Below are 72089 nucleotides of genomic sequence, written 5' to 3'. Positions count from 1 at the left end.
CTGAGGGGGCACAAGAAGGCAGGAGGGAGCAGAACCAGGACATCTGACATGGACTAGCCAAAGGGGTATTCCATACCACAGCACGTCATGCCTAGCATAAAAACAGGGGGCAGTTACACAGAAGGAACTGATTGCTGCTCAGATCAACCTGGGTATCAGTCAGCAGGTGGTGAGCAATTGTACTGTACAGCAGTTGGGATTTTATTTATTTGGGTTTTTTCCCTTTCCCTTTGTAGTTATATTATTATATATTCTCTCTCCTTGTTATTTCTCTTATTGTTATTATTATTAGTAGTAGTAATATGTTGTTCTTTAAATTGCTCTTATCTCAACCTGTGGTGTTTACATTCTTTTGATTCTCCTCCCCATCTTGCCCAGGTTGTGGAGGGGGTGGGGAGGGTGAGCAAGTAACTGTGTGGTGCTGAGTTACTGGCTGGGCTTAAACTATGAAAAAAAAGAAATAAAAAACTAGGATTACATTGGCTGAAATCAGACCATAGGTAAAATACTTGCTCAAACAATTTCAATGGTTTCTTAATGATGTCAGTTATCTTGGGCATTCACCCAGACTGCAGTATTTTTAAGCTAATTCTTCAGTCTTTGACTTCATTGACTTTCTGGGAATGTTACCTCAGTGAAAAATGCAGTATAGTCAGCTTTCCTGTGATAAGCAGAGGGTTTAAATAGTATTGACTGGATATAACCTTCAAGATTTATCATTCTATAAATTACCTTATGTTTTGGTAACTTTCACAACTAATTCTACAGAATAATTAGAAATTTAAGACAGTGAACAACAATCAGCATGAATTATGAAGACTACTTAGTTCCCCCTGTAGAATAATCTTAAATCTACTTAGTTACCCCTGTAGAATAATCTTAAATCTTTCTACAAGGCATCATATTAGCTTGTATCTTTACTTGCTTTTTGATTTAATGAGCTAATGGCTCACTACAGTACAAAGTGGCAGTTTCCTTCACTTAGCAGCAGAAAGAAAAAATATTTTTATTTTTTTATCTTGAGCCACTTTCCTCTATCACACAAAGCCAAAAAATAAAAGATGAAATAGATATACTTTAAGTTTACAATTTAAAAACATTAGTACAGCAACTGAGATGGATGCTAACTACCTCTGGAAAATTCTTTCAGTGCTGCAGGTGTTACAGGATATTTACAACCAAACATTCCACTCCATACTTCCAGCAAGGTATACTTATGCATTGAAAGCTATTGCATATTTTTGGGTCTACACTAATACTCTGTCAACTCAATCTGAAAATGTTTCAGCTGAACAAAAAGAGTGTTATTTTCTCCTTTTAACTGTAGATTCCATTATGAAAGATCCAGCTGTGTCCATTTATACATGTGTACATTTGTTTTTGTTAGTGAGAAGACACTATTCAAGTAAAAAGAAATCATGAAGATATTTGGATTATCTCAGGATCTCTTTGTATAAAGAATGCCTGAAACAAGCCTTTCTGAAGGTTTTCTTAAACAAAATTTTAAATCATGGAAGTTCTCTTAAAATTTCACTACCAGACTTCCAAGCAGTTACATAACATTATTTGTGACAGGTTTTGAAGACAACATTTTTGTGTGATTGTCCAGTTTTTAACACTCACCTACACTACCAACTGCAAACTCTTTAAATATGTTTTCAAATTCATTTCCAGGAGACGATTTTCTTTGTTATTTCCGTTTTGATTTTTCTTACCATTTCTATCATGGCAGAATTGATCTTACCCAAGGCTCATTAATTTTTTAACTCTCTATCCCCAACCCATATGACAGATGAATTTTGGCTGGTTTGAGTTACTGAAAATTCCTGACAAACACTGCAAGAACTAAATTTTTTTCTACTCTTCTTGTTCTGTCTATCTCTTTTCCTTTTGACAATCTGCATAACTGTGTAGATCAAGAGAGGTATGGATTCTCCTCTTTGGACAGCATGAATCATCAGGGAAACCTCTTGCACAGAAATTCTGGGAGGTATGTCACAGAAATATTCTAGTAGAAAGACTGAATATTAACATGTAATTTGCAAATGCATATTGAATAATGCAAAACATCTTCAAATTATATGAAGCAAAGTATTTGTTCCAAGATCCAAAGTGCAACAGAATTCTTAAATCCGTTTGAATGAAAAAAAAAAAATAAAATAGTGTCTCAGAGTCTTTTAAATATGTTGTTTCAGAACACCTTTTGTACTCAAAACTTTTTATCCTACTCCAGTATAAAAACAAATATTGGATATTTGTGAGTTTCCTCAGGTACAAAATTTGCAGCACTAGTATGCAACTAAAGAACAATGCAGCATATATGATATTTTTTTCCCCTCATTAACTTTCTGTCTTCTAAATCCCTCTCTAAGATGAATTACCAGCTCCTAATGCAAATAATTGTTCACATTTGAAAATACAAACTTGATTTGGAGGAACAGTACATGTATGTCCCATTTGCTAAAGAAATGAAGGAATGGACAATTCTAGGATCTTAATTTCTTTTTTCATCACTCATAACTAACTGAGTGGAACAATCTTTCCTACTGCTGTATATCATACAAAAAAAAGGCTGTTGGGAGAAAAAAAAAAAAGAGGAAAAAAAAGAAAAAGCAGCACCCTTCAAGAATCAAGTCAAATTGTGACCTTTCTGTGTTCACAGGTGCGTATGCTGAGCTACTAGAGCACAGTGAAGCCCGCACAGCTTTTTCTCTCATTAATGTGGAACTGAATCAACCTGAGTGGAGTTGATCAAAAGCTGACAAAAGTTTACAGAAATTCAAACCCTTTGCAATAAAATATGGACCACATGAACACCACCTGGCTTCGGGAAGCTTTGGGATAAAAGAAGAGAATATCTCCTTTGTCTTGTTTATCTCATGGACATGAAAGTGTGGTCTGAACATAAAATGAATAAAAAGACCACCTGCAAGACTACTTTCTCCCTTCTTTCCATATGGTAATTCTAATTTAACTTTGTGTTTAAAAGTGCTTTATTTTCACCTTCAGACTGAAAATACTGCACAGAGTAAGATAACATCAGAAACAGAAAGAAAGGAAAATAAAACAGTCAAGTTGAAATGATATTTTAAATGAGCCAGTTTACAGATTAACCTACAAACATAATGAAAGAAAGAAAAGTTGTGTGGTGCCTGCTCTGACAAGTAACCTAAATAAATAAAATCTTGACAATTTATTAACTTTTAATATTTTCATTACTAGGAACAAACCAATGAGAAGAAAGGCCCTCTCCTTCACTTTGCAAAGTATTGGTCATAAGGGATAAATCTTGTAAAGTAAATATTGTAGGGTTTTTTGGTGACCAGGGGAAAGCAATGAATATTTCTCTTATACATAGGAAGTCCTAATCCAAAATACCTTATGCATATAATTTAATACCTTACAGAGGTATTAAATTATATGCATAATTATTTCCTTGTTTTCCAAAGAGGAAATTTGGTGCAGAAAACCAGAACAAAAGAGTGAGAAAAACATGACATGAATATTCTAAGATCAATTGCTGTTGTTGACTTTTTTGGTAAATGAGCTTAGATCTGACAAATTGTGAGTCATCAGTAATCATTTTCCTTGATGATACTCAATTTTCTTTCCTTTTCTTTAGCAGACATTCCCCTCAGATCTCTCTGACCTAACTCTTCTCTGCAGAGACAATAAGAAATCTCCTGTCCAGTTCCAGTGCCAATTTATTAAAAGAAAATACTGCGTGACAGTTGCAATGACCATGGCTGCCATGAAATGTATCATGATACCGGCAATGTTTCCAAAAAGGTGATGTGAAGTTTAGACTAGCCAAGAGAAATTATTTCTGAACACTCTCTTTTTCTTAAAAAAAAAAACAAAAACAAACCCAAAAAACTATTTTTATGTTTTAAAAGAACATTATAGGTTTAGTGGCCTTTTGTACAGGGTTTTTTTGGGTTTTGTTTCTTTGTGAATACTTAAAGAAAAATCATAGAAATAGACCATATACCAGGTGTCACTCTTTCTTCTTTCATGAACTGAACACTGAAATGACATTGTTAATTAACTTCAAAAGACATCCATTGTAGCCACAGAAGAAAACATAAAATATATGCTATTTGCATCTTTCCTTATTCTGAGTACCTCTTCAAAAAAATCTCAGTCATTTCATCTATATCCAAGTTATTTATCACCTGTTATAAATCTATTTCCACTACTTGCACAGAAAAAAAAAAAAAACACCAAAAATAAAAAACAACCATCCAAACAAAACTACAAAAAAAAAAAAAGAGTACAAACAACAACCCAGCCTGTTTCTGCAGGGTTTCTCTTTAGGTTTACTCGTTTCTTTGTCACCTAGATAACTATCTTAGACTTTTTGGGAGCTTTTCCAACCTGAATTGTGTTGTGGTTTGACTCCACCTGGCAGTTAAGTACCAGAGAGCTGCTTTCTCACTCCCCTTCCTTTCCCCCTGACCTCCATGAGATGGGGAGGAGAACTGGAAACAGGTAAAACTCCTGGGTTAAGTACAGTTCAATAACTGAAATGAAGTGAAATATAACAAGATTAAAAAAAGAATAATAAGAATTAAAAGGAAAGGAACAGGAAGAGGGAAAAGTGGAAAGGAAAAGAACGAGAGAAGGAAAAAAAAAAAGGAATAGGATAGATAGGAATAAAACCCCAGAAAACAAGCAATACACAATACAATTGCACACCACTGCTGGCCAATGCCCAGCCCAACCTGAGCAGTGACGGGTGGCTCCTGGCTAACTGAGCATGATGTTCTATGGTATGGAATATCCCTTTGCCTAGTTGGGTCAGGTGTCCTGTCTTTGATTCCTCTCAGCTTCTTGTGCCCCTCCCCACTGGCAGAGCATGAGAGACTCAAAAGTCCTTGATCAGGGAAAGTGCTTAAGCAACAACTAAACCATCAGTGTATTCCCTGGGGATGTTCAATGCCAGGCTGGAGAGAGCCTTGGGTGACATAGTTTAGCGGGAGGTGTGTCAGGGATATCACTAGGGCGCTCCCCAACCTGGTGCACCCGACAGACTACTACCCGCTGTTGATCTTCCAGACAGGTGAGGGGGAAGCTGCTTCCCGCAGTCTGAGGGGGATGAAGAAAGACTACAGGGCCTTGGGGCGGATGGTGAAAGAGTCTGGGGCTCAAGTGATCTTCTCCTCACTCCTTCCATCTTCCACTGATGATGTGGGAAGGAATGGGAAGATTCAGTTCATAAACGATTGGCTTCGAGACTGGTGCTACAGGCAGGGCTTTGGATTCTTTGATAACAGCTGGTTTTATAGGGCACCAGTCTGGACAGTGACAAGTGGGAAAGGTTTGTCTCACAGAGGCAAAAGGATGCTGGGGCACGAATTAGCAGGGCTCATTTGGAGAGCTTTAAACTAGATTCGAAGGGGGATGGGGTTGTAGCTGGGCTTGCCCCAGTGGGGCAGCGCTCCAGAATTAATGAAGACTGGGAGGCCTCCTATAATCCTAGGGTGAAATCGGTGTGCTCAGCTCGCTCCCTGGAATGTCTGTACACCAATGCGCGCGGCATGGGAAATAAGCAGGAGGAGTTGGAAACCTGTGTTAAGTCAGGAGACTATGATCTGGTGGCAATTACAGAGACGTGGTGGGACAGCTCACATGACTGGAATATAGTCATGGAGGGCTATGTCCTTTTCAGGAAAGACAGGCCAGCCAGGAAGGGTGGTGGGGTTGCTCTTTATGTGCGGGAGGAGCTACAATGCACCGAGTTCTGTCCAGGGACAGATGATGAGAGAGTTGAGAGTCTGTGGGTGAGAATTAAGGGGCAGGCTGGCAGGGGGGATACTGTTGTGGGTGTCTGTTACAGACCACCAGATCAGGGTGAGGAAGTTGACAAGGCCTTCTACAGGCAGCTGAGAGCGGCCTCACAGTCACAGGCCGTGGTCGTCGTGGGGGATTTTAACTTCCCTGATGTTTGCTGGAAGGACCACTCGGCAACCCAGCCACAGTCCAGGAGGTTCCTTCAGTGTATGGATGATAACTTCCTCCTGCAAATGGTGGATGAGCCGACCAGGAGAGGAGCGCTGCTGGATCTCATCCTCACTAACAAGGAGGATCTGGTCGAAACAGTAAGGGTTGAGGGCTGCCTTGGTTGCAGTGACCACGAGATGGTGGAATTCAGGATCTTGTGTGGTAGGACCAGTAGAATAGCAAGTAGAATTGCAACCCTGAACTTTAGCAGGGCAAACTTTGGCCTTTTCAAGCAATTGCTAGGGGAAATCCCATGGGCAAGGCTGTTTGAAGGTAAAGGGGCCCAAGACAGTTGGTTGGCATTCAAGGATTGCTTTTTCCGAGCTCAAGATCGGAGCATCCCGACATGTAGGAAGTCAAGGAAGAGGGCCAGGAGACCTGTGTGGCTAAATAGGATATTGCTGGGTATGCTCAAGTGGAAGAGGAGAGTTTACAGGTCATGGAAGGAGGGGCTGGCCACTTGGGAGGAATATAAGGCTGCTGCTAGAGGATGTAGGAAGGCAGCTAGGATGACTAAGGCCTCCTTAGAATTAAACCTGGCGAGAAGGGTCAAGGACAGCAAAAAGAGCTTTTTCAAATACATGGCAGACAAAACTAACACCAGAGGGAATGTAGGCCCACTGATGAACGGGATGGGTGCCCTGGTGACAGAAGATACAGAGATGGCAGAGTTACTGAATGCCTTCTTTGTCTCTGTCTACTCTGCTGCAGGCAGTCCTGAAGAGCCCTGTACCCCTGAGACCTTAGATGAAGTCAGGTCAATGGAGCGGTTTGCCTTAGTTGATGAGGAATGGGTTAGAGACCAGTTGAGCAATCGGGACATCCATAAATCCATGGGTCCAGATGGGATGCACCCACGGGTGCTGAGGGAAGTGGCGGAAGTCATTGCTAGACCACTCTCCATCATCTTTACCAAGTCTTGGGAAACGGGAGAGGTGCCTGAGGACTGGAGGAAAGCAAATGTCACTCCAGTCTTCAAAAAGGGCAAGAAGGAGGACCCGGGTAACTATAGACCGGTCAGCCTCACCTCCATCCCTGGGAAAGTGATGGAACACCTTATCCTTGGTGCCATCTTAAGGCATATCAAGGATAAGAGGGTTATGAGGGGCAGTCAACATGGCTTCACCAAGGGGAAATCATGCTTGACCAATCTCTTAGCCTTTTATGAGGAAATAACACAGTGGATGGATGATGGCAGAGCGGTGGATGTGGTCTACCTTGACTTCAGCAAAGCATTTGACACAGTCTCCCACAGCATCCTCACAGCTAAAATGAGGAAGTGTGGACTGGATGATCAGGTAGTGAGGTGGACTGTGAACTGGCTGAAGGAGAGAAGCCAGAGAGTTGTAGTCTATGGGGCGGAGTCTAGTTGGAGGCCTGTAACTAGTGGAGTGCCTCAGGGGTCAGTACTGGGACCGGTATTATTTAATATATTCATCAATGATTTAGATGAGGGAATTGAGTGTACTATCAGCAAGTTTGCTGATGACACTAAGCTGGGAGGAGTGGCTGACACGCCAGAAGGCTGTGCTGCCATCCAGCGAGACCTGGACAGGCTGGAGAGTTGGGCAGGGAGTAACTTGATGAAATATAACAAGGGAAAGTGTAGAGTCCTGCATCTGGGCAGGAACAACCCCAGGTTCCAGTATAGGTTGGGGAACGACCTGTTAGAGAGCAGTGTAGGGGAGAGGGACCTGGGGGTCCTAGTGAACGACAGGATGACCATGAGACAACACTGTGCCCTTGTGGCCAAGAAGGCCAATGGCATCCTGGGGTGTATTAGAAGAGGGGTGGTTAGTAGGTCGAGAGAGGTCCTCCTTCCCCTCTACTCTGCCCTGGTGAAACCGCATCTGGAATATTGTGTCCAGCTCTTGGCCCCTCAGTTCAAGAAGGACAGGGACCTGCTGGGGAGAGTCCAGTGCAGGGCAACTAAGATGATTAAGGGAGTGGAGCATCTCCCTTATGAGGAAAGGCTGAGGGAGCTGGGTCTTTATAGTTTAGAGAAGAGGAGACTGAGGGGTGACCTTATAAGTGTCTATAAATATTTAAAGGGGGAGTGCCACGAGGATGGAGCCAGGCTCTACTCAGTGGCAGACAATGATAGGACAAGGGGTAATGGGTACAAACTGGAACACAAGAGGTTCCACTTAAACTTGAGAAGAAACTTCTTCTCAGTGAGGGTGACGGAAGACTGGAACAGGCTGCCCAGGGAGGTTGTGGAGTCTCCTTCCCTGGAGACATTCAAAACCCGGCTGGACACATTCCTGTGTAACATTATCTAGGTGTTCCTGCTCCGGCAGGGGGATTGGACTAGGTGATTTTTCGAGGTCCCTTCCAATCTCTAGCATACTGTGATACTGTGATACTGTGACTTCGCCTTTGCTAATTTCTGTATAAACATATAGTGAGACTATTACCCTGGTCTCAAACACTTTGCAGTGTAGGAGTCTTTCAGAGGCAATGAGTGCAAAATAGGCTGCAGCTAGATGAAACACAGTAAATTAATATTCCTGAAAGAGGTTTCCAAAGTCCTGATTATCTATATCCAGCTGTGAAAAGCTTTAAAAGGACATTTACAAGTTTGAGTGGGATGCCCTAAATAGATAGGCAAAGTGTGCACAGTCATTTGGAAGAGCTGTCATAGAAAGCTTCCACCCCTGCTAGGTTACCACTTTGACAGCTGCAAATGCCCACGCTCATGCTGTCCTGAAATACACTGACAAGGCGCCAAGGTACTCTGATGTGAACATAGACACCAAGGTGAAAGAGCCATTTTCCTGCACTTAGAGCTCTAAATCATCTAAGAAGCTTGTCATTTGTGAGCTACCTTTAAGCAACAGTGTCCAGTCTTTCTTCTCAGTTAGAGTAACATTTTCTTCAAACTCAGTCTATGAGGTGTGATATGTAAATAGGCATGTAAATAATCTCCTGTCTAACATTTTAAACATATATTTTAGATCACTTGGATTTAGGAAGACATGTATTTTGGAAGGCCTAGCATTGGAGTATATGATATATAATGATAGCACTGAAAATTACTTAAAGTGTTGTCATGATATATGTACATAATTTGAAGGTAACCTGTGAAAACAAGAAGCCAAAATAGAATTATAAATCATTGGGGTTTAAAACATTGAGTTGCAAAACAATTTAATAAAGCTGAAAAGATAAAGTTTGACTTATCTATAATTTAACTGTTTAATTTACAATCTAATACAAAGGGGAACAAATTTTTTATAGAAATTGTGCAATGTTTTTCTTGCCATGGAAACAACAGGTTACATTATCATTAATGATGCAGATAAGAGGGTTTTTTTACATAGATGGTTTTCAGTGATACACTATGTAAAAATTAAGACAAGAAAGACATAAACTGTGTTGGCACTACTACCTTGCACCATCTTTTGTGTGATACAGTAGCGCAAAGGAGGGGATGAATGACAAGCATGAATGACCAGCAAATCTCTTTTTATTTCTTCTGATTCTTTATGATATAAAAAGGGAGATACCATGTTTCACATTAAAACATCTTATGTTATACCATAGATAGAATGCTGTCACTATGTTCAGAGTTATCTTTCATATGTAGGAAACAAAACAAAACAATTCACCTATGTGAAATTAATGGTGCAGGATATGTGGAGGCAGTGTTCTTACAGGACAATGGCTAAATGGTACACAAATTCTGAATAATCCTGAAAGATACAGCAAGGCCATGAGAGGCCCGAGGAAGCCTAAACAAGCAAGATAAGAAGAAGCTGGATTTCACCAAGTTAATGAGAACTGTGGACTGTTGGCAAGCTTTCAAGGTCAAGTTCTTACACCTGTGCTTAACCAATTATATGTTAGTCACTAAGGGTCTTCAAGACATGCATCCAATCATAATATGCCAAATCACTGTAAGTGCATGTAAGAAACAGTATTTAAGGGGTTAAAGCTTTGTAAAAAATGGCTTTTGTCTGATCATATTGATCTCTGAGTCCATATATTTTCTGCGGCAAGAATATACTGGTTTACTATAATTACTAAGATTTTGCTGTTTTTATCTCCTTTAATCTTATACTCTTGTTCTTCTATCCCATTTTGTCATGCCATCTGCTTTGATACATTAATTCCTTTTTCTCTCCTGGTTCTTATCTCATATTTCTGCCTTTGCTTTTCTGATTATATTTGTTTAAAATTGGTCTCCAAGACTCCTGAACATTCTGCTGTATTAAAAAACTATTCAAAAAACACTAATGTTATTTAACCACAGAAATACTATAAAAATAAAAATCCATAGAACTCTGAGTGAATAGAAATTAAAATAAAAATAAAAAACATAGAATTCACCCCATGGTTCCATTTACAAAAGCTTTTTAAAAGAGAAGTCAACATAGAAGATTTTTTTATTAAAAAAAAATTAATTCTCCAGGCTAACCATTGAACTGCTATGCAATTGCAGATTTACTGAATATATTTTTAAATTTTTAAGCCTGAAACAAGCAAGTTCAGAAAAGTCCAGACGGCTTCCAGAAGGCTTGGACTTGAAGACAAAGAACAAGTCTGCTTGTGTACACTTTTTCCAAAGCATCACTTAGTAAATTAGAAAATTAACAGTCCATTATATTGAATCTGATGATGTATTGGCCCAGCATAAAGCATGCATTATTCTGCTGCTCTTATGCCTCTGATCTGTATCTGAATTTATGCCAATTTGATTCAGGATTCTCTGTGTATGTGTGCGTGTGCATGTAAGTGGAGGAGTGTCTCCATGGTTTAAAAAGCATACAAAATCTGCAAGAAAACTGCTTCCAAAAAATGCTGTATTCATTTCCCAAACTACCTTGAAAGCACTCAAAACATTTAGGCCACATAAGAAGCTATGTTCTCACTACATAGCATGAGATTAGCAATTTAAAATGCATACAGTTTTCCTCAGAGAAATTTAGTTTAATTTGATATAAAAAATGGAATCCCAGCCAATAGCTGTACTGAAATTTTGAAAGGCAGGTGATCAGCTTTGTTTGTAAACAATAGTATTCAAAGAATACCCCATTTATTTATGATTCTAAAGGACCAATATGTTTATACTCTTCTCAAAGCAATCATTCTGAAGTATCTCTGCATGTCAAATTTTCTCTATTTTTTCTTTTTTTACATTTATTATATAGTAACTGCGTCAATCTCTAAAAATTTACCTGGGATGTTTTTCTATGGGCAAAAATATTTAGTTCTATTAATTCAATGTTTTAAGGGAGTCATGGAAGAGGACATTTTTATCAAATATAATCAAGGGATTATAATGTTATTTAAGGGTTTTTTTATGTCACTATTATTAAACACAGTAAAACACAATAGGAGGAAAATGGAAATATCAAGGGATGTGGTAAATTCTCTATTTGCTGTATTTTTAAAATAGCTGGACTTTTTGTCAGAATTCTTTATCTGCTTCCAGACTTGCATATTCTTTTCTTTTTTTTTCCAAATTAGTTTAAAACCTCCTCATACTTCTAAAGGCTCATGAAATTTCTCATATAAAGCAGAACAAATCTTAACTATTACCTGTAAGCTCACAATTTCTTTCAGTAACTCCCCTCGTTTGTTAAATAATTATTAAATTACATAAATAAAAACTGTTAAATGAAGTTTAATGTCCATCAGAAGAACCTGTTCTTCATGGAATTTCTCTTTTTGAATTCAGTAATAATATTGTAACTTGATCACTTCATTGAATTACACCTACCCATAATGAATCAAGTTAAAAGTCTACATCACGTTATGATGTAAAAGCTACTCTGGGGTTCCTACAAAATTCAGTCAGCCCCCCCTGTGATGTATTAGTCAAATTAACATGGTTACTACTTTTCATATTTGCTCTTTTGCTGGCAGGAAATAACCTGATATAGATTGTATTTGTTAGAAACCTCAAAAGACAATTTTCTCTTTCATAAAACAACTAACAAACATTTAACCAACAATATTACTACAAAAATTCATTCTCATTATTTAAAATACTGGTAATAATTTATAAATGTGTCGGAAATGCAGAAGACATAAACACAACATAATTTATTCATGTAGCTGAATTCACATTAATGTAAATACATAATTTATCCAACAAAATATTATCAAGTAGAGAAACACCTTAGGAAGCTGCCAGTAGTATACCGAAATCTGTTTCCCTGCAGAAATATGTTCTAGATCTAAGTGAATGCCACAAAGGGAATGGAAGCACAGGAGAAAGGTAAGATATAGCTTATAGAAATAAGACGGTTTTTATTAATTTAAGGCATTATGACACAGCTTCTACCCAGCTGTCTGGTCTCCAAGCAATCTGGATTTGTGCAATTGATAAATCTCTGCTTTATGAGGCAATCACACAAATATCGTAACATTTAGCTGTGCAAGATGTTTTAAGGAAAGCACTGTCGTGTACCTTTATATAGGTGACAAGCCAGCCTTGTATACTATATTTCATCAATATTAAAGCTCCTAAAGATCTTGCAAGTTCAGGAAATTCTGGGAAGTAATCTGGGTACTTCCATTTACCTGCAGGAAGATGCCTGAGAAAGCAGCACAGGTGATCCTGTATGTCAAAACATCTGCCACACATTTCCCTGGGTTCAGCAGTACTTTACCTTCCCGTCACACAGACAGAGCCTTGCCTATGCTCTAAGCCATGCTTAAGGTCTGATTCCCCTCCTTCAGCTAGACTGATCTCAGTATTTCAGATTAACTAATTAATAGTAGTGATACAGGTATAGCAATTCACAGCAATACACTGCAAGATGTTGTGTGAAGAACTTCTTACAATCAGCCTATTGCCAAGTCTTCAGCTTCAGCCAGCTTCGGCAGTAAAGCACAGGCAGAATTTTAGTTAACAAAACTAAAAACAAAACAAACACAAAACAAAACAAACTCAAATCTCAAATCTTTGACAAAACTTCCCAGTATCTCAGATACCCAAGTTTTCTATATTTTCTGTTCTGCAGTATATAATAAGCACAATTTCCTCTCCTACTGACTTTCCTGAGGATTCCAGTTGTAAGACTGTTCCTCATTATGATATCAGAGAAATTTTTTCACTGAGTTGGACCCTGGGTGTTGCCCAGGAACCAGTGATCATGAAATGATCAAATGAAACATGAGCAAACACAGGACAATCACATGTGACTATACATACCCTTGGTGCTTCAAAAGAATGTAAGAAAAACGTGAGTAAAAAAAACAGTAGAAAAATGTATTGAAAATCTGAATGAAGCAAGAGAGTGGTTAGAAATTTAACAGTTTATGAAATGATTCACCAGAATTGTGAGAGAAGATGGTTTGGCTAAATGTCCATCCCAGTAGAGGGGTGTAATTAAGATAGCCACTACCAGTAGTAAACCAAAAAATAACGATTTATTGCAAGCAGAATGTTAGATGGTATTTAGTTAGGAGCTGTGAAAGACAGAGAATATAACAATGTTGCTGATGATATCAGGACTTTTAAAATTGAGGAACCATCAGAAAATCAAAATAATACCAGATTTGTCTTTCAATTGTGACAATGAAATCCTCTATGCCAATGAAAAAAAAGACAGCAATAGGCAACAAAAAATTATTTTCTGAATATAGAGAGACAGAAGGCAATATACTTAAGCAAACAGAATAGGACACTATACTATTTCTTTATTATCCATGAAGGATATTAATATTTAAACTCAGACAAATTTCACTCACATGTCCCTAATGTTCTTATCACAGGTGAGTAAAACTGCAAAAACTTCTGTTCATTTTTATTACATTTTTAATATTAAAGATCACTTTTAGTTTATAAAAAAGACAACTTGGGAGTGAGTTAATTCCATTATGAAAATAAAGAAACTCTTATGATGGAAAATAATTGTTATTGGTGGAATCTTTAGGAAAGAAAACTTTTTTTAAAAACAAAGTCTGAAAGATGAAGACAGACAAATTCAAACTAGAAATAAGACACCAAATTTAGAGATTAATAATAATTAATATACAGATATTGTACAAGAATTGGAGGATTTTCTATTCCTTCATTCATTTCCTTTGAAGAAAAGTCAGGATGTTGCAGGATGACAGTTTTCTTAATGAAAAGTTACTGCATTCATTCCTAGATAAAATGCTAGAAGCCTGTTTTACACAGGAGATCATATTCAGTGCTGAAGTGGTTCTTTATGGACAAATTATTTTGTACATTAGAAAAGACATGCAAAACCGTGTTATTTTATATGGATTGTGATTAAGTATGTACATTTGTTTATCAATTAGTATATGGAATCGGAAAGAAAATTTACACTCTATTTCTCATCAGCTTGAAAGTCAGTGGAAACACTCACTTTAGAATTACATTTTATAGCAAACATCTATGTTTTGCCAAGTTAGAGTAACTGTTGGATAAACTGTATGCTTGAATGTTCTTTGGAAGCAGTCACTCAAAACTGTGATATTACCCCATTACTATCACAGGTAAACTGAGAGATAAGAGTAATATAAGAAAGCAGAACTGTGTTTTTCAGTGGATGGAAGATCTACATCAGAGCCTGAAGGAGGCCTACACTCTGCCTAATTATGCCTGAATCATCTTGTTAGCTTTTAAAGATTCTCTGCAGCCCATTTAATCATATTTTAATCATAAGAAATAAAAGTTATTTCAATTAAATGACCCTCTGTGGATCTCTCCTCTAGCTGTCTCTCTGTGACAGAATCTCAGCAACCCCTTTTTTTATTATACTTCAACTATTTTGTCATGACGCTCTACCTTCTGGTCCTCCCATATGATCAAATGCATCATTTTTAGTGCTTTCTTTAAATTAAAATGTAGTAAAAGACTTCTTTGTGTTGTATTACTTTAGCTTGTTGGGTAAGATAAGTCTCAAGCTGATTGCAAGTCAGATTGTATTAGGAATGTCACAAATGGAAACTAGTGAAATGGAAAATACCCCATGACTTGGATTTAACAGCCAAGTTCTAAACAATGTTATAAACTGATGGTTTTAAACTGTGAAAAATACTTGAGCAACTCAGGATATTTAATATAATCTAAATGTCCTCTTAAAAAGGGAACTCTATTCTCTTGGAATGAAAGGTAAATATTAAACATTAAACATTAAGAAAGTATTAGGGCTGATTGGTATTATCTGGGAAATAGATTGAAGGAAGAGAACAGTTCTGCGTTTTTGTTTCCTTTTGGCCTTCAGTATAATTTATAAACATAATTGCTACACATAATTTTAAAACGTAATGGTTTTAAGTAAAAATGTAATTGTGGGTTTGTTTTCCCAGTGTTCTGAAAAAACATTTTTATCTCACAAATATGTAAGACTTATAGTTGGGTTTAGCCTCTAGGACACCAGAAAGCGGGTTTGTAATTAGCTGGAGGTATTTTTAATTGTACAATCTAAAGAAAACATGACTCTGTCAAGCTAAACTTTCAATAAAAGCAAACATATTTATAAGAATAAACCAGTTGCTGTGGCAACTGTTTCCCACTCTCCTTTAAAACCTACAAATAATAAAAAATACAAACACATAGGTTGAAAAAGCTGTTTAAACAGCTTTCAAATACTTTGAAAGGATATTTTTTTTAATCTGATCTTTTTTATACAGAAGTTATTGAAGCAAACACATTGATATTAAAAATAGATAAAATAATAAATATATAAAAATAGAGTAGAATGATTATTTGTGCTATGCTGTAAGCTACAAACACTACCTCAAAATCTTTTGCAAGTGTATTTGCTATCAGTGTTTTCTTATATAAAATTTCCAAAGACTTTTTCTTATTGAGCCTCATGAATATTTTGCTTAGTCAGTCTAGTTTTCACAAGTGAAATGTGTTCTCCGAAGAAACAAGGAACGTAAAAGTAACAAAGTAAAGAAAATACAAAATATTGCACAACTGACCCTTGAATGCATCTCTTGTTATGCTGACACATAACTCTTCGAAAATAAAAGTAAAAATTTAGTCTTACAGATTCTGAAAACTCTACCCAAGTTTGTCAGAATTTTAGTTTTTATTTGGACAGCACTATGCTCTGCAGTTAACCCCTAGAGAACTGGATACATCTTCTAATTCTGGGGGAAGTGAAATCAATCGCAAAAGTAAGCAAAATGTCTTTTCAGATAAATGTTGGTAAAGTCTAAAGAAGCAGAATAGTTTTATAATCTCAATAGTTTTAAAATGCTTTCTAATTCATTATCAGATTATGTTAGCAATGACACTTGCACTTCTTCCTTGATGAAAATTCTGTCTGCTGTTATAGATTATTCTATCGATACAGCCTGTCAAACCTAGCCTATAGCACAATCATGACAATAATGAACATAGTGATTCTGATTTTTGGAGAATTAAGATGCACATTGGTAATAATAATTACCATAATTGCTATAATAACTTTGCATTATACTGTGCTATTCATCAGAGGCTCTCAAAGAATTTTACAAACTTCATGCCTTGCAACATGCATGTGAGAATAAGTAGTGTGTGATCTGTTTCTTCCATTTTACAGATGACAAACTAATTCACACAACTATTTGAAAGCTGAGATATGAATCCTGTTACCCATCTGCATCACCTACAGAAAAAAATATTATGCTGTCCACACCCAGAACATCATTCCAATATTGCTTCTGTCTGGGTTTTTGGAAAGCAGTCGACTGGGGTATGCTTGTTTACACTATCTGTTAGGGTATTATAATCAGAGCTACAGTATTTTCTATAAAACAACTGTTATTTTTTAATTTCAAAATTTGGTAATTTTAATAAGTATTTTGGAAAACATTGGTTATGGATTATAAAAAAAAAATGACGATGGTATATTTGTGACTGTACACATTCTTGGCCTCACAATGTTGGGTTTTTTTTTCCATTTTCTGAATATCATTTATTACAGGCATTGCTTTTGAATGATTATTTTATATGTTTTGGACTATCACAGGAAAAAGAGAGAAAAATTATTAAGCTGCTTATGTGATACCTCCTCTAGTTGTGAATGTCTGTGGAGATGATAGAAGAATTTCAGTGAAACTTCACACTTCTTTCTGATCCTTATTTTGATCATTCTTATCTAGTATAAACTGATATTTTCTTGCAAATAATTCATGAACTTCCGTAGTACAATTTTTTAATGTATTAAACCAATTGCACACAATTCTCCAATGCATCCAGTCTTTTTATCTGCCAGACACATTTTTTTGAGCAGAAGCAACAAGTCATGATTACATGTAATAAACAACATTTAATCAAAATATTAATGTAATAAATCCATGTGAAAATTTATGAGAAGTTTTGTCTTTTTTGGTTTCACTTATACGTGCAAATGATCCACAAAATAGTTTCAATTACAAGCTACCAACACAAAGATATTTAAGCTTATCTTCATTCTTTGTCAACTTGCCTAGGAGATCTTTTCAGAGATCTGAGACTTGCACCTAGCCCCTCTTCTAGGCTACTGGAGACCCAGTGTTTCATTCTTCCCTGTGGTCTCTCTCTCTATATTGTAGTGGAACCGTAGACTAGGCTAGGTCTTTTGAATATATATTCCCTAACTCTGGGAAATTTATTTTTGGGACACCTGGCTGTCCCTCACTTTGTGGGCTTGAAAACCTTCATTAGAAACTTCTGGTGAAAATAAATATATTCTGAACCAAAAAATTCTCAATTCATTCCAAATCTGGCAGCTGTTAAGTGAAGAAATGTCCTGGGTTCAGCAGTAGCAGTCATTTTTTCTCCTTCTTAGTAGCTGGTGCAAAGCTGTGTTTTTGACTTTCGCCCTGGGAACAGTGCTTATAACACCAATGGTTTTAGTTACTGCTCAAATGTTTAGCTGACCAAGGACTTTGTGAGCCTCATGCTCTGCCAGGGAGGAGGGAAAGCTGGGAGGAAGCAGAGATAGGACACCTGACCCAAACTAGCCAAAGAGGTATTCAATACCACAGCACGTCATGCCCAGGATGTAACTGGGAGTTACCTGGAAGGGCTGGTTCACTGCTCGGTCAGGCTCATTTTTGGCAGGTGGTATTGTATTCTCTTCCCTTGTTATTTCCCTTATCATTATTATTATTGGTGGTAGCAGCAGTGGTTTTGTGTTATACCTTAGTTACTGGACTGTTCTTATCTCAACCAGTGGGAGTTATATTCTTTCGATTCTCCTCCCCATCCCTCTGGGAGCGGGGTGGGGGTGGGGGGGTGGGGGGAAGAGGGGCTAGACTGCATGGCTGACTTGCTGACAGAGGTTAAACCACAACAAGAACATATATCAATACAAGTTTCATTACTCTTCAGTAACAGCAACACTCATTAATCTTTTGTCAAATTAAAAGTAGTTTCACTATTATAGAGTTCTTCCAACAAAATGCAGATAAAAAAATGAAAGAAATTCACTGATACCATAACATTTCATGAATTATATCTTTGTCAGCTTGTTCATGAAAAAAAAAAAATCTTAAATTTCAAAATTCATTTTCTGAAAAAGGTTTCCATGCCTGAAAAAAAACTTGGTATTATCTCACATGTGTAATACAATGAAGATACTAAATCACAGATACCTAACACCTGAGAACTTCTAGAGTGCTATGCTCTCTCAGTCCACTCACTCTTCCTTGCTTCCCTCACTGCGTTGTGTAACCTGGATTATTTACACTGTGGGTTTGTTTTCATTTTTACTGAACAAACTCAGCATAACCTTATCTTATACAATCCCACAGGCCTTTTTTTGTGCTCCAATGGCCTGTTAGGCTTAAACAAAACAGATTTAAATTTTTACAAATGTTTGTTTTTCAAATTTAGTTAATATATTCCAGTTTGTATGTTTCTTGAGAATTATGTACTTCATCCTTGATTTTAAATGCTGGCCCTGCTGAATAATTTATGATTGACTCCCACAACATAGTCCCCTCACCTTCCCACGTTTTTATTCCCTTGATCTCTCTCCTTCTTTCACACACCTACAATCCATATGCATACAGTCATGAAGCAATAATAAGAGTAGAATTTGCATGACAGAAAACTAATTCACCCAATAACACCCAAAAGCCATCTAAGTTCATTACAAATCTAAATCTCATTCTTTTAAAACTGACACAAGCCTAGATTTGTCATGTTTTCTTAAAATGAAAAGAAGCGTATAATACCAAAAGAAAATTTTAGAGCTCTATCTGCTGTAGAAGTCAAAGTCATCTCATGCAATGCATGTAGTCTGCCACTTCCATCTGGCTGAAAATTATTTTTGAAAATGAGTCTTTGCCTTCTAATTCATTTGGTTTTGACATTTACACTCATTCTCTGAAAGCACATGTCTGTACTTTGAAATCATGAAAGATGACTATTCAACATAGACTATGAATGGCTATTATACTCAAAATGAAACAATTATTCCTAACATGCTCTTCTCTATCTAGATCCTCAGTTACTCTTGCAATCTGCTGATGCTTTGTGCTTAGGAAACAAAAATCTGGAGAACATAAAGCTTATTACTCATGTAAATGTTACATAAAATTTCTCCAGTGTCACAGGACAATTGAAGCTTTAAAAGCAGTTTCAGAAGAAACGTCTTTTGCAGACTTTTTGCAGAATAAGCTGTTACAGGCAGGAATGAAATCTATTATTGTTGATGATTACAAGAGGGAGTGGAACATGACTGTAGTCCCTGGGCAGTTAATAACAGCAGGACACAGATATGTCACTGGCTTTAAAGCAGAATTACCCAGTGATTTCAGTGGTTAAAAACTGCTGACATTACATGTCTTGGAATTACTGTTTTGTGCTTTATTTCACGCAGATGTCCCTTTCCACAGCAAGAAAGCTAAAAACAATTTGGACAACATTTGCAGAAATCCTTTAACATTTATTTAACACTGTTGCAATGGTAATAAAGTTACCTCTGGAAAGAAACTCGATCCAACCTGGAGAACTAAAGGCTGGATTTCTAGGGAACGTATTTAACTTGCATCACAAGGACTTTTTATTTCCAACACACAATACAAACACATGAAATACAAATTTGGTCCAAATCAGAAACAATTAATTAATAGCTGAAAAATAATGGGGAGGAGTGTTAGTAAGAATCTGTAATACTGCTCTGTTAGAGATAGGAACCACAACAAATCTTTACATTTCATGGAGTATAAATAAATGAGAAAGATAACAATAATCCATTATTAATTAACAGCAGAGATTTTTCAGAATCCAATTTCCAGCATTTCTCTGTCTTTGTCAATAGGCTCATATATTCTTAAAGCAGAAAAGTAATTATTTATCTTGGTGAGCTCTTACTCCTGCCATAGGGGAGAAGAGTATTTTATAGGCCTCTGACCAATCAGGCTCATTAAATTTACAATTCAGATATTTCCTTGCTCTTTTTCTGAACATGAGGCACAGATAGAAATTATTTTTCAAAGCACAATAGTGTTGTATCAATTGCAACAAAAGGACAACCTGTGACAAGAGACTTTGGAATTTAGAGGAGTGGTGCACATCATGAGTAATGTGAATGAGTAATAGAGCTTTGGCTTCCCCATGGCACTTAGTATGTGTGGAACAGGTAAGTAAAAGCAAGCATGTAGGCTGAATTTCTGTTAAACCTCAAACTCCCCTGGATTACATTTGTCTTTCATAATGTATCTAGTACTATTTCTGAATCAAGATTTTTTTATAGAATCACAGAATGGCTTGGGTTGGAAGGGACCTTAAAGCTCATCCAGTTCTAACCCCCTGCCATGGGCAGGGACAACTTCCTTTAGACCAGGTTGCTCCACGCGCCGTCCAAGCTGGCCTTGAGCACTGCCAGGAATGGGTTAGCCACAGCTTCCCTTGGCAACCTGTGCCAGGACCTCACCACTCTCACAGGGAAGAGTCATAGCGAAGAATTTCTTCCTGATACATAATCTAAATCTAACCTGTTTCAATTTAAAACAATTCCCATTGTCCTGCCACTACATGGCATTATAAAAAGTCCCTCTCCAAATTTTCGTAGGCCACCTTTAGGTATTGGAAGACTGCTCTAAGAGCCTTCTCCAGGCTGAACATGCCCAGCTTTCTCAGCATGTCTCCAGGGCAGGGGTGCCTCATCCCTCAGAGCATCTTCATGGCCTCCTCTGGACTTGTTCAAGCAGGTCCATGTCCTGCTTGTGTTTTGCTCCAGAGCTGAGTGAAGGACTGCAAAGGGGTCTCCCCAAAGCACAGTAGAAAAGGACAATCCCTTCCCTCAATCTGCTGCTCACACTCTGGGGATGCTGCCCAGCACATTGAGGGTTTCTGGACTGCAAGTACGCACTGCTGGTCTTGTTCAGCTTCTTGTCATCCATCCTGAGTCCTTCTCCTCAGAAATGCTCTCAATTCAGTCTCCACCCTGCCTGTATTTGTGCATGAGGTGCAGGACCTCATGAAGTTCACATGGCACCACCTCTTGAGCCTGTCAAGGTCCTTCTGGATCCCATCCTTCCCTGCAGTGTGTTGACCGCACCACACAGCTCAGTGTCATTGTCAAACTTGCTGAGGTTGCTTGATTTCAGTGTCCATATAGCTGACAAAGATGTCAATCAGGATCAGTCGCAAAACAGACCCCTGAGGAACACCATTTGTTACAATTTTGATCTCCATTTGGACATGGAGCCGTTGACCATAAGCCTCTAAGTATGACCATCCAGTCAATTCATTATCCATTAAGTGGTCCATCTGCCAAATCTATGCCTCTCTGGTTTACAGAACCTCAACTTCACCAAGACTTTTAACACTCTCTCCTATAACATCCTCGTAGGTAACTTAGGAAACGTGGATTACTTGAATGGACAGTGAGGTGGATTGAGAACTGGTTGAATGGCAGAGTTCTGGTTGAATGGCAGAGTTCAGAGGGTTGTGATCAGTGGGAGCAGAATCCAGTTAGAGGTCTGTAGTCAATAGCGTTCCCTGGGGACCAATACTGGGTCTGATCTTATTCAACTTGCTTATCAATGACCTGGATGAAGGGCTGAAGTGTCCTCTCAGCAAGTTTGCCGATGACACGATCTGGGGGAGCAGCTGATACACCTGAAGGCTGTGCTGCCATTCAGCGGCACCTCCATAGGCTGGAGAATTGGACAGAGAGAAACCTAATGGTGTTCAACAAGGGCAAGTGTAGGGTACTGCCCCCTGGGGAGCAAAAACCCCAACTGCCAGCACAGGTTGGGGCTGATCTACTAGGGCTGTTCAGCTGGGAAGGACCTAGGAGTATTGGTGGATGACAAGCTGACCGTGAGACAGCAGTGCACCCTTGTGACCAGGAGGTGTCCTGGGGTGCCTCGAGGAGCATGGCCACCAGGTCAAAGAAGATGATCCTCTGCCTCTACTCGACCTTGGTGAGGCCACATCTGGAGAACTGTGTCCAGTTCTGGGCTCCTCAGTACAAGAAAGACAAGGAGCTACTGGAGAAGGTCCAGTGGAGGCCACAAGGATGATCAGGGGTCTGGAGCATCTCTCTGGGCAGAGATTGCTGGAGCTGGGCCTGTTTAGTCTACAGAAGACTGACAAGGGATGTATTTAATGCATATAATAAATGTCTAAAAGGTGGGTGTCAGGAGGATGATGGCAGACTCTTTTCCGTGGTGCCCAGTGACAAAATGAAGAGCAATGGCCATAAACTAAAACACAAGTTTCACCTCAACATGAGGAAGAATTTTGTTACATTGAGGGTGACAAAGCACTGGAACAGGCTGCTCAGGGAAACTGAAGTCTTCCTCTCTGGAAACATTCAAAACTCAGCTGGACACATTCTTGTGTGACGTGCTGCAGGTGGCTCTGCCCTGGCCGGGGGGTTGGACTGGATGATCTCCCGAGGTCCCTTCCAATGCTAACAGATTCTGTGATTCTGTGATGTCATAAGGGGAAACATCAAATATCAAAATAAGGGACAGCACAAGCCCACACAGATAACATCAGTAGCTCTTCCCTTATCCACCTACGCTGTAGCCCCACCACAGAAGGCCACTATAGTGAGAGAGAAATTTTGAAATCCAGGACATTTCCATGGATATTTCTCCCAGTGAGATTAAGAACAGAATTTGAGAATAATTACTATGCAACACACAAAGATTTTATACCCCAAAGTTTGAGATTTAAGATCATGTCCCATATCAGAGTTCTAGAACAGACAGCTGTGCAGAAGGCTTTTTCTATATTGAGATCTATCCTGAGACCTAATTAGAATTGAATCATCTTAGAAACTTCTGATCATTGAAAATTATTGTATTGCAATCCCTGGAAACAAACGGGTTTTTGTGATTTCTTTTCAGGATTTGTGCAAACATTTCTTTGTAATTATTTTTTCCTCTGCTGGAAAGTCATCATCCAATGCTTAGGCATCCACTAGTGTCCAACAGACAAGCTTCAAGACAAAGGCTTCAACTGGTGATGAAAATGGTGCAAAAATAAGAAACAGTAATAAGTAAGATTCTGTACCTGACTTATTCACTGAGGAACTTCCTCCTTCTTCTTGAAGAAGATTACAAATTTTTTTTTTTGTTGTCCAATCTGTTCTTAAGTAAGATATAGGGTTAATGTATTGCTTAAAGAAGTGAGACACAATGTGCTGCCTTTTGTTTTTTCAGTTCCTGCTTCAGGAAAAATAAGACAAATGATACTTTACACACTAGATTTAATGAAAAGTTTTAACTGACCAAACTGCTTCACTTATAGTGGTCCAAGTAAACAGTTATGAACACAGAAAAATTTAAAAAATTATTTTCCATAGCAACAAAACTGTTTGCAAACCTGCAGAGTACCAGACAATGTTTTATCTTGACATTTCCCCTAATGTTCATTTAACGTTTTTTTTTTATCTTGGATTTATAGAGTAATTGGAAACTGTCAAAGAACTACACATAAAACGAACACTGACCTTTGCTTTATTTCTCTGTGTCCTCCTGAAGGCTGAGACAGTATTATGCTTTCTAATAAGGTGCTCTGCCATTTTTCAAATCCCCTTCTACTCAAACTTGACTAAACGATAAACCCTTAAATTGAGGGTCTGAAAATAACACTATCAATATTCTCGGAGAATATCACTGTAAGCGCTACCTTTTGAAAGATAAATTTTACTGCTTTTCTCTGAAGCCAGCTTCTTGAAAAATTTTTAATGAGTGCTTTTTAAAGCGTGATTTCATATATAATAAAAATGTAACTTTTTTCCTATCACCTTCATTTTGATCACCCATATTTCCTTCAATTATTATGCTATCAAAGGAATTAATGTGAAAGATTTATGAAAACGAGTAAAATAACATGCATACAATTATTTCAGTTATAAAAATAATAAGGGCTGTAAAAGTGTGGGAAGTTTTAAATTAATCTATTATCTACAGATATGCTACTGAAAAGCATTTATGCGAACACAGAACAGCTATTATATTGAACAGAATAAATATTTCTCTGAATAGTTACAAAGCTCTCCAGCAGATACTTGAATATTGTTTATCAGTTTGTAGACACTTGGAAAAACAGCTGCCTAACAGACACTCACAGAGAGAAAAGAAGATCCACTTTTCATCTAAATGACTTAACCCTGCAACTTGTGTGTAACCGAAACTCACATTGTCAAATACTGAGGAAATGTGACTATATAAATTACTCTTTTGGTGAAAAACATTGAATGTGAGACAAATGTTCAGCTGATACAAGCTGAAGTGCTTAAGCATATTATTATGGCAGATGATGATCTGACCTTAAATAGCCAGAATAAAGTACTGCAGAGCTTATGCTAAGTAGATAGTTTAAGTGCCAGTTAAAATATCAAATTGGCATTTGTTTTGTTATGCTAGATTTTGTACACTCTTTCTTTTCATGCTCTATTTTTCCCTCTTCTTATATTGAAATGGCAGATAATGAAAGTGGCACAGTGGAATGACAAGAAATCTGCAAACAAAAGTACATGTAATAGCTCCCAGCCTTATTATAGAAAAACAGGACACTGGGTCAAATAGCTTAAAGCTGCTTTTCTCCCTGCTAGGTCCATAAATGTCATTTTCACCTGACAAAGTCCTCTTTCTTCCTTCCTCCTAGATAGAGGCATTATAAATTTGAGTGTTCTTGGTTTACTTTTCTGTAATTTAAAAAAAAAAATCAAAACTTTATAATTTTTAGGGTTTGCATTAATACATATTTTAGGCTAGTTTGTCAAGAGTAACAGTAGATCTTTAAGGTTTAAATAAATGCCTGTATTGGGGTTGTGTGGCACAGTTTTTGTAGTGGGTGAGACACAGGGGTGGCTTCTGCAAGAAGCTGCTAGAAGCTTCCGCTATGTTTGATAGAGTCAATGTCAGCCAGCTCCAAGACCCACAGATGGCCAAGGCTGAGATCATCAGCAATGTTGGTAGGACCTTTGTAATAACATATATAAGAAAATTAATAAAGTTACTGTGTAAGAGCAAGTGCAGCCAGAGAGGGGAGTGAGAATATGTGAGAGAAACAGCCCTGCAGACACCCAGGTCAGTGCAGAAGGAGAGGAGGAGGTGCTTCAGGTGCCAGAGAAGAGATTCTCCTGCAGCCCATGGTGCAGAACATGGTGAGGCAACAGGACTGTGGAGGCCTACAGTGGAGCACACGTCCACCTGCAGCCCATGCTGGTCCATGGTCAGCCAGGGGCATGCATAAAGAACGCTGCGACCCCTTCTTTGGCAGGTTGGAGCAGTCTGCTCCTGAAGGGCTGCTCCCTGTGGAAGGGCCCCATGCTGGAGCAGTTCGTGAAGAACTGCAGCCCATGTGAAGGACTCGTATTGGAGTTCATGGAGGACTGTCTGCTGTGGGAGGGACACCACACCAAAGCCGGGGAAGAGTGTGAGGAGTCATCCCCTGAGAAGGAAGGAGTGACAGAGTCAATGCGTGATGAGCTGACCACAACTCCCGTTCCCTGTTCCTCTGCTTGGAGGGAGGAGGTAGAGAAATTGAGAATAAAGTTAAGCCAGGAAGAAGGGAGGGATGGGGGAAGGTGTTTTCAAGATTTGGGTTTGTTTCTCATTATCTACACTGATTTGATTGGTTATAAATTAAACTAATTTCCCCAAGTTGAGTCTGTTTTGCCCATGATGTAATTGGTGAGTGATTTCTCCATGTTCTTATCTTTATCCATGACACTTTTGAAATGTTTTTTCTCCCCTGTCTTGTTGATAGAGTGACTTGATGGGCAGCTGGTGTCCAGCCAATTGTACGATTACTTGATTGAATGTGAGTTTTGATGTCCCAGTCCTATGCTCAAATACATGATAGATTTCAGGAAGTAATAGGGATGTAACATTAATACAAAAGTGAATAATTATTATTTTGCATTTCTGCTTCTTGACGTTGATGAAAATAACAAAAATGAAACACTGAAAACACAAAGCCACATAAAAGATTACACAATGATAGCAATTTTGTTTCTTTACAGGGAGATAGTGTAGAATAAATAGGAATAACCGAAACAAACTCCTTAAAATCATATGAAATTTGCAAAATAAAAATAAGTCATTAGTTAATAACCCCACAAAGCTGAACTAGTCAATTTATACTTTGCAGTATGTGTACCTTTACTCTGAAATGAGGTAATCTTTTAAAAACTTACAGCATAAGGAATTAAGGAATACAAAATCACCTCAGGCAAATAAATTCGTGTTTCAGAAGAAGGGTGACTGCATTTTTTCAGGGACTGAAGAAAATATCAATTGTAGTAACTAAATTTTTTCAAAGCTTCTTTTTTTTTCAGCTGTTTTTCAACAGTTACTGTCAAGAGTGGGTAAGATTCCATATCCTAAGAATGCAGCACAATGATATCATTTCGTAAAAGAGTGTTATCTGCTATTTATCCAGCATCAGCTGAAGCATAATTAAATGTAATCATTTAAAACCAATTTGCATTATAAATAAGCGACCAAAATGTGTAACTGAGAAAAAATCTATGTAATTAGTAATTATGTTTATATTCTCACTTTTAAAAGTGCTTCAGACTCTTTACCAAATAATGTAATTTTTTGAGCATTTTTGACAGCCTTTGTTAAATTGGATGTAAGGTTTCCTTCCTGAAAGAATTTTTGTGTTCAAAATTACTTATTAAGCTAGTGTCTCAAATAAATGAGTGCTTGTAACACACCTAGTTTCATTATTAAACCTTTCCATGCCTTGACTTTCTGCATTTGTTTTGTTCTTTTTTTAAGAACATCCTAATAAGAGAAAGGATTTACAAGAAATCCTGGAACATACTGTGAAACCTATGTGTTATATATATGTCAACATACAAAGTTTAACTTAGAGGAGAAGAAAGGTTTTAATACTACTTCAATTAAAGCTTTTCTTCAAAAGTTTCCAAGATTACACAACATTAACATTATTCTTCTCAGTAATTCATATCTGCACATATGACCAAACTCATCTGGAGACATTTTTTATGCCCTGCTAACAGACATCTCTAGCCTTCTCATTTGCCTCCTAGCTTGTATGCTTTATGAATATCTTTATGGGAAAATTCCATCTGAAAATGTAGAAATTTGGGGTGAAACAAAGGTAGTCTGCCTGAATGTTCTGGGTTCAGCAGTAGCAGTCATGTTTTTTCCTTTGTGTTAACTGGTGCAGTGCTGTGTTTTGACTTCTAGTTTGAGAACAGCGTTGGTGAAGCCGATGTTTTCGGTTGTTGCTAAGTGATGTTTACCCTGACCAAGGACTCTGTGAGGCTCATGCTCTGCCAGGGAGGAGGGGAAGCTGTGAGGAAGCAGAGACGGGGCGCCTGACCCGGGCTAGCCGGGGAGGTATTCCATACCACAGCACGTCATGCCCGGGGTGGGGGGTAACTGGGAGTTACCCGGAAGGACAGGAGCTTCCGGGTGGAACTCGTTTTCTTGGCCGGTGGTATCGTATTCTCTTCCCTTGTTATTTTCCCTTATCATTGTTTTAGCTGATAGTAGCGGTGGTGATTTGTTGCTGGACTGTTCTTGTCTCAACCCGTAGGAGTTGCACTCTCTCGATCCTCCTCCCCGTTCCTCCGGGAGCGGGGAAGGGGAGAGCCCCGGCGCAGGGGGGGGGGGGGGGGAGACGGACACGGACCTTGATTGTTGTCAGCTCGGCACCACTCACTGGGAGTGAGTGAACAAGTTACCTGACTGGGTTTAAACCACGACACTGAAGTTCAGTACTTGTTTACAACATAAAACTTCAGCTTATCACAATATTAAACTACATGGCTATTTTAAAGATGAGCAACCCCACAAAATTCAAAGCTATGACTTGGATTTTAAATTGAAAGTTATAGTTTATGGATTTATGACTGAGGTAATACATAGTCTGTATTATTGGAAGTTATTAGAGCCCAGAGATATGAGCCAAGCTGTGGTATCCCAATGGCCTGTCTCAGCAACAACGCTATGGGCAGGGGGCATCTGACACTGCAATGCCACAGTACAGCTCCCAAGCACCTGATGGGACAGAGGGGAGTCGCTGCCTACGTGGTATGAAAAAATGCAAAATTTTCTGCTCACCAAGTAGAATTTATGCCTGAGCAATTCTATCTGAGTGCACCTTCAACAGGCATTCTCATTACTGCCTTTAGACGCTAGCAGAAACCCTGGGCACACCTTGCAGCCAGATGCCTGGGAGGCTGCAGGTTGCCTTGGGAGCTCTGTGTAGCTGTGTCAGTGGGTGTTAATACCACAGGGGATGCAGAAGACATAACTTTCTGTTGGGTAGTCAACATTGCTTGAGCTCCCTGCAGAGGGATTATGACTAACACTGTAGCCCTGGATGGACATTCTGGCTGATGAAGCCACACTCCCTCAGCATCCTGATGTCCTCCAGCAGCTGGTCATCTTTGCTGCATTCTCATATAGAGCCCAGGCGAGTCAATACCTAGAAAACCCTTTAGACACACCCAAAGCTAGCTCAGGAGCCTTGGACTCCTCTTAGAAGCAGCAAACATTGCTGTTAAAATTGGTCTTCCACAGTTTGATGGTAAAAGGAGGCACCAAGGATTAAAAAAATTTAAAATGGCTAATCTTTGAAGAAAGATTAAATACTTTCTCGCTATAGGATTTTGCAATGTAAATACAAGTAACTAAGGAACAACATCAAAACTTTCTGATGTAATAATACTGTAATATCTCTCAAAAAGCATCAGTGAAAATTAAATGCTCCTCATTGGCTTGGGAATATATTTTCAGTATATTTAGTAAATATTGACCCTATACTTAGACATTGATAAAAAGAAAGTAGCCTACTGAGCCACTGGCCACCATTTCGTATCACATCTTCATTAGCCTCCTTTTATTAAAAAAATGCACATTCAAATGAATTTTATTTTTGTCTTGATTTTGAATTAAAATGTTTCCAAGCAAACTCTGAGGAAATAATTGCACCAGTGTCCTTTTATTCTTTTTTTTAATGAGATATTTTTAAGATCAATAAATAACTTATTGTTAAGTCAGCTGTGTACCGGGCTGCATTAAAAGAAGCGTGACCAGCAGGTCAAAGAAGGTGATCCTGCCCCTCTACTCTGCTCTTGTGAAACCCCACTTGCAGTACTATGTGCAGTTCTGGTGTCCTCAACATAAGGACGTGGAGCTGTTGGAGCAAGTCCAGAGGAGGGTCACGAGGATGATCAGGGGACTGGAGCACCTCCCGTATGAAGACAGGCTGAGAAAGTTGCGGCTGTTCAGCCTGGAGAAGAGAAGGCTGAGTGGAGACCTCATAGCAGCCTTCCAGTATCTGAAAGGGGCCTGTAAGGATGCTGGAGAAAGACACTTCATCAGGGACTGTAGTGACAGGACAAGGGGTAACGGGTTAAAACTTAAACAGGGGAAGTTTATATTGGTTATAAGGGGGAAGTTCTTTACTGTAAGGTTGGTGAGCCACCGGAATGGGTTGCCCAGGGAAGTTGTGAATGCTCCACCCCTGGGGGTGTTCCAGGCTAGATTGGACAGAGCCTTCGGTGACACGGTCTAGTGTCAGGTGTTTCTGCCCATGCCAGGTGTTTGGAACTGGATGACCTTAAGGTCTTTTCCAACCCTAACCATTCTATGAATGATTCTAGCATTGAATCATACAGATCTTGCCTAAAAAGTTGATTAGAACTACAGTTAATTTGCTGGTCAAAACATACTCCAAAGAATGTTTTCAAATAAGACTAAGATTCTTAAAGAACACTTAAAATATGTGCCAAACTGGGGGGACCAAGGAGGAGGTAGGTTAGCTTGTGACTGGTCAAGACAGAATGCACTTTAGATTGACTACAAAAAGGTTTTTTTGTTGTTTATTTGGGGGGGGGGGGGGTGGGGGGTGTGTGTTCGTGGGGTTTCTTTGGATTTGTTTGTTTGTTTTGTGTATTTTTTTCTGTTTTTTTTTTTTGTCCATATAAAATTATAGCCTTAAAATGTTAACATTTGGTAGATTGCTTTTATTAAACTGACTTCCTGCCAAATGAGCACCCTTTCTTTAATTACTTCTCTGGCCCACAACCTGTGATATACTTTAAGATATATAGCACTTTTAAACATTACTCTGTAGCCCCACAAACTCTCAAGGACAATAAATATATAAATCTATAAATCTGTAGGTTGTTTCATGGTTCAAGTTTTCCCTTGTTCAGAATAATAATAGACATAATTGTCATTTTTCTTTCCAGTTCTAAATCAAGAAAATTTCATTGTGTACTCGATCTACAGAAACCACTCTTTTATATTACTGTAATTACAAACTACATGCGGAACTATACACTACATCTTTCACACAGAGATGCACTGAATAGCACAGTGTGTGTGGGAGACTATAGGGCAGCTTATTGTGAATAATACTTCTTAAAATTGTAGTATATTTGAACATCATGGCTTTCTCTGCAGCAAGGGAGATCTCACTGAACACTTCAGTGGGACTCTCTTAAGCCAATACTTGATAAACAAATAAATGACTAAATTAAAAAAGAATACATCCTGTATAGAAAGATAAGTAAGATAAAATAAAGGTATGGTGTAAACGGCGAGGAGAAGTAAGACACGCCAACCCAATATGGGTGATAAGCAAACTTGTACTTTATTTGTGGCGCACTTCGCTTATATCGGCGTGGTGTTTAGCCACGCCTACGAGTCAGAACAGTTTTGGTTAGTTCTACACAGCTTCCTTCACATTCTCCTCCCACATCCGGTATCCGGTTACCTGCAAGGCCTACACCTTGCTTTGCTCGCACAAGGCCTCTAAGGATCCATGGCCTTGCTCTTGGAGCCATTCTGCAACAGTATGGGATTTTCTGTAATTCACTAACGTGGTATATAGATGTATTGGTTTTGCCTTTTCTTCTTTGAGTATAAGGTAGTATTCACTATAATGTAGTTATTCTTTCTGCTGTGTGACAAATGTTTACTAACTGATTTTTTTCACACACATTTTTATTTGATACACTACAAATTATTTTAATTCAGTTCTTTTTTACTTAAGGAAAATAAATTTTCATTCAATATGCATGTTGGATATATACAGCATTTGCATGTTATAGACCACTATGTTCCTTGGTTTGACTGTCTGCATTCACTGCTGTGGGATTATGATAGCTTGGCTGGGAGCACCCAATTTCTCTGAGGTAGACTGCCAACTAATCTGAAAAGCTTTGTAAGATACTTCAAAGAAATCTCTTGCAAGTGACTCATAACTGTCAGCAGCTGTGTAACTCTGCTGGAAGGGCATTGGAAGTGCATGGTGAAAATCATGCATGTAACTGAGATTACTTCAGCAGAGATTACCTTTAAAAATAAATAAATAACAAAAAGCTCATAAAAATTAAACATGCATTAATTCTTCTCCTAGGGGAAGTTTCTAGTCCTAGAACAACTGAGTCCTGTTCTCACATACGCATTTAACATATGTGGTGATGGAGTAGCAGCCTACCATCGCCAAAACTGTATTTTTTAGATATTGCATTCCTCAGTCTGCCCTTTATAGAGATCTTTTCCCAACTCCAGAAGAGAAGGAAGAGAGCATGATATGATTCATAAAATCATTCCTAGTTTGGTTGTTGGTAAATGATAGCCTTTAGATGTTGCCCTATTCTTTCCCCTGTAATCATCACCCAGGGTATTTCAGCAGGTCTTTCTCTGTTTCTAGTTTGAATCTTAAAAAAAAAAAAAGGTACACAAAGATGGAATACATCAGTCTTTCTAACCCTGTCTTTCCTTTCCTTTCTCTTTAATCCAATCACAATCACATGAGCAGCAGCAGATCTGTTTTATATAAATAATAATTTTAGTAATATAATAGAAATTTAGGCTCTTCCTGTTTATATGTCAATACAAGTAGTACTGTAAATAGACATCATAAAAATAATTGTGATGGAGTCACAGATAAGGTTTCAAGGCATGAATAAAAGTCGGACAATATTTGTTTTTTCATAATCAAAGGAGAAATACCTAACCAGAAAAACTCATGATCTAGGCACAAATTGAGTAGAAGAGTGGTAGTGTTTTTAATCTGACCATTTCTTTGCCCTCACAGACACCTTCATTTAAAATTATTTAACTGAGATTGTGTATATTTTGATTGTACCAGAACTAATCTTGAAATCTTATAATGTCTCTGATGGTATTTGTTTCATTTGTCTTTTGATGTTCTAGTTATTTGATGTTAAGCTATAAATCCTTCTACAATGATCACAGAAAACCAAAACCACTGTGAATATTAGGAGTTGGATCCATCTGGGTTCTGGGTTCTTTGAAATCCGATTGATTTAAGAGGAATTGCTCAGTAAAAAAATTCTATCGAAAGGGCTCAACTCCTTTCAGTATTAGTCTTTGAATGTCTCCTTTGGAGCCCTAAAGGACTTGATTCCAACATGACAGAGAGCAGTTCGCTACCCTGTGTTACAGATCCATAGATGTAGATCTATGCAGATACAAAGCTGAGTGGCAATTTGAAGAAATGTTCCCAGGACAGGCTACCTTTTCAGATCCTACCTCTCCCTCACATGTATATGATACCAGAATACACCAACTTCCCTGTGGATATGAAAGGAAGCTTCATTGGTGTACCAATTAAAAGTCATTTAAGCCATGCAAATTCTCCTTTCCTGCTGCGTGGAAGAAAAAGCTTCTGATAGAGCTAGGATAAAATAAATAAATATCAAATCTCAGTTTTTCACCACACTAGGAAGTGGTGAAAAGATTGAGGCTTTAGCTAGAGAAGCTTTAGAAAGGAAGTGTATACTTTTACGTATAATGTAGTATATTTTTGATTCGTATAACCTGAAGCAATTCTTTGAGAATGTCTATTAACTTCTTGTAACCAAAAAGAAAAAAAAAAATCAGGGTGTAGTTTGAAGCTTCCTGGAAAAATGAAAAGTTAAAGTAAGAAAATAACTGGTCACTCTGACCTTGGAAGCCTAATACTAGATATGGCCATATGTCTTTGAAAGTTAGTTTGAAAACACGCTGTAGTCATGTAGCCAAACCAGAGGCCTGGAACATCTCTAGTTATAAGTGTAAAACACAAGATACAAAAAAAAATATATCACCTTGAACATAAATATGGGAATACTAAAACATTACTAAAACAGTGAAACAGTGATATATGTCATACTGTGATACCACAGCCAAACACAACATAGAATTATTTTATATGTGAGCAATATGACTATCAAAGCAGCAAGAAACAGGGTTGAAAGGTAAAGAGCAAGGGTGGTACAGGAGACTACAAATGACTTGGAAATCCTGCCAGACACACAAGGAGGCTGCAGAGCAGAGCAAGGACAAAGAAAATAGCACCAGGAACAGCAGAGATATCACTTTTTAAAGGAAAAGAAAGCATTAAACATGGACAATGACCCAAGAAAGTTGTAGAAGAAAGAAGACAGTCCACTTTAGTTCTCATTTCTCTTAGCTAAGACCTCTGAACCCTGATAAGCTTGAATGCAGAGATGAAGATGATCAAAGACTATAGACTTCTGAGGAAATTATACAGCATCAGCTCCATGGCTTTGAATATTCACAACTGATATAGGATGTGGTTGCTAAAGTCTAACAGTTGTTTTATGTATTGAATAAATAGTGATAATGATTAATAATGTGAGACCATCCACAAGTTGAGATAATTTTAGCAATTCTCTTCCCCATCCCACTGGGGAGTGGGGGAAAGTGAGCAAGCCGTATGGTACTGTCCTGGGTTCAGCAGTAGCAGTCATGTTTTTTTTCCTTTGTGGTAGCTGGTGCAGTGCTGTGTTTTGACTTCCAGCCTGAGAACAGTGTTGGTGAAGTCGATGTTTTCAGTTGCTGTTAAGTGATGTTTACCCTGACCAAGGACTCTGTGAGGCTCATGCTCTGCCAGGGAGGAGGGGAAGCCGGGAGGAAGCAGAGACGGGGCGCCTGACACGGGCTAGCCGGGGAGGTATTCCATACCACAGCGAGTCATGGCCGGGGTGGGGGGTGACTGGGAGTTACCCAGAAGGACACGGGCTTCCGGGTGGAACTCGTTTTCTTGGCCGGTGGTATCGTATTCTCTTCCCTTGTTATTTTCCCTTATCATTGTTGTAGTTGATAGTTGCGGTGGTGATTTGTGTACATTGATTGCTGGACTGTTCTTGTCTCAGCCCGTGGGAGTTGCACTTTTTCGATCCTCCTCCCCGTTCCTCCGGGAGCGGGGAAGGGGAGAGACCCGTTGCGGGAGGGGGGGGGGGGGGGGGGGAGACGGACACGGACCTCGATTGTTGTCAGCTCGGCACCACTCACTAGGAGAGAGTGAACAAGTTACCTGACTGGGTTTAAACCACGACAGTTCTTTTTGGCGCCCAACGTGGGGCACAAGGGGTTGAGATAAGAACAGATCTGACTGGATTGGTAGTCCATCGTCACAATGCTGATTTATTGGCTCTCAAGGTTGTTCCTCTTGATCTCACAGTTTCAGTAGATCGTATCTTACGTCCACCCGGTATTTGCTGTATTAGTGTTTTTCAAGTGTGGGGCTTGGGCTAAGGTTTTTGTCCCATTGTACTTTATGGTAATGACTTGTAATACAATAGAATCATTGATCATGAAACTGATCTGGCTTATGTTCCCAGTGTGGTCACCACCTTTATACTTTGGGAGGTATATGATGAAGGTGCTTAGCAATTACACATCTTTTTTCTCCTTCTCAGGTGCTCAACCTGTAAAGGAGACATCCTTTTACCCTCCCAGTCGTCCCCCCAGACCATTTACATTTGAGAGTTTTGAATTTTTTGAATGGCCTTTTAATGCTGTTGAGACTTGTTTGCTGATGGTGATGGGAATCACCATGCTAACATGCATACAGAGTGTGTTTTGCCCACTACTGATTTCAAGAGTTAAGCAGATTCAGGTTTGGGTCTTGTCTGGGGTCAAACGACAATGTAGGAGGACCGAGAGATTTTCCCTGAGGCTGGACAGCCATGAGTGGCAGGGTGTGTGGTATAGTATGGGCAAGTATCTAGGTCAGTGGGCCCCTCCAGTACTTTGGAATTTCACTACCGAACACCTGCAAAATCCAGAAGAATTAGTAAAACACTTAAATGAGGTGTGTGGTCATGGACAAATCATGGCAACGTGCTGGGGCTTGGCCTATGCTTACAGGGCCTTGTTCAACACTATCCAGCACCTTCAAAAGGAAAAGAATGTCGACGGATCTGAGGGAAAGCAACAGTCACTACTCAAACTTTGGCTGCAATGAACTGCGCAGCTACCCCAGCGGCAAGTACAGCAGCTGCTCAAACTTCAACTGCAACAGACAGCGCAGTTACCCCAGCTCCAAGCACAGCAGCTGCACCACCCCCAGTGACAAGTACAGTCACTACTCAAACTTTGGCCTCACTGAACAGAGCAGCTACCCCAGTGGCAAGTACAGCAGCTGCTCAAACTTCAACTGCGACAGCGTGGTTACCCCAGCTCCAAGCACAGCAGCTACACCACCCCCAGCAACAAGCACAGTTGCTACTCAAACCACAGTGATAATCACTGCAGCCAAACCAGAGGACCACTTCCTACCAATATTGGTTGCCCCTGTACGCAAGAGAACAAGCAAAAAGGAGGCAAAAAGGGTGAAGCGAGATGGAGAACCAATGAATTCACCACCCGGTCCAGAATCTGATCAGGAGTCATCATCACATGACGAAGAAGAAGAAGAGGTAACTTCTCGACCTCGGACCTCAACCGAGCTGCGGAATATGCAAAAAGATTTTACCCGTCAACCAGGGGAGCACATCATCACCTGGTTACTCCGATGCTGGGACAATGGGGCCGATGGTCACGAACTAGAAGGTACAGAAGCCAAGCAGCTGGGATCACTTGCTAGAGAAGGGGAAATTGAAAAAGCAATTGCAAGAGAGAAAAAGTCCCTCAGCCTTTGGAGGAGGCTCTTGGCAGCTGTGAAAGAAAGGTTTCCGTACAAGGACGATGTTACGAGTCGTTCGGCCAAGTGGACTACTATAGACAAAGGCATCCAGTCTCTGAGGGAATCGGCCATCGTAGAGATGCTCTATCACATCAAGCCGAATAATGGGGATACACCTATAGATCCAGATGAAGTTGAATGTACACGACCCATGTGGCGAAAACTTACACGGAATGCACCGTCATCATATGCCCATTCATTGGCGACAGTAACCTGGAATGACATAGAACCACTAACAGTGGATGAAATGGTTCATAAACTCTGAGAGTTCGAAGACAATCTCACCCCTTCCATCATCTCAGCTGTGGAAAAACTGTCCCAGGACCTCAAACAATTGAGGGACGATCTATCTGATTAATCCAGCTCCTCACGTGTACCAACACACTTCTCAGCTATTAACAAAAGGCGTCCTATTGTTCAAGAGAGGAGATACAGGAGGTATACGCCACGGGTTACCCTATGGTTTTACCTGCTGGATCACGGAGAAGACATGACAAAGTGGGATGGAAAACCTACTTCAGCTTTGGAGGAACGGGTGAGTGAACTGAAGAGGGGAGCAAGGGCCAAGACTGATCGTCCCATGAGAGCTACGGCTTCAGTCTCTGGTGAGCAGTTTCCCAGATGGAATGGAAGAGCTGATTTTACTCCAGCTCCTGTGATAACGAAGAATAATCCCTTTCACCATGACTTAAGTGTCCAACGCTGTGACGACCATTAGAGGGGCCCTGCCTCCAGCCAGGTGGAGGTAGGGGACAATCGGATTTACTGGACTGTGTGGATCAGATGGCCTGGCACATCAGTCCCACAGAAGTATAAGGCTCTAGTAGATACCGGTGCACAGTGTACCCTGATGCCATCAAGCTGTCAAGGGGTGGAATCAATTCAGTTTGCCGAGGTGAAAGCCATCCAGCTGGCCCTGGACATTGCTGAACGAGAAAAGTGGCCAGTACTTTATCTCTACACTGACTCATGGATGGTGGCAAATGCCCTGTGGGGGTGGTTGAAGCAATGGAAGCAGAGCAACTGGCAACGCAGAGGTAAACCCATCTGGGCTGCTGTACTGTGGAAAGATATTGCTGCCAGGGTGCAGAACCTGGTGGTGAAGGTACGTCATGTAGATGCCCATGTACCCAAGAGTCGGGCCACTGAGGAACACCAGCACAACCAACAAGTGGATAAAGAGGCTAAGATTGAAGTGGCTCAGATGGACTTAGATTGGCAACATAAAGGTGAATTATTTTTGGCCCGGTGGGCCCATGACACTTCAGGCCATCAGGGCAGAGATGCAACATATAGATGGGCCCGTGACCGAGGGGTGGACTTAACAATGGACACTATTGCCCAGGTTATTCATGAGTGTGAAACATGTGCTGCAATTAAAGAAGCCAAGCGGTTAAAGCCTCTTTGGTATGGAGGACGATGGTTGAAGTATAAATATGGGGAGGCCTGGCAGATTGACTATATCACACTGCCACCAACCCGCCAAGGCAAGCGCCATGTGCTTACCATGGTGGAAGCAACCACCGGGTGGCTGGAAACATACGCTGTGCCCCATGCCACTGCCCGGAACACTATCCTGGGCCTTGAGAAACAGATTTTGTGGTGACACGGCACCCCAGAGAGAATTGAGTCAGACAATGGGACTCATTTCCGGAATAACCTTATTGATATTTGGGCCAAAGAGCATGGCATTGAGTGGGTATATCACATCCCCTACCATGCACCAGCCTCTGGGAAAATCGAACGGTACAATGGGCTGTTAAAAACTACACTGAGAGCAATGGGTGGGGGAATTTTCAAGCATTGGGATACACACTTACCAAAGGCCACCAGGGTGGTCAACACCAGAGGATCTGCCAACAGGGCTGGCCCAGCCCAGTCAGAACTTTTACATATTGTAGAGGGGGACAAAGTTCCCGTGGTGCATATGAAGAATTTGCTGGGGAAGACAGTCTGGGTTATTCCTGCTTCAGGTAAAGGCAAACCCACTCGTGGGATTGCTTTTGCTCAGGGACCTGGATATACTTGGTGGGTAATGCGGGAAGATGGGGAAGTCCAATGTATACCTCAAGGGGATTTGATTTTAGGGGAAAACAGCCAGTGAACTCAATTGTATGCCGTTGCCTGCTGTGTAATGCTTTTATAGCCCATCAACTAGATGTCTCCAGTTCACCAGCGACTGGCCCTGACTTCCCTCCAGCCATCATCCCAACAGAGAATGAACTTTGAACATCATGGACTGAATGGACTCAGCAGTATTATAGGGATTGGTCCATGCACTAAGAAAATGATCTTTTCCTCTTGGTCTGTATGTATATGGATGTATATATATGGGAGAGCGATGGTGTATTGAAAATGTGGGATCTGAGCATGACATGAATGGTATGGAATAAGGGCTGGATAATGTCCTGGGTTCAGCAGTAGCAGTCATGTTTTTTTTCCTTTGTGGTAGCTGGTGCAGTGCTGTGGAACAGTGGGAACAGCCTGGGAACAGCCAGGACACGGGCTTCCGGGTGGAACTCGTTTTCTTGGCCGGTGGTATCGTATTCTCTTCCCTTGTTATTTTCCCTTATCATTGTTGTAGTTGATAGTAGCGGTGGTGATTTGTGTTGTACATTGGTTGCTGGACTGTTCTTGTCTCAACCCGTGGGAGTTGCACTTTTTCGATCCTCCTCCCCGTTCCTCCGGGAGTGGGGAAGGGGAGAACCCCAGTGGGGGGGGGAGACGGACCTCGATTGTTGCCAGCTCGGCACCACACACTGGGAGTGAGTGAACAAGTTACCTGACTGGGTTTAAACCACGACAGGTACTTAGTTACCAGCTGGGTTTAAACTGCAACAGATGGCCTCCTACGAATTTCACAGCAGGCTGAAAGACCTCACTGAAAATGGTTTTGTTTGTTACAGCCACAAAAGCTATCTTGTAAATTTTAGAGCTTGCATAACAAAACAACACCTGGGAGAATCTTTTAAAGGTTGCTTCTGCCATTTTAATCATTCTTCTTGAACATACTTAAGAGCTATATCTCTAACCTAGGTCAGCCAACTGAGATAAAACAATTTCCCATAGAAAACATTAACTTCAGAACCACTGTGGCTCCCTTTCATTTCCTCTAAAGCTATTCTCTGTGAGCCTGATGTATTATTATTAAACCATGTTATTTTAATATTGGGCAGCAGAATTTGCACTGCAATTACGTTATATAAAAGCTTCAGCAATCAGGCATGTTGCAGGCATTCATTTGTTGCTTGTGGACAGGATAGAGTAATACAATCCCCTCTCTGTCCCACAAACTGCACATTCTGAAATTTTTTTCCTACTGAAATCAAAATAATATCTAAATGTTCTACAGACTCTGAGGATTAAGAATCCTTTGGAACATCATTTTAGTCACCACTTTCTCCCATCTAAACCAATCTCTTCAAAAAGCTAAAGTAATTATAACCAGTGTGCGAGAGGTGTAAATGACTTAGTGAGTAACACTAATCTTCTATGCATATACCTTGTAAAGTCCTTCTCACCATCACTGTATGACAGCAGCACACAAAAATGAACATGTGTTATGCAATAGCCATTGACCACCAAGGAGGAAAAAAAGAAATAAGAAAAAGAAAATGCTGTTATAACACTTCTCATGTATTTTTCTATTCCTTCTAAGCAGATACTGAGAACATCTCCTTTACTGTCAGAGTAATTTTTCAATGACTGGCAATGTCAGTTCAATTTTATTATATTCAAACAAGGCAGCAAGCCGCAGAACTTCTTCCATAAATGAAGTGCTGGAGTTCCTTTTCATTATGATTTTGATTTTTTCGGTTCCTTGGTAGGTTGGGTTGGGTTTTTTGGTTTTGTTTTTGTGGTTTTGTTTTGTTTGGGGGAGAGGGATTTTTGTTTTTTTTGCTGGGTTTGGGTTTCGTTTTTTTTTGTTTCCACACTGTGAAAAACCACTTTCTTAAGTTTTTTTATTTTCACTGGTGTTTATCTTTTGACCTGCGGCAGGAAAGGCAAACTATCATGAGCTTGGGTTTAACAAAATACATACGTATAAACAAATGTTACAAAGAGAATCATTGCATTGTTATAACTGCAGGCACAGAGTAACTTGAAATATACATCCCTTTTTTGCATGAAGGCAATGATTATTTCTTCAAACATAGCCTTACTCAGTGCAGAATAAAAACTAAACATAGATAAAGGAAAATGGAGTGTTAGCCATGTTAATAACTCTAAACTGTTGCTACTTGTGCCCACTGGGTACCGAAGTCAACCAAACCTGCCAAATCCCAAAGGCTTTTCGACCTCAATGTCCAGCAGGAGAGCCAAGACATCCAGAGGGAATGTGGTGAAAGAGTCTTTCTATATATGCTTTAAAAGGACCATTTAGTTCAGTTTATTTGCCAAAATTCAGACATTTCTTGCTCTATTGCATGAGAAGTTTTTTTCTGTTTGTTCTCTAGGAAAGTGCTAAGATTTGATGTGAAAAAAAAAAAAAAAAACAGAGTCAAAGGATAATACATTGTAGGTTTTAATAGCAGTTACTAATCTTGGGTTTTGTTTCCTCAGGAACTTAAGAGAAATCAGATGGCTAGTAATATTGCTGTAAATAGACAACAAACTCTTTTACTGCAAATGAAACACCCTAAAACTTCATACCAAAGTGTTAGCCAATGCTCCAATTTATAATCTAACCTGTAATCTAATTTGTAGGCAAGTATTATAAATGTAATTAAGATGATCACTTTTAGCACACAATGTCATTTTCTTTCACTCAGACATTTATAGAGTTCTGTGTTCCTGAACAGGAAAGGAAAATGCAAAAACACAATTTAAAAGCCTGTCATTCCAGAATTTGAACAAAAGCAAAATGTTGTCAGCAAGAATTAAAAAGTTATTGAGTATAGTTTTGCTGGTGTTACAGAATTTTGACTTTCAACTGGTAAGTTTTATCAGCTCACTCATCTCCCCTTCTGAATTTTCAAATATCTTTGAATAAACATGGTAGTTTTCATCATACCTCTTAATCAGAAGGTGTTTTAGGAATATATTTTTCACTAACCTTCCCCAGTTTGAAATGAAAATTGCATAACTTGCATATTAAACTTCTGAATTCATTTTCTTGAAATTGAAACAGGAATCCTTTTGCTTTACCAAAGTGTAGTGTTTCAGTGAAGATATTTGTGGCGTAGGGATGGGTAGATCACCACAGTAGTGTTACCTCCCTCTTTCAAAATATTTATTTCTTGTGTCTAAATCAGCCGCAAATCATAAGATCTAGGATTAAGAAGAACAAAACCCAAAACAAACACATAAAAGGAAAAAAGTTTCTCCAGTTGAATAAAAATTAAAACCCCTTAGTTTAGGCTAAGCAACATGTTATTTATTAAGACTAAAAGCTAAAAAAAAAAAAAAAAGAAAAACTAAAAAAAAAAGAAAAAAAAACAAAACAAAAAACAAACAAACAAAAAACACACCAAAAAAACCCACATGCACACACATCAAAACAACTAACCAAAAAAACACCCTAAACCCCCAAATTCCTGGTTTAGGAAAATTGTATTCATTGAGATTCCTGTAAATAAAACTGTTTCTGATAACTACTTTTCCCATAACTTCATATAAGCTACCAGAGTGAAGGTCGTACAACTGCACATGAATGCCAGCATCTCTTGTATATATCAATCCATTCTATTTCTTCACAACAGCCCGTCTGAAGTTTCCTACTTCTCCTAATCTTGCTAATCACAAGTGTGCATTGCCCATCATAGAGAAATTCAAATTCTCCTCCTCCCTCTTCATTACATGTTGTGTTTTGGTCTACATTTCAAACCCTTTTCCTGGAACCATATTAACTTTAGCTGAACAGCACTTATTCTACTCCCTTTTTCTCCCCAGTCTGATATAGATGTAAATTTTTTGTACATGTGTGGACTATGTTTTGCTATATACTCAATAAGGCATAGATTGAATTAGCTATTAAAATTGCCAGTTACTTCTTTGTATTGGGTTAAAACTGGAATTTGGGGAAATTTTGCACAGGAAAAAAGTATCCTTGTAGAATTCCTGCATATCTCTTTTAAAATTCACTGAATCTTATAAAGTTATCCAATATTCTGTCATAAATGGCAGTCACATATCTACAGTTATACAGACAAACTTTTAGATGTCCTTTTGTAATGCAGCTTAATGAGTATGAAAGAAATTCTGCTCAGTTCAATGGAATAAATTACTTCATTAAAATGAGTAACATAAAATTTCCGTTATTACAAAAAGATTGAATTTTTTTGTTGGCAAAGGATTTCTTGTCTCATAAGCAGTGATCTCTACCTTCCACTGAGAAATACTGAGATTATATCTCAGACCAAAAAAGTTGAAACTACATTCTATATTCAGAAATTGGTTCAACTGTTCTTCAAATGGAAAGAAGGCCATACAAACCTGTTAGGTTTTTCAGCTAATTTGTACAGTGTTTGTAGTCTGCAGTTAAGTCTCATTCTTTGTCTGTACCAATCCATTAAAAATGCGTAAAGCTGTCCGGGAGATAAGATCTATGTAAGGACAGTCAGGTATGTATACACATGAACACATGCACACCTATACAAAAATAGCTTGCTGTAGATGTTTCCCAGTCAACAGTCTGTGTGAAACCAGAGTTGTTGCAGGAAAGGTCACATCAGGGCTTTCGTGTGTAATGCCTATCCTGAGGCTCGGAAGATGACTTACAGCTGCCCTCAAGCAAAATTCTAAGAGAGCTGAAGTTTTGTCTGAGTTTTGCCAGAGTTAAAATTCAGAGGACAAGATTATCCCAAAGCCATTTCTGTCTTTCCATTTTGTAACTGGTAATTTGTCTCAATATTTTTGAACTTTTCTCTCCAAACTCCTCATATTAATCACACAATTTACCTCTCATATTTTTAATCTGTTTTTACTCCAAGCTTCAGATCCTTCACCCCTTCTTTTCATTGTCCTCACTCTTGTCACTTTTACAGCCATTTAGTTTCTTTTCTCCTGAATAAATTCCATTTTCTATCCAAAGCAGGAAACCATTGTTTTATTCATACAGTATTTGGAGCTACAGCAAAATATACTATGAATGTTTCCTTTACATGTTCTATCTTTCCTATTAAGTTCTAAGTTCATTAAAACATGGTTTCTGATTAAAGTTTTCCAATGCCACCTTTTGCAATAATTAGTTTAATATAAAACTTCTCTGTATTTGCTTTTGTACTTTTCTGTCCCCTTAACAACTGGATGACAATTTCTGATCTATGCAATAAGACTACACATCTTACACAACTGGACCTGGAATTAGATTTCTCTTTTCAAAACATGAGTTTCTACTCGAAGAATATATTACTTTTTCCTTTTCTAAGCATAGTGTCATAGTTTCTAGAATCTCTACAGTAAGCTGCTAATGATTCATAAAACTATCTATGTATGCTTTCCTCATACCATGTCTCAGAATGTACAACCCTGATTGCTGTTTCATGTAATCTTCAGCATTATGGCAGCCTAGGCGGCTTGTCAACGTAAGCAGCATACCAAGCAATTTTGAAACCCTTTTCTTCTGCATTTTTCCTAATTAATCCACCTGTCTTGAAAGGGAGAGATAAAAGGAGAGGTGGAAGGAAATGGTTAAGATGAGAATTCAGCTGCCATTAAGCTCTCCTCAGGCAAGAAAAAAAGATCTCCCTAACTGTGTCGCAGCATGTAGGCATATGTTTTTTGAACAGTAAGAAAGTGGAAAAGTGATTACTTTTTCTGGGCCTGCAATATTATATCTGGGCATACAGAACTATATGTTTTACCAAATAATTACCCTCCTATAAAAGCAGCTGTTATTATGAATGTATCTTTCATCTCTTCAGCTATCACTTAAAACTACACGTATCTTAGAGAAAACTTTTGGGAGGAGTAGCAACATTTTGTCCACAACCTTATCTTGCATCCTGGAAAGATTTTAGCTGCATGGATAGGAAGCACTCTGTTCTCATGTACTGTGTTATAATTTTATCTTTTACAATAGATTTTTAACATACCTTACGGCATTAGAAAACGTGTGTGTGTGTGTGTGTGTGTGTGTATGCGTGTGTGTGTGTGTGTGCGGCCAGTACTGAGACAAAATTTAGTGAAACGTTCTGTATTAAACATCTAATTACATGTCATTAAGAAAGACCAGAACCAGAACTGGGTTTGTTACTCATCTCAGAAATCCAGATGGTTTCTCCTAATTTTAAATACCTATTTTAACTTCAATAGATTCTATATGCAAGTCAAACATACTTCTGTCCCACCTACGCAGTGCACCCAGTTATGTTCCTTTCTAGAATCTTAATTTATGGACCCATCTTTTATTTGCTTGTATTGGGTGACTCAAGATTAAATTGTTAGGGCTTGTATTTTGAGCCTGAAACTTGCAGAGCTGCTTCACATAAGAGGAAAAGAAAAAGCCCCTAGACTTTTCTGATATCGTGATAAAGGGATAAAACTATCCTAAGCTAGAATTTCAGGATCTGACAGATTAAGCTATCGATACATCAGTTGCTTATCTTGTACTAGGTATGTATTCCGTATTCCCTTTACACACACCCACTTCAAATCCCATCTTTCTGAGATACTTTGAAATAAGCAAAGATGCTTTGAAAGAAGATAAAGTCTTATAGAAATAAAATTAAATACTGTGAAGTTACAGAAAGTAGGAAGACTCTAAGACAAACCAAGAAGTCATTTTGGAAACTCCCATCAAAAGTTCACAGTGGCAAAAGTATTTTGTGATAGTTTAGGCATATCCATAGCTATCAAGCTTGCTCAATGGAAAGGCTGTCACTGCTAGGAAATGAAAAAATGCAGGTGCTTCTTGTTTGCAGTGTCTGATCTGCCTCAAGTGATTTCCATTTTGCTTTATAATAATTAGAAAAAATATGAGGGAAATGTGATTCTCCTGACTCCTTTATACTACAACTTGTCTTCTAAGGCACACCAGATGTCACCACTGTTCAGTTTGCTCAAAGGAAAAAGTCAATTTTACATCTTTATAAGGAACTGTTTTTGAAAAGGAGGGAAGAATAGGAGATTTATATGAATTTAGTTATCAGTCATTAATTAATCTCAACAGTTAAGGTGAAAATACTTAAAAAAAATTCTTTAAACTTCTACTAAAAATAACCATTGGAAAAATGCCCTCTCTTTGCAAACATTTTTTATTATTGACAAGTTAAAGAAAGGAAATAGATGAACAAATGTTGAGGTAAAATGCATTCTGAACTAAAGGAATCTATTCCTGAAAGGAATATCAAGTGTTTGAAAGGGAATGTATTTGGTCAGCTTCTGGATCTCCTCTGTATGTCATTAACTGGTAAAGCTGTGCTAGTAGTGACCCCTGTTTCTAAACCATAGGCTAAAATTCTGTCAGTATTGTCAATCCACTTCCAAATATTCTTCCACATATAGTAAACTATTTTTTGACTTTTCAGGACAAACAATAATGGCCTAAAACTTCTGAATGGATCTGTAAAATTTTTATGATATTTTCATATCAGTATGATATAAAAACTAACAAAGCAAATTCTGTATCCTTTACAAGATACATGCTTAGGTGGTTTAGATTTTTCCTGCAGTGAAAAGTCAAATGAAATTTGCCCACTGGTAATAACTTAAAGACAAATTCAATTTGAATTTCTTAGGAGACTAATCTTTTTAGAACACCCTTTCACGGTAAGCTGCTGACAAAGAGCCCCCAGTATCTCATGAATTTTAAAATACTACATCCTCACTGTGAAAAAAAAAAAAAAAAAGAAGAACAGGGCTTTATATGCTCCTTGTTATTTAGAAAATAAACCATGCAGTCATGGCATTTTGGCAATTCCAGCTAGTACAGAACCCCAAAACACATTTACTCAGAGATAACTATGATAAATTTATGGAATTTCTCTTTTATTTGTCTTCTTGTACAGGTATCAAAGTACAGGATTTGAGTCCTTATTACCAAATGTCCTTGTTCCATGATATATAAATAAATGAATAAATAATCTCATACTGCACTAGGATGAATATTACTGTCAACAAGTGTTCCTCAAGGACATTCATCATTCCAATGAGAGGATAAACTAATCTGTGCAAGAATCCTTCTACTCTCCAAGAGCAAGGTAAAAATGCGTCTATCTCCTGCAGGAAAAAAAAAAAAAAAATATGAAAGACTGCATCACCTTATACTCCTAGTCAAGTTACATTCCTTTGACCTTCTCTTGACTGCTGTAAGTATATAGCCACAACCAAGAATCTAAAGCAAAGCAAAATAAATCTGCCCTTCTTCAGGGCAGTGATGATGAGAAAAATACCCACCCTCTACTTATGAAATATGTCAACTAGAGTGAGATGCTTGCATATGACAGTAATGGAGGTAATACACAAATAATTTGCTTCTTTGTATTTGGAATTTCTCTCATGAGAGAGTTTGTATCCATGCAGAAACTCTTTGCATTAATGGGTTTGTGAAACCTCTGATGATGGATGAAGTGTAAACCAGCATCACCATAAAAAAAAAAACAAAAACAACAACAAACTGAAAAAGGAGTGTGATCCTGAGTCAAGATACAAAAAAAATAACTAGAAAAAAATCCAGAGGAAAAAAAAGCACCTTGCATACACCTCTACTAATAATTTCAAATATTAATTCTAGAAATGTAAATTACAAGAATTTGTTATAGAGAAATACAGTATTTGATATGTTCTTTTAGTTTCAAATTTAGTATTTAGAAGTATGAATTATTTAGAAATACTGCTGAATTTAGAGTAACTGCTTTATTCAGTCTGTTAACTTTCTATATTCTCAATATGTGTCAGTCACTAGATCCATGGCCCTGACATTTAATTTTTAAGATATTTCTGCAGCAAGTGGCCCACAGACTGGGATTTCTCTTATCTAATAGGCAATGTACTTGTATGCACCTTCGCGGTATAATTTTCATGTGCTGCATTCACAATTCAGTGTAAGAATGCAACCAATTGGCTACACTTGTGTAATAGCCAATGAAAAAGAGAGAAAATGTAATAAAAAGCAGCTATAGAGGTGGTTGGAAATTTTCTATCTAACCAGCCATTTGCCAAAGCCAAGGAGTTCTTTAGGCGGCACACTGCCTGACTTGTCATGGAAACTTTCGCAGCTCCCAGGTTGCCTGCTGTGGGCTTTTGAGGGTTTTGTAAAAGATGCATAAGCGGAGACCTCCACAGACCTGCCAGCTTGAGATTTCCAGTGTGCATTACTGCGGGCAGCCCAGCTGACTGTTTTGGAGTCAGAAACTTCCAGGCTGTTTTGTGCCAGGATGACAGGCACCCATGGGTACACTTGGGGAGAATTGACAGTTTTGGCAAGTCTGGCTGCAAGAGGTGCAGCACCCCTGGGCCCTCACCACACAGCCTGCTGCCCCCACTGGAGCTGGCACTCCACTAGCCTCTCTCAGCTAGAGAGGACTCTTCCCGACCCTAAACAGAGGGGAGAAAGGAAACAAAACTCCTTTGTAACCTCCTTCTTTCAGGATATTCCAGATAATTCTGAATTAAGATCCCAATAATTCTTTGGAGGACTATTTCAATTTTATTCAGGGTTTGGGAATTGCTTTTTTTTTTTTCTGTTGTCCCTTTCTTATGCAAGATTTTCTTGGTTTTAAATAATAAAGTTTATATTCCATTTGATATTGTGTATTTTCCCCCAGGAATTGTCTAACTGTCTCAGGAATGGACTGAACATCTGAGTTTTGACAAGCTGTAATGCGGAATGGATAAACAGTCATTATTGCTGAGCTTTCATTTCATACGCTTTCATAATATCTTACAGGGAAACTGGTGGAGAAATAATTTCACTTAAACAATCCTACTAACAGATGGAGAGGCAAATACAGGGACATGACTCTCCTGACCTGTTCCTAGCCACACATTACACTAATGCAACTGGTAGGGGAGAAAGACAAAAATGGACGTGATAAACACAGACTTTTGTTCAGAGGAAATCACCGCTACACTAGTGAATTAGGGCACAACAACAGGGGTTTTAGAAATGAACAGCTTACAATTTCTTACAGGCTCCCAGAAATACACAAGCTTTGTCCATCATTTAATTCTGCTTCTAGAAGATAATTTCTTTTATTTCAATTTAGAGTATTTGCCCTGCTGCTCAGGCAAACATATTAAAATTCTTAGTGATAAATTTTATTCCAGGCACAGTCATTAAGCTTGGAAACAATATTACAGCTTTGTTCACATAAAGATACAAGTTCATTGATGCTTTAATCTTCCTACAAATTATAAACCATAAATTCATAGTTTCATTGCTAAAGCACTACAACAAAGAGGTAGAAGGAATATTTATAAACTAGATTGACACATCAGAGCTATATCGTCTTATCTTATGATCGCCAGAGGGCAGCCCAAGACATGCAGTGTCCTTCTCTCTACCTCAAAAAGCAGACTGCTTGAATTTCCACCAGCAAGACCTAAGTTATATAAATATATTAGGGTTGTAGGAAATATAAGAGACTTCAGAGCTTTGTTTTCTTATAAATACCTGGGTCGTACCCACTACAATCTGCTTCAGGATCTCTCAAGTTCTGTTTACATCTTATAGATAGCTCCTATCACTTCACAGGAGAAGGAATTGTGTCATCAGTAGCCAGTCTGATATGAAAGTTTCTATTCATTTTTAGGCATCTGAGAGTGACATTCTAGAATTTTGCAGCACATTTTGATTTTATTGCAATGTTGTATGGGCATAAGTTCCAAATTTCCATGTTTACTGCTCTTCGGATGCCCTCGACATGCAAATACCTTTCAGGTTATGTTCAAGTAGGAGGGAAAGTTTGAGGAAAAGACCTAACCATTGCCCAGTTTACCACACATCACTCTTCAATAAAACTAGCATATCTGTGACTTCCATAGTATTGATTCCCTGCTGAGGTTGATTTTATCTGGAACTCAGTAATGTAACTGTACTTATACTAGATTACTGCAATAATATGTTTGGGTCCTCACTAGTGCTTCTCCAGTGTTTTCCATTCCTTTCAAACTTGATTCCAGGCTCATGGTCATCTCTGTATTTCCTATTTAATCTTTCTGCTAACAATAATTTATCACTCTTAGATCACAAAGATAAATAACTTTCCCCAACATATTTCTACTTCTGAGGGAGGAACATTTTGCCACTAAGTTAAAAACAGAACTCCTGACCTCTCTCTGCCCGAGTATTTTCTCAGTGGCTGAACTCAGGTTACCATTTTATTCTTCAATTGCCTTGATTTGACACAACCAGTCAAGCAAACGAGTCAGAGCTGCACTGATGAGGTCTTCCACAGATCACTCAATCAAAACCTTCAACACTGGCAAACTCTCAGAAATTCCTCCAGAGATTCCAAAATTGTAAGTGCACTTCTGATTCAAGTACACAAACTGCTTCCAAGATTAAATCAGAACCAAACACCCTCTGGGTTTTATTCTGTTCCTTTTGAACTGCATTCTTTAAAGGCACTGACTGTCCTGGGTTCAGCAGTAGCAGTCATTTTTCTCCTTCTTAGTAGCTGGTGCAGTGCTGTGTTTTTGACTTTCAGCCTGGGAACACTGCTGACAACACCAATGGTTTTAGTTGTTGCTCATGTTTACTCTGACCAAGGACTTTCTGAGTCTCATGCTCTGCCAGGGAGGAGGGGAAGCCAGGAGGAAGCAGAGACAGGACACTTGATCCAAACTAACCAAAGAATTATTCCATACCACAGCACATCATGCCCAGTATATGAACTGGGGAGAGTTACCTGGAAGGGCTAGATCACTGCTCGGTCGGGCTGGGTATCAGTCAGCGGGTGATGAGTGGTTGTATTCTCTTCCCTTGTTATTTCCCTTATCATGATTATTATTGGTGGTAGCAGTAGTGATTTGTGTTATACCTGAGTTACTGGACTGTTCTTATCTCAACCTGTGGGAGTTACATTCTTTCCATTCTCCTCCCCATCCCTCCGGGAGCAGGGGGAGAAAGGGGGAGGGGGAAGGGAGTGAGCTAACAGCTGCGTGGTTCTAGGTTGCCAGCTGGGCTTAAACGACAACGCTGACTTTTATAGATAGTAATTTTATATGCTTTCTTTTCTTATCAAAATGAATTATTGAAATGTTTCAACTGGATGCAATAAGTTATTGCAAGATAGATAAAGTATGAAATTAATAATTGTAATTTCAGTAATTTTTGCATGTGAAAATACTGGATGCAGATTGAGACACAGAATATTCCTAGAAAATTCATTATAGCAATTACAAATTGGCTAACTATTAGTTTCATGTTACTGATTTCTACCATATGTCATGCAAATAAGGTGTTGGTCTTAGAAGCAAAATAAAATTTTCTAATTTTTGTCATATAAATAAGCAAAAAAAGAAATTATATATATAAAATGGTGATAATAAAAGTTCAATATCAAGCTAAAGGTAGATAATTAGGAAACTCAATCTGTGCTTTTCTGTGCTTGAATTAAAACCTGGTGTAAATGACAGAACCATATCCTATATTTCTTCAGTATTCCCTTCAAAATACTTACAGAATAAAGATAAATAATCTAAGGGGTAGAAATGGTGCCCAGGAGGACAGAATGTCTAAATATAATGGAGAGCAGTGGATATACACAAATAAAAGTATATTGTAAATTGTGTCACAGAAGACAAACAGAAAGTGAAAGAAAGCTCATTGTTTGGTATATATGTTCAGTCACAGAAATAACATTAAAGGTTACGTGAAGTAAGACAGTAAAAGGCAGAAGGAATTGACATAATGTTTCTGTTCTAAAAAAGTTCTTATAACTTACAGTCAGATGTTGAGAAACAGCACTAAAAAAAAAACTAATTTAAGTAGGACATGGAAATAAACTGGAATATTTTATCCTGGGATGCATGAAAAGACGCATGACCAGCAGGTTAAAGGAGGTGATCCTGCAAGCTAGTCTTTCACATATTTTCTTCTGTACAAGAAGGAAACTGAAAGATAAATTTAGTTTCTGAACTCATTCAAAGTATTCAAAGAAAAAAGGAAGATAAATGTTCAAGGAAACAAAAGGAGTTGAGATGCAGCTGACTTAGTCTGCTTAGTGAGACCGAACTTCTCTGGAACAGTTATGGTAAATTTAGGCATGTGAAGTCTTTCAAAGCTCACTGCCATACACAACCAAGCATTTTGATGAAAAAGTTCCTTCTAATGTTTATGGTATAGGACCTGTACCCTCAGAAGATTGCAAGTCCCCTTTAAGCGGTGTAATGGTCTGCAAAGCAATTTGAAACCAGTTCTATGCATCAATGAATCCATCTTCAGCCTTAGTGAAGTATGAATTTGACAGCTGCCAATTCAGGTCTTTCAATTTCTTCAGATCTCTGAAGGCAAGAATATAAAAAAGGGCCTCTGGTCCTAGCTAACATTTTCAGTAACAGTTTATTTGTACTCTTTGAAGAGTTGGTATTCCCTTTCATCACTTCATTACCTTCAGTAAACCACAGCAGCACTCCAGTAAACTAAGGAATGGTGATCTCCAGCATCAGGAGACATTTTATCTATGTTGTTAGCTGTACACATCTCCAGCATTTTCAGAAAATTGTAACAATAATCATAATCTGCAAACTGTAGTATGCAACACTTCCAGGTGGGAACATAAAAGTTGTTATTTTTTAACAATCAAATCCTAACGTACAAAGACAGGTCAAAACAATCCACAGATATTTTGCAGTCATTCAAGAAATCCACAATCTATCCTGATGTAATTACAAATAATTTTGGTGGAAAGGTATTTATGTGTTATATTTTTGCCACCAGCAGAAACATAACCTCATAGATATAGAATCTGGCCTTAAATTTTCAATGTCCATTTTCCCCAGTGCAATGTATTTCCCATTTTGTCATCAATTTATTATCTTAATATCTCCTTTTTTTTTTAGAGCACCATAGCACTAGCGTGTCATAGCTTGGAAAAAAAAGCAATGTTTTTGTTTAAAGCAACCCATCCTTGATTACTTTGCCCGCCAGCAGAGTCTTTCTTTTCTCAGTCGACACTCCTCAATATGTTGCAGGAACAAATTTATAACTAATTCTTACCAAGCTGCCATGACAAAATGAGTGTAAAAATAGCAAGTTCCCTGTTGTGGGACAGTTTGATCCTGAAAAACATGAAACAAAAGTGTCCCTTTAGAGAATTATTTTCTATTAATCCTGTCTTTATCTACATAATCTTCTTTCCTGCATTTAATTTTTTAATCTTTCAGTCAAACAATATATGTAAAAGCACACAATAGCACAGGTACGCAAGTTCTGAGTGGGATCCTGTCCGTGTGCTGCAGCTTACTTCAGGCAGTGTGGGTATCTGCTGCAACACAGTCTTCCGTGGGATGCAGAGGACACCGTATGTCACCGATTTTCTGCACAGGCTGCAGGGAAACCTCTGCTCCAGTGCATGGAGCACCTCCCCCCTGCTTCTTCACTAAGCTTGGTGTATGCAGGGTTTTTCTTACAGCTGCTTTGCAGCAGTTTTTGCCCTTTCTTAATCACGTTACCAGAGAGGCACCACCAGTGTGGCTGGTGGGTTCAGCTTTGGGACCATCGTGGAGCCAACTGGGACTCTATCTGACACAGAAGGCACAGATAAAACTTTGCTATGCAAACCAAACACAACTGGCGTAGGTTCACTTTATTGTTTTCACATATTGTTTTTAATGTAAATCCTAACTTCTAACCAGATTTTTGATTTCAACATAAACAAATTTCTTTAAAAGAAATAACTCCTACTAATGAGAAACGCAGTTCTTTCGCTTATTCCATATTTGCATTACCTTGCAGTATTCTGATCATCTCAAACTTTTAAGCACCATGCACTAATTTTTAAATCTGTGCATTGAAAATAACAAAGATTGAATACCTACAAAGAATTTGCAACAACAGAAAGAAAAAGCAATAAAAATAAAAATTATTTTAAACATTCTTATGGGTTTGATTTTATTGCTCAATGAGAGACATCCCATTTCTTACGCATTTCTCCAGAGAGAATTTTAAACTTCATGTTTAAACATTAAGTCAAGAATGTTAAAAAATTGAGATTTCACTATTCCAAACAGCACACATACCCTCTATTGCTAAAGTCCAGAAAATACCTTTTTCCACTTTCCTCAATAGAATTTTTGCAAGGAGGCTCATTCAGGCAAATATAGCAGAAAATGTAGCAATACAGTATGGTAATTTCTTTAAGCAATATCAAGTAGAATATTAACCTGTAATACACAAATCTGCAATTAAACTTCATGATCAGACCAGATATTCCTGCTTCAGAAAAACAGATGACACAGAAATCTAGAACAGAATTTAGTAAAATATTTCAATTGCCAGTTCGCAAACGGATTAAAAAAAAAAAAAATTACTTCTAAGACATAAAATAGAAGAAATTTGATCTTTCATTTATCAGAAAGTTAATTACAGCAATGAAAGCATTGGAGACGGTATGGATACTACAATATACTGCCTCACAGGCTAATTTTCACATACTTTAATAAAAGAAGGGCAATCAAAATTTTATTTCCTGAATATAGTACAGAACTCTGAATGAATTCCTTGTTGTGCTTATGTTCCCAAAATGTATGCTGTGCAGAAACCTTTTTGAAGCATACATTATTACTGGTTTTCCCAATGTTACCCAGAAGAAAACATCCTCAACCACATTTCATAAATTCTATTTCTGCCTTCAATATTACAGAAATATTTGTGTGCCTTTAAGTGCTAAAGTATAAAACATTTTTATGCACTGTCATTGTGGGTATAAATATTTTCAAAGGTGGATATTTCCTGCTGAAACAACATTAATTTAGAGAGTACTTTGAGAAACTGATCTATGTACTATTAAAGACAATGAGAAATGCATTGCAGAAGAGCAGACAAAACTATTACTGTAGAATCTAACAGTAATAGTTGTCTTATGCTCAAATCTATCATTCAATAATTCAAAAATAAGTGAACAAATATGGTTGCTTAATTTCTTATGTAAATGAATGAAGTAGAATTTCCATTAACCTATGACTTAAAATTAAATTAATGAAAATATTTCAGGTCTGTTTATGTTCTGTCAATAGTACCTTTCAAACCTGCTTTTGAAACTCAGTCCTTACTTCGTATGCCAAGAACACACTCATATCTGCTTCAGACTTTTGCTCAGACTTTGTTAAGAAACAAAGAGGAAATAAGCTGCCAGGTGGCTAAGAAAGAAAATGGGAAAATTAGTGAGAAGAGAGTGATATATTTCTGATAACGTGGGAAAGCAGAAAATTTTATAAACAAAGAAAATACCTAAAAATATTGAGAACTTGGTGTAGATTATAGACAAATACTTATATTTTTCCTCCATAAGTTGAAGTTTCAGTATTCATAGTAACTTCTGTCTAGGACTAAAATGCAGCTGACAGTGCTAATTTTTGCAGTTCTTTCTACAGCTTTACATGCCATTGACAATTAGATCTTGTTGGCTTAACTCCTACCGGGGTTATATAAGATTTTCTGAATGACTGTAATAAGTAGAATTATTGAGAGGTTAAATGTGAGCAGGCAATTGCTCATCCACATCAGGAGAGACAGGCTTTTGATGGAGTCTATTAATCATTTTTCCTGTCCAATGTGTATGAAAATCTGAGACAATAATGAGGTAGTTTGATGTCAGACGTATCGATATACTTGATGATCTACACTTCTGTGCATCTATTTCATTGAGCAGCTCATTGTTTCAGCATTTCTAGAACATGGCTGATATAAAGATGAGAATTACTGAGTTCTTAACAAGGATGAAAGACTTAATGAGGACAAAACAGTAAAATGTTGCCTAGTTTGGAAAAAAAAAATAAAAATAATTTAAAAAAAAACTACGAAAACAACAAAAACCCCAAAACCCCTGCAATAGTTTAGTTAATATGACAGTGATAACATATAAAGTTATACTTTTTAGATAGTTTAAAGATTGCCTTTCGGGATTATTCTGCTTTACGGTTTCTTTCTAGACAATTCAAAGGCTTTAACTGCTAGCAGAGTGTGTAGCTAGAGCAGTTAAAATGACCCTGGATAAGTTCACATTTTGAACTAAATATATTCCAAAATCATCCCAGCTATGAGAGGAACACTGGAAGTATTCATCTAATCCAGGAAGATTAGTCTGATATCCACCTGCAAAATAACTCCTTCAACATGGCACATCTCCTAGCCTCAAGTTGTGGTGGCACTTCATGCTTGCCATGCTCTTTGTTATTCAGTCATCTATAGTGGCTGCTGTTAAAGGACAACCAGGCTAGATGTTTTCATATACCTAGAATTTTGCACAGCACTGCATCTGCTAAAAACCTCACTCAAGAGAACATTACCAGAATGATGCTGGGGTGGTAGTGCACACCATCCATCCACTTTCTCCATCGTGCACACAAACACTGATTTGCAAAGTCCTGGTTTGTCTCCAACCTCCACAGCCCAGCATCTTTGTTTTCATTCAAGAAGGTAGAAATGGAAACAATTGATGTGCTGTCATTTTCAGTTTAAATACAGTTTCTGTGTTTAAACCTGATGGGGTCATTTGGCAGAGCTAGCAATGAAAAAAATTTACTTGGTAAGAATTCTGCTTGCAGAAATGTTTGGTCTTTAAATAGAGTTGTCTGTGAGGAAAAAAAAATGTCCTGGTTAATGTAGAGGTCTCTGATACTGAGACATAGGAATATTTGGAAGATATTATATTTATATTTAACTAGTGGGGATATAGACATATTATTTTATTATAAATATTGTAAATTAATGTAAGATTTATGATTTTAAATAGTTTCTATTCCTAAACTTAACAATTATTTTTCTTGCTGACATGCCCACAGGCAAGCCACTTTTTTTCCTGGGATAGAAAAAAAAGAGCAAATTAGTTTTGTTGGGGAAAATAAATGAGATTCAAATAAAAGTGTTTTCTCATTAATTTATTAAATGGAATAGCATGATATATTTCCAAACAGCTATTCAGAAAATGACTAATCAAACATTTTTTTTTACTCAAGATGATTAACATACTGAAAGAATGAGCAAGATGTTAATAATTTTAAAGAACAACAAGCATGAGTAATGTCAATTTACATTGGAAAAGATGGAAGAAAAGCCTAAAAAAAGCATAGAGAGAAATAAATCCAATTCCCTTATTACAGTAGATGATTTTTTTTCTAAGCCATGTCAGATCTAAAATTAACATTAAATGGTTTGCCAATACTGCCTTTCTTGCGTCTGTATCTTGTAATGTGAATCAAATAAGCAGTTCTGCACCAGAAATAGAAATATTAGAAACATTTTTAAGCTGACATTTTAGAGAGCTTTATATTTTGTAAAGAACTTGTCTACAAATGTTTTAAAGGCTGAACTGTATGCAACAATCCAAGCAAGTAAGCAAGGTGAAGCATGCTCCAGTTGACTTAAGGGGGGGGGGGGAAGGGGGAAGGGGGAGAGGGAGGAGAAAAGGTGTGTTTAGATAAAAAGATTGACTTTTGAAGTTATAACTATAACCCCTTGCATTGTCCAAGTTTTCTAACCAATTAATTAAAAATTAAGTACCAATATATCTCAGGGCACTACTAGCTGTTTCTAGTTGTATTTCTTATCAGGACCACAGAGCCTCAGCCACAGCTGAGAAATAATTTAATTGATTGCTGAAGTGATCAAGGCTAAACGAATAACATCTTCTTCTTTCCTTTCTCTAAACTGGGGAGAATGACATCAGTAAGTCATTTCACCCTGTTGTGCATCCATACAATGGGGACAGCAAAATGCAACGCAGACCTAAGTTGAGCAGCCAGTGTCACAGGTAAGCAGAGATATCTTTAACCGCCTCTAAATAGAAATATAATAATAAAAAATAACAGAACAAAAGAATAGACTCATTGGAATAGATTCAGTAGTATTTGTGAATGTTTCTAAGACAGTAGGTGAATTCTCAGTTTTCACAGAACACAGTAGTAAGAGTTAATGGAGGCTTACATCAAGATATGTTTTACTTCATTACAGTGTTGTGGCTTCTCATATATCTCTTAAATTCTGAGCAGAATCTTTGTGTAACTCTCTAGCATATTTGGTGAAATTACTACATAGACTTCCACATAGAATACTTTTTATATTATTATTTTTAAGAATAAATTAGGCTAATGTCTGTCAAGAAAGGTATTCTCTAGTTCTTCCTGCCTTGGGGCAGAACTGATACCTCAATAAGCATTCAATTTTCCATAATTTTTCACTTTATTTTATGTGATTCTGTGTTGGAACATTATGTATACATCACATTTTTATGTTATAGTCTATGCACTTTTGCAAAGTTAGCAATAGAAGTTTATAAAACAGTTACTTACAAGTGAACTCTTTCGGAAATTTTCAAATGACCTAACTTCAGACAATTTTATATGAGACTGTACAACTTATTTAACATTTGCTTGGAAGCATAATCTGTAGCCCACAAAATCATTCAGTCATTGCTCACTGTGCTGTAAAAACAGAGAAATCACTGTAGCATCTCTTCTTTAAAGCAAAGAATATATTGTGGACTGTTGCCCAGGGAGCAAAACAACTGGATTAAGGAACAGTAATTTAAAGTTGTGAAAAATGGAAGATCCAAGCCTGTGCCGGGACCTTTAACTATAGAGGCCTTGTGAAGAATTTGCTCTAGCAAGCAGCTAAGCAACCACCCAAACCATTACAGGAAATTTTAAAATATAGTTTTATCCACTCCTTTTCTGTTTCCAATACCTAATCATGGGCAAATTTGCCAGATTTAAAGATTATGGATCACTGGCCATGAATTTACATAAGAAGACATATTATGGAGCTTTCATTGTGCATCAGTTCCCCAGTGAGAGACATCTTCAGGCCATCTTTAAGAAGTGGACCATATATCACATATTAGCTGAGTTTCCTTTGATATTACTAACTCTGTAAGCACTATTCAGATGTGGTTTTACTGACAGAAGTTCAAAGAAGGAAAATCTTTGCTCATCCACTCTTCCTGTATTTAAAGATAATTTAGTAAAGCTGTGGCAACTCAAAGGACTTTCATTTTAATATTTTGCACCATCTCATTATGATTTTTGCTCATAATGACTTCTTGTATAAGGATTTTTCTTTTATTGGTTATTATTACCTTTTTTCTGGTAATTATTTTCCTGTATCTTCCTAATAAGTAAGTAGATATTTAAATTTTCAAACCTAATTTCCTAATGACATGAAACACATGGCTGACAAGCATCAAGGTATAATGATTTCAGGTGAAGTTACAGACATTTTGAGGGGTTCCTTTTAATTATTAATATTTTATTGTATTTTTGTTTTAAACAGGTATTGACTCGCAAATTAAGCATGCAGTTCTACATAGTACAATATATTCATGGGCTGTAAAAACTGAAGTAATATTGAAGGGAAGGGGAAAAAAAATGCCTTCCCTACTGTCCTTTTTTTTTTTTCTTGTAGTGATATCATATTTGAATATCAACTACAAGCCTAAAAACAGTAGTAAAGAGATTTTGATAATATCATGCATATACTCTGGAGAAGACATTGCATTCAAGGGCTTCCTGGTCTCAGGCAAACCACCTCTGCTCTATTAGGCCTTGTACGTAAAGCCTGAGAAACACATATATCAGTATGGGTGGCTGCTGCAAGGAAATCTGCTGGAGTGCCCCATTTCAGACTGCTTCATGATGGTGGGTATGATGAAACAGACAACCTTACTGCTGTTCAGGGGAAGACATATGATTTTGTGTTTTACAGTAGATGCAAGGCATCATGGCACATGAGGGAAACCGAACCTCTTCACAGATGGGATCTGTGCAGTGTGTTGTGGGGAATATTTATCCAGGATCTGCATAAAAGCAGAATCATAGAATAGTTAGGGTTGGAAAGGACCTTAAGATCATCAAGTTCCAACCCCCCTGCCATGGGCAGGGACACCTCACATTAAACGATGCTATCCAAGGCTCTGTCCAACATGGCCTTGAACACTGCCAGGGATGGAGCATTCACAACGTCCTTGGGCAACCCATTCCAGTGCCTCACCACCCTTACAGTAAAGAACTTCTTCCTTATATCCAGTATAAACTTCCCCTGTTTAAGTTTCAACCAGTTACCCCTTGTCCTATCACTACAGTCCCCAGTGAAGAGTCCCTCCCTAGCGTCCTTATAAGCCCCCTTCACATACTGAAAGGCTGCTATGAGGTCTCCACGCAGCCTTATTTCTCCAGGCTGAACAGCCCCAACTTCCTCAGCGTGTCTTCATATGGGAGGTGCTCCAGCCCCCTGATCATCCTCGTGGCCCTTCTCTGGACTTGCTCCAGCAGCTCCATGTCCTTTTTATGTTGAGGACACCAGAACTGCACTTAGTACTGCAAGTGAGGTCTCACAAGAGCAGAGTAGAGGGGCAGGATCACCTCCTTCGACTTGCTGGTCACGCTCCTTTTGATGCAGCCCAGGATACCGTTGGCTTTGTGGGCTGCAAGCACACACTGAAGCCGGCTCATGTTCATTTTCTCATCAACAAATACTCCCAAGTCCTTCTCCACAGGGCTGCTCTGAATCTCTTCTCCACCCAGCCTGTAGCTGTGCCTGGGATTGCTCAGACCCAGGTGTAGAACCTTGCACTTGGCATGGTTAAACTTCATAAGGTTGGCATCAGCCCACCTCACAAGCGTGTCACTTGCACTTGGCATGGTTAAACTTCATAAGGTTGGCATCAGCCCACCTCACAAGCGTGTCAAGGTCCCTCTGGATGGCATTCCTTCCCTCCAGCGTATCAACCGAACCACACAGGTGTCATCGGCAAACTTGCTGAGGGCGCACTCAATCCCACTGTCCATGTCAGCAACGAAGATGTTGAACAAGACCGGTCCCAACACCAATCCCTGAGGGACACCACTCGTTACTGGTCTCCAGCCAAACATTGAGCCATTAACCACAACTCTTTGTGTGCAGCCATCCAGCCAGTTCTTTATCCAGCGAGTGGTCCATCCATCAAATTGATGTCGCTCCAATTTGGAGACAAGGATGTCGTGTGGGACAGTGTCGAACGCTTTACACAAGTCCAGGTAGATGACATCAACTGCTCTACCCCTGTCCATCAGTTCTGTAGCCCCATCATAGAAGGCCACCATATTGGTCAGGCAGGACTCCCCCTTAGTGAAGCCATGCTGGCTGTCTCCAAGCACCTTGTTGTTTTTCATGTGCCTTAGCATGCCTTCCAGAAGAATCTGCTCCAAGATTTTGCCAGGCACAGAGGTGAGACTGACTGGTCTGTAATTCCCTGGCTCATCCATTTTCCCCTTCTTGAAAATGGGGGTTATATTTCCCTTTTTCCAGTCATCGGGAACTTCACCTGACTGCCATGATTTCTCAAATATGATGGCCAGTGGCTTAGCAACTTCATTCACCAGCTCCTTCAGGACCCATGGATGGATTTCATCAGGACCCATGGACTTCTGCATGTTCAGATTTTTAAGATGGTCTCGGGCCAGATCCTCTTCTACAGTGGGCACAAGGTCTTTATTCTCACAGTCCCTGCATCTGCCTTCCGAGAATTGGGTGGTTTGGTCAGAACCTTTGCAGTGAAGACCGAGGTAAAGAAGTCATTCAGAACCTCAGCCTCCTCCAAATCCAGGATATCCAGTTCTCCCGAGAGCTTCCTGAGGGGGCCTACATTCTCCCTAGTCCTAATAGGATAAACATCCATAAGACTGACATGTAATTAAAGGTAGTGGCATAGAATCATAGAATGGTTTGGGTTGGAAAGGACCTTAAGATCATCAAGCTCCAACGCACCTGCCATGGGCAGGAACACTTCACACTAAACCATGCCACCCAAGGCTTTGTCCACCCCAGCCTTGAACACCGCCAGGGATGGAGCATTCACAACTTCCTTGGGCAACCCATTCCAGTGCCTCACCACTCTTCCAGTAAAAAACTTCTTCCTTATATCCAATCTAAACTTCCCCTGTTTAAGTTTTAACCTGTTACCCCTTGTCCTGCCACTACAGTCCCTAATGAAGAGTCCTTCTCCGTCATCCTTATAGGTCCCCTTCAGATACTGGAAGGCTGCTGTGAGCTCTCCATGCATAATTTAGTTAAAAAATGAAAATGACAATTCTATTAAATTTTATTTTTTAATAGTGATAACGATTATAGAATAATTTACTTTGGCCTCATGAAACCTGTCATTTGTGCAATTATTTGGTGGGAACTTAAATACTGAACACCTTTTTTGTTTCTTTTCCTTCTTGTTTTTTTTCTTAAGAAGGAACACGTATTGTGTAGCTAAATGCTACAAAAAATGTTTCAGCAATTATCCAGTAACAAGCTTTTTGCATTTTAGAAGTTGTCAAAAGGATGATATTTCTATGGATTTTGTAGTCTTTATTTCAGTGTGGCAGATGAGATACAGTACTAAAATATGTACAATATACTGGAAACTTTTTTTTTCAGGAATGTAGAAAAATTTGGTTTAGATGGGAAGACAAAACTTTTAAAATACTAAGTTATGCACACAACAAAAAATTCTAACCAAAACCAAACACTTTCAAGATGAAAGAAAACATCTTTAATACCTAATATTCTAATGAGCTGATATTAAGCATGGTGTGATAGCCACATTAATTTTTTACTTTAGTTTAAAAAAACCTTAATGCAGAAATGTGAAAAATTATTACTTGGAAAATTACTTGTTGAAGGCTCAGCAGGTATTTTCATTACTTCTGTTTATCCGGACAGGGTACAGCCACATTGTAAATGCTGTGAAGTCTGGTAATTCATGGCTGTATGAAGTTCATGTGTCACCAACCTTGTGCAAACCACATGAAGTTCAACAAAGTGAAGTGCAAGGTCCTACACCTGGATCAGGGCAATCACAGGCACAGCTAAAGTTTGGATGAAGAAGTAATTCGGAGCTGCCCTGAGGAGAAACTTAGGGGTGTTGGTTGGTGAGAAAATGAACATGAGCTGGCAGCGTGCACTCACAGCCCAGAAAGCCAGCCATATCCTGGGCTGCATCAAAAGGAGTGTGACCAGCAGCTCGAAGGAGGTGATCCTGCCCTCTACTCTGCTCTTGTGAGACCTCACTTGCAGTACTGTGTGCAGTTCTGGTGTCCTCAACATAAGAAGGACATAGAGCTGCTGGAGCAAGTCCAGAGGAGGGTCAAGAGGATGATCAGGGGACTGAAGCACCTCCCATATGAAGATAGGCTGAGAAAGTTGGGGCTGTTCAGCCTGGAGAAGAGAAGACTGCGTGTGGACCTTATAGCAGCCTTCCAGTATGTGAAGGGGGCCTATAAGGATGCTGGGAAGAGACACTTCATCAGGAACTGTAGCGATAGGACAAGGCATAATGGGTTCAAACTTAAACAGGGAAAGTTCAGGGTAGATATAAGGAAGAAGGTCTTTACTGTGAGGGTGGTGAGGCACTGTTACAGGTTGCCCAAGGAAGCTGTGAATGCTCCACCCCTGGCAGTGCTCAGGGCCAGGTTAGATGAAGCTTGGAACAATGTGGTCTAGCGTGAGGTGTTTGCCCATGTCAGGGAGTTGGAACTAGATGATCTTAAGTTTCTTTCCAAGCCTAGCCTTTCTATGATTCTATGAATCTCTGTGCATCAGTGAGTAAATATTAGACCAGGGTGCATTCTGTAAAAATAAATCCACATTCTATTTTATATGAAATTATATACGTATGCAAGTAAGGAATTTAGATGCAAGTGATAGTACAGAATGATGAGACTGTAAATTATAAATCCCAGAGAATCTGTAAAGTAGCAGATAAGCAATCAAACTGCAAAGCAACCCCTTTTTGTTCTTTCCATCTGTCTTGAAAAGACAAGAAGCAGCCAACCTTCCATAGCTTCTTGTAGGTTCACCATGCAGCTTCCATCTGAGACCTATGTATGATAAGACAGGAAAATTAATGTGCTCTGGGATTAAAAAACAAAACAACAAAACCAACAAAACAAAGTGATCCAAAATATTAAAGAATTTAGTACTACATACGAAAGACTTCATTTCCCCTCTCATTTATTTGTATCATTGAAGTGTGAAAAATTGGTTTGGGATGGCTAAAGTGTCACTAAACTGCAGTGCATGACATTTCTGTGCTAGAAAAAGCCGATTCAGTTTGCAAAACATGCTTGGCTCTCAATGAAATGGATGATACTCATACTGAAGCTTTGTCTGCTAATGTCATGTTTGCCCTGATTAATCATTAAGGACTGAAAGTTTTGCAAACCTTCACTTGATATTTGTAACAGAGTAAGCCGTATTATCACAGCACAGGCCCACTTTCTTGACTCTCTCATGGGTGATCTGAAAAAATGTACTGCTGAAGTTGCTGATAAAGCTTTTCTCTGAACTACCCGAAAAAGTCAGAAAGGCCTTCATTAACTCAGACCTATTGTACAGGGTAACTTATTTTGGGTTTCTGATTTTAAAAATAAATCACACAGATAGCAGATTGAGACTTTCCCCTCAGTAAAAACAGTTTTTCTTTCTTTTTTTTTTTCTTTTTCAGTAGGGAATTTTTGCCCACAAACCTACAATCTCTTTTGCTCTGAAAAATCTTTTAATTGTGTTCAGGCAAATTTAATTTTTGTGCTGCAATGCTTTTGGTTTATTTGTCTGATCCAAAGATGAGGTTCTCTCTTTTCAAATGAAGTGATTTGTAGGTACTTATGATTTTCCACAAAAAAAAAAAAAAGTAGAAGAATAGATCATCCACTATAAATCTCATCTCATCAGAAGAAATCGTTATTTCTACACATTTGTGTTTGTCGGAGGAGTTGTCAGATCAGTTAAGCACCCTCTCAGTATGCAGATCTGGTGCAAACAGTAGAGCAGCTTATAATGAATACTTTACTATATTTTCTCTCCTGTTATGCTTGAAGGCCTCTGTCATCCTTTTCAGAGATAACAGACACAGGAGCAAAGAACATTGAAGGACTGACCACATAAAAATTACCAGGTTCTGCAGGTCAATAGCAGCAGAAAAGGCATGAAATGGTGCCAGGAAAACATTGTCTGCGCTATATATATATATATTTGCAGTTTCTGGTCCCAATGAATGAATGCTCTCCAGAAGAGGGAGCACATTAACTGTGCACCTCTGATTTAGTACAGAATCCAGTTTGAGAATTTAGGGACACATGTAAGAAAAACAGGGCAATTTAGTTGAAAACCTTCCTGTATGAACTACTTATATAGATGCCTATGTACAATACCATTAAAGATGGTTTTTCAGTTCCTTGATATGCCAAAATAAATTATCAACATTTCAGGTTTCATTACTTTACTGTCTAGAACTGTTTGAACAAAAAAAAGAACAGAAGTAAAACATCAAACAGAAAAAAACTTTCATGTGTAATTTGGACTGACCTCTACTGTAACTTGTTTAGTTTCAGTTATCTCAACCTCTATTTACATCTTACTATAATATAGGATCTTAGTTGCTTTACACACTTCACTTGATCTTAAATTTGAGTATAGTAACTGAGTAATTTTTAACTCCCTGAATGTATTTTCTTATTTTCCTCACCCTCCTCTTTTCACCTGCTATTTACCATTGTCCCACAGTCTGGTTCTGGCACACATATCCTCAAGTTACTGAAATGTACTTAGTTGATGTTCCTTTAAAATTTATTTATTTATTCATTTCTCTCCATGTTGCTTGCAGATTTTAAATAATGGAAAGGCAATTGATAGCCAAAGTCTTTCTTGAAACCATTTCAAAACACCTGAAGTACAAAAGGGTTACTGGGAGTATTCAGTATGGATTTACAAAGGGAGAATCATGCTAACCAACCTGACAGCCTTCTACAACGAGTTCATTAGCCTGGTAAATGAGGAAAAAGCATGGATGTTGTTTACCTTGAATTTAACAAGGCTTTTGACATTGTTTCCTGTAACATCCTCATAGACAATTTGGCAGTGTACGGCTTAGGTTAATGGACAGCAATGTTTTCATAAAACAGACTTGAAGAGATATGTCCAAATGGTTGTTATTAGTAGCACAATATCCAGTTGAAGGCCATTCAGCAGTGGTGTGTGCCAGGAGCTGATACTGGGGCCAGCCACCCTTAATAACCTGGATGACGTGACAAAGTGTCCCCTTAGCAAGACTGTAAGTGAAATAAAACTGGGAGGAACAGTTGATAAACCAGAGCATTGTGCTTCCATTCTGAGGGAAGTTGACAGACTGGAGAAATGGGCTAAGAGGACCCTCATGAAGTTCAGCAAAGGGAAAATGCAAGTCCTACATCTTGGGAAGAATAAAGCTTAGGCACCACTACACACTGGGGACTGACTGGCTGGAAAGCAGCTCTGCAGAGAAGCACCTTGAAGTCCTGCTGGACAACAAGCTGACTATGAGCCAGCAATGCACCTTTGAGGCAAAGGCAAACAGTATGTTGGGTTTCATTAGAAAAAGCCTGGCCAACCGGCTGAGGAAGTCTTCTGTACTCAGCACTGGTGAAGCCATATGCAGAGTGCTGCACAAAGGTCAGAACCCCCCAGCACAAGACAGGTATGAACTTCCTGTAGTGAGTCCAGTGAAGGGCTACAAAGATATTAAGAAACTGGAGAACCTTTCCTATGAGGAAAGGCTTCCATTATTCAAGAAAAGGATCAGGAGCATCTTATCAATGTGTATCAATACCTGATAAGAGGCAATGATGAAGATGAAACCAGGATTATTAGTAGTATCAGTAGTGCTTATTAACAGAACAAGAGGCAATGGACACAAACCAAAACACACAAAATTTCATCTGAACACAAGAAAACAGTATTTCACTATTTTTTTTTTGCTAAAATTATTGAAATATTTTCTGTGTATTAGCAGCTAAAATGTATTTGCTAAAGTAAAAAGAAAAAAAAAGAAAATATCACTAAATAAAGAGGAAGACAAGCAGTCACAGAAAAAAGAAAAATATATTTGTTCAATTTAGCTTTAAATATTTTGATTGCTCTAGCGTACGTTACCTAATCATTGCATGAGATAAACTCAGAGTTGACCTAAGAGCACAGAAGACATTTCAGCTCTTGACAAACACTTACTATCTCATTTAGTTTAAGAAGTTTTACAACACATTTTGAGTAGTACTTTGTGCTATTTGCCATCTCAAGAAAATACTTTGTACCGCGTAATTCCTCTCCATGGCACAAAGATGTAGAGAATAAAGCACGTCGTCCACCTTTTAAAAGTTTATTAAAAGATGTTATTCAGAGTGAGACTTTAATTTCACAAAGTAATTCAGGGTTCTTGTAATTATATGTTGTGTGGTTTTTTTATCATGTGATGATATTGAGGGCAGATTTCTTTTGCATTAAAATCTTATGTAATTTCTTAAAAAATTCCAATTAGATCAGGCTATCTCAACAAATCAGAAATTCTAGAGAGAAACTCCAAGCAGATTTCTACCTCCAACACGTAGAGTCTAGCCCTTTACCACACTTTTTAGTATTCATTTCTCATTTCAAGGTGACACCAGTTCTAGCACTTAGGTGATATTATTCACAACCTTTCTTTAAAATAATGGACCCATAAACTTTTTTAGACCTGAAAAAATAGTTTATTTTTGGACTCTGTGGTCCTTAGGTTGTCACTATCAATAACCATACTTACCAATTTTTTTTTAATTTATTATTATTTACTTCTAGTAACATCAGCAGAACGGGAAGTGTGAAGCAGTTCTAATTACAAGTGGAGTAAGGAACTAAATCTTAAATACCTGGTTACCTCCTTCACTTTGTGTGCCCTCCTGACATGTTAACTTACCTGCAACTTAGCAGTTTTCTAACAAACATAAATCATGAACTCTGATCACAAAAATGCTGCTTTTCAAGATGTGTCAACCTCATAAATCTGAGGCTTTTTATTTATTGCCAATTCAACAAACAACCGCTGAAGCGGTTCCGAAGATAAATGCCATTTGCGAAGCTAGAGTCATTCAGCCATCTTAATCTTAAAAACAAGTCTCATGATCATTATTTGGACCATCCATGTTATCAGTAGAGACAATTTATTGCCCCAGAGTGCACTGCAACTCTCCCTCTGTTGACTTTCAGCTAGATGTCAGACGGTAGCTCTTTCATATTGAGAGTTATGAAGGCTTCTGCAGTGCGTGCCTTTATGACCATGAATTTATAATGCTGCCACCAGTAAGCACTCAACACTGCAGTCCTCTGCAGGCTACAGTACAGCAACATGAATTCTTTGTTCGCTTCTATTTCTATCTAGCTATCCAAGCATCTGCTTTCTAACTGTAATGGACACTAAAGTTTTATGAAGTTTCCTCCATTTGACAAGACAGCTAGAGGTCTCCGATGACAATTCAGACTCCTACTAGCAGTGCATGAGTATAGCTCAGAAATTACTTTCACTCCCTTGGAAGTGAAGACCATGTGATTTTTGCCTGAGCTTAACAGGCTTCTGGGTGATCCTTTGATAAAACATAGGTTGCTTAAATTTCAGAGGTTTGGCTTTATTTCTCTGCTCTTGTTATTGCTACATAAAAACAAAATTAAACTGGGCTTAAAGAAGATACAAGGCCCCTATAAGCATCATAAAAGAACTGTTAAAAACTTCCAGTAACATTTAGTGACAAATATATTAGGAAAAAAAAAATTAAAAAAACATCCACATAAGAAAGCTTAAAGTTGGCTTTTTGAAGCCACACATACTGGTAAAATGTGACCATTTTAACCTGTAAAAGAGTAATACAAGTGTCCTGAATAACCTCCTGATTTCTCTTCACTCAACAAAATTCAGTCTCCCTCCTATGAGGGAAACTCACCACACATAAATTAATTTCATATTCTTCTGGTTGCCTTGCATATTTTTCCTGTAATTTCACTAATTCTGCTGGCAACCAGGGGATTTTATGCAGAGTAGTGTGAATGTCATCATCATCAGCAATAGCAGTTTCAGTTTTAACTAACGGTCATAGAGAAACAGATTGAGAGTTGTGACTGGGTGTCTCCAGGGTCTCACTACCACCACTGTCACACCAAATGTCCCTGTTTCAAGTCTCAGAATCTGTATAATGCACTGACCTGCAGACTTGTCTGACTGAAGTAGAAGATTGATTTTCCAACAACTGTTATCCCTCCATTCCGTTAAAGTGAGCAGAGTGTTCAGGTCATCAGCCTCAGCCTTAACGATTATTTTCAATCATAAGTTTAAAATAAGTTGGATTTCCAGTTTTTCTTTTATTTCTTTTCAAAATTTAATGATGACTTCATTAGCTCATTTTCTGATTTTACAGCTAAATATTCTACATCAGCAATTTGTTCAGGAGTAGAGGCATCTTTAGCTTCTTTCTGTGCACAAGATAAACAGGCTCATAAAATTCCTTGCCAGAATTTTTGAGCCCACTTCTTCCCTGCCTGGGAAGGGACACATTTATATTCTTGCAGTAGTCCTGCAGGACTGGAAACGTGAAGGTGACATGTAATGGTAAACCTCATAACAGCTGCCAAATAAGGAAGCTATATTTTTATTTTCAAAAGCAAAGTGTGTGAGTATTACACCAGTGTCCTGGGTTCAGCAGTAGCAGTCATTTTTCTCCTTCTTGGTAGCTGGTGCAGTGCTGTGTTTTGACTTTCAGCTCGGGAACAGAGCTGATAACAATGATGTTTTGGTTTGGCCAAGGACTTTGTGAGCCTCATGCTCTGCCAGGGAGGAGGGGAAGCCAGGAGGAAGCAGAGACAGGACACCTGACCCAAACTGACCAAAGAGGTATTCCATACCACAGCACGTCATGCCCAGGATGTAACTGGGAGTTAGCCGGAAGGGCTGGGGAAACTGCAGGGTTGGAGGAGGTATCAGTCGGTGCTTGGTCGGGCTGAGGGGGGGCAAGTTATCGGTCAGCTGGTGCTGAGGTGTTGTATTCTCTTCCCTTGTTATTTCCTTTATCATTATTATCATTGGTGGTAGCAGTAGTGATCTGTGTTATACCTTAGTTACTAAACTGTTCTTATCTCAACCCGTGGGAGTTGCATTCTTTTCGATTCTCCTCTCCGTCCCACCAGGAGCAGGGGGAGGGCAAGAAAGGGGGGGGGGGAAGTGAGCGAACGAGTTACCTGACTGGGTTTAAACCATGACAACCAGTCAGTAACAAAATGTGTATGACCAGAGTCACTCAAGCTCCATATGCTTATAGCTAAAAATTTGAAACTTGTGTTACTATAGAAAAGCCTGAACAGGTACAAGGGCCTCCTAAACAGTCAGGAGGAGGACCAGGGAACAACACTAAATAATGAAGACAATTGATAGCTGAGGAGAAGGCTTTGCCCTTGTGTGGGCATATTAACAAGTGGGGCTAACAAAGCTCTAAACAGGAAAGACCACCCTTGAAGGCTGGTACATCCTGAAAAACACGTGGACATTGTCAAAGTATGGCTTTGATGTGTCAGCAAAGCATGATTAGGGTGTTTTTTAGATGAAAAATCCTTGTTATACGCTCATGTCCTAGGTTCAGCTGTAACAGTTTTTTTTCTCCTTTATAGTAGCTGATGCAGTGCTGTTTTCTAGTCTGGGAATAATTTCAATAGCATGCTGATGTTTTAGTTGTTGCTAAGTAATGCTTACCCTGATCATGGATTTTCAGTCTCTCATGCTCTGTTAGGGAGGAGGGGCACAAAAAGCCGGGAGGGAACAGAGTCAGGACACCTGACTGGGAGGAGTCACCCAGAAGGCCCAGATTCGCTGCTTGGGTCGGGCTGGGTATCAGTCTGTGGGTGGTGAGCAATGGTATTGTGTGTCACTTGTGTTCACTGGTTTTATTTTCTTTCCTTCCCTTTTTAGTTTTATATTCTCTCTCCTTGTTATTTCCTTTATCATTATTATTATTAATAGTAGTAGTAGCAATTTTATATTATACTTTAGTTATTGGACTGTTCATATCTCAACCCTTGGGATTTACATTCATTAAATTCTCCTCCCCATCCTGCTGGTAGCAGAAGAAGGAGAGAATGAGTGAGTGGTTGCACTGTTCTGAGTTACTGGCTGGGCTTAAACCACGACTCCCCATTATAATACTAAAAATCGTACCTACAGGTCAAAAGACCCCTGCCCAGGTTATAAGACCCTTCCCCTGAGAATGCATAAGGAATTAAATGATGCAGCCTTATGTAAATGAATTGACCAATCAGTAAACATTGGATGATTACAGAGAGTTACTAACCTGAACCAAATTGTGTAAATATGTGAAATTAGGAAAGTGAGAAGTTAGGAAAGACTCCATTGTGACTACTGGGATTGGTCAATAGGCGGAACCTGTCTTCTCCCCCAAGTAGGGACACCCATTGGGTAATATCCATACTCTGTATATACTTAATGATTAATTCCAGCTAGCTTTTGTATGTGTTATTTCACTATTATTCCTGCCATTAGTGTACTATCAACAGCAATCTTTGAAGCTTAATTTGTTACAAATTTATATAATAAAAATTTTCAGCTGAGATCTATTTTGTGTGAGTTTCTGGAAACTTGAGCAATTAACCCAAGGGGTGAATCTGTTACCCTGCACTCCAGAATACAATGGTCAAATCATCTTCTGATATAGTGTGCCCTGTCCAGTAGAGTACCTGCAGAGGGTTCTGATAAGCTATTCTGGCTCAAGGATCTCACCTTTCCTGAGACGTTGACAGACCCATCAAACATAAAGGTCTGGGGTAAAATCTCCCTTTAACATGACAATGTCAGTTACCATTTAGGGTTCCTACAAATTAAGAAGGCTTCACTCACTTTTCTATATCAGATACTAGGTGCTCAAACAAGCTGTAAGACAAGTTGGAAGATCACCTGTTTTTACCTGTGAAGAAACAAGTCGTGCATCACATTGTCTGGTTTAAGATGAGGAAGAGAAGAGGTGGAACAGCTAAAGGGAAAAAACCTGTCTCTAGGACAGAAAGTCTCTTACCCTGTGAGTCTACGGAATCCTACCAAGAAGTGAAATACATATCCTCATCTTACCTTTGAACTTAGGCCTGCTTCCACTCTCTTTCTTACATTTGTGGTAGCCATGTGGATTTTGAAAATGCTTTTCTTCTTAAACTCTGGAAGATCACAATAAGAGGTTCCTTCCTACCTCTTACTTTTCTTTCCAATACCTGACTTTCCCGGGTTCTGCAAGACTCTGATTGTGAATTCAAGTCTGCATTCATAACATTGATTTATAAACTTTCCTTATTGAATTTCTTTCCCTGCTCCCTACTCTGTGCTACTTCTGCAGTTTTCTGTTATGTTCTGTTAATAACAACACATGCTGTGTCAGGCATCTGATTTTTTTCAAAGGTCAGATCAATTTCAAGCTTCTCTGTGCAAATTCATTTCAAGTTACCATGTACCAAAGCAACCCAGATCCATAAAATATCTGGGGTTTCACCTATTTCTTGCTCTCCTTTTAAGCAGAAACTTTTATCTTCCTCTACTTCGCTTTTGTTGTTTCCTTTTTTACAGTTCAGTGTGAAACTAGATTTTGCCTCACCGATGTACTTAATTTTTGAAAATCAGATCAGAAAAGAACTCAATAATAACACTGAAATTTATTGTTTTAATGACAGAGACATCATCCATGAAGTATGCAATAGTGGTATTACAACCTGAAAAAAAAAAAAGTCTCTGTGGACCACAGAATGTCACAGTATGACAACAGCTGGAGAGTAAGG

Source organism: Pezoporus flaviventris, unplaced genomic scaffold (genome assembly GCF_033815535.1).
Source record: "Pezoporus flaviventris isolate CSIRO_AGI_PZ_B2104156 unplaced genomic scaffold, CSIRO_AGI_Pfla_v1 ptg000131l, whole genome shotgun sequence".
NCBI lineage: Eukaryota > Metazoa > Chordata > Aves > Psittaciformes > Psittacidae > Pezoporus > Pezoporus flaviventris.
The sequence above is the reverse complement of the archived record's forward strand: the minus strand, read 5'-3'. Positions refer to the sequence as shown.